General features: G+C 40.6%; 1 protein-coding gene across 1 annotated transcript; it reads right to left on the bottom strand.

Moving 5' to 3' along the window:
• Positions 1 to 41,176: 41,176 nt before the first annotated feature.
• On the bottom strand, positions 41,177 to 41,942 carry LOC147445369 (uncharacterized). The gene is made up of 2 exons (XM_086526015.1): positions 41,677 to 41,942; positions 41,177 to 41,589 (listed from the first exon to the last, which is right to left on the bottom strand). Exons 1-2 carry the CDS (start codon positions 41,888 to 41,890, stop codon positions 41,453 to 41,455), a joined length of 351 nt encoding a protein of 116 aa, XP_086382141.1. The 5' UTR covers positions 41,891 to 41,942; the 3' UTR covers positions 41,177 to 41,452.
• Between the last annotated feature and the right edge of the window lie 30,147 nt (positions 41,943 to 72,089).

Raw genomic sequence — 72,089 nt, 5'->3', positions numbered from 1 at the left:
ATCTTGTAAATAGATCTCCTAGCAAGGTTTTGCAGAAGGATTCAGTGCCAGAGATGGTATGGTCAGGCAAGGTGCCCTCATACAAGCATCTCAGAGTCTTTGGCTGTGAGGCATATACTCACGTTCCAAAGGAATTTAGGAACAAAATTGAGCCAAAGAGTAGAAAGTGCATCTTTCTAGGCTATGGTAATTCTGGTGAGATGGGGTACAGACTTTGGGACCCCGAATCTAGAAAGGTTGTCCGTAGCAATGATGTTCACTTTAATGAATCCAAATATCATTCTAAACCAGAGAGGGTTGAGGAGATTAGAAGAGTTGTCTTCCAAGAAGATGGACCTGCACGTGCAAGACATAATGTCAGGGCTCAAGAGGAGCAAGGACAGGATAGAGTGGAACCACAGGTTGTGGCTGAGCTTGAGCCACCTATTGTGCGTAGATCTGGACGTGTCACGCGACCTCCTGATAGGTTTGTTCCATCTATGAACTATGTCATGTTGATTGATTGCAATGAGCCTTCATGTTACAAGGAAGCAGTGCAAATGAAGGACTCCGGGAATTGGCAATTGGCCATGCAGTCAGAGATGACAGCTCTGCATAAAAACCAGACATGGAAGCTAGTTAAATTACCACGGGGCAAAAAGGCTCTACCTTGTAAATGGGTTTACAGGTATAAGATCACCGCTTATGATAGTCAGCCAAAGTACAAAGCAAGGCTTGTTGCCAAGGGCTTTAAGCAAGAACAAGGCATTGACTTTGATGAAGTCTTCTCTCCGGTGGTCAAGATGACTACATTGAGATGCTTTCTTGCATTGGTTGCCATATTAGATTTGGTGTTGCACCAAATGGATGTCAAGACAACGTTCTTGCATGGTGATTTAGATGTGGAAATTTACATGCAGCAGCCAGAAGGGTTTGTTGAGAAAGGCAAGGAAGATTGGGTATGCCAGTTGTTAAAGAGTCTTTATGGCTTAAAACAATCACCGAGGGCATGGTACCATAAATTCCACAAGTTTATGCTTTCTCAAGGCTACAAACGTAGTGAGTTCGATCACTGTCTATATACAAAGAAGGCTAAGGATGGTAGTTGGCTGATCCTTATTTTGTATGTGGATGACATGTTGATTGTTGGCAAGCACTTGGAAGAAATTTCAGCTTTGAAGTCAAAGATGGCAAAATCGTTTGACATGAAAGACATGGGTGAGGCAAGTCATATACTTGGTATGCGCATTGAGAGAGACAGATCAAAGAAGTTGATTTGGTTATCTCAAACAGAGTATATTGACAAGGTTTTGCAACGTTTCAATATGGAGAAGGGAAAGGCACTGAGTGTTCCATTGCCACCATATGTGAAACTTAGCAAACAAGATTGTCCTGTGTCTGAGGAAGAACAGGCTGAAATGGATAAGATTCTATATGCGTTTGCAGTGGGTAGTTTGATGTATGCAATGATTGCTACTCGCCCAGACATTGCATTTGCAGTGGGAGTAGTAAGTCGATACATGTCAAACCCAGGCAAGAAACATTGGGAGGCAGTGAAAGGAATATTGAGATACCTGAAAGCTACAAAGAGTATGCGTATATGCTATGGGAGTCAGGAGCTAAGTGTAAAGGGTTTTACAGACTCAGATTATGCAGGTGACTTAGACAACCGAAGGTCTACGTCAGGGTATGTCTTTACATTGGCTGGTGGAGCAGTATCATGGCGTTCTAGATTACAAGATTGTGTTACTCAGTCTACTACAAAGGCTGAATATGTTGCAGCATCAGAGGCATGCAAAGAATCAATTTGGCTTAATCGACTAGTAACAGATTTGGGAATCAAAGAAGAGATGCCTGTGTTATATTGTGATAGTCAAAGTGCTATACAATTGGCTCGCAATCCAGTTTATCACTCAAAGACAAAGCATGGTGTAGGGTAGTATATCACTTCTCTACATCTCTTGTATATTAGCTTGTATAGTAGCTTCTCTCACACTTAAAGTACCACATTGGACTTTAAGTGGGAGGTTGTTGGGGTATAAAGCCCAATGTGGTCGCCCAGGTAAGTGGGCGGGCCGCCAGGTATGTACACATATTCTTTTGTAAAAACCTAATAAGAACTCACTATGCTCTACACATTACAGTAGAGCGAGTTCACCATATCGTCGTGCTCTTCTTCTCGCACTCTCTCTCGCGTCGCACTTCCGCTCGTACTCCTTCAATTACTGTGGATAATCAATTAGAGTTTTTGCTCTCTAGTGATTTTTGAGTAGAGTTCTCTCTAGGTAAGAGAGAAATGGCCAAGACTCTAAGTCTGAATTTTTTTTTGAAGAGAGGGGAGGGGGGGGGGGGGGGGGGGGCTATTTATTGGATTTAGGGCTCCTGGGATGCTTCTGGCAGTTACTTGCAACTCAAGTCAGCACCCAACCTTCCCCTAGCGCCACTTGGTGCTAATTCCAGCATGGGCAAGTTCATCATTGTGCCCTACACAGTCCCCCAGATACACAAAATCAAATTTTTGCTATTCTTATGAAATTTTCATGATTAATTTTGAAAATATTTGCAGTTATCTATAATATCTAGGAACTTTAGGATAAAAGTCTTTTGCAATAATGATTACTAAAATCTTTGAATTTATTTAATTAAATTAATCCACAATGTAAACTTCCAAGGTCCATAACTATGCCAATTTTTATCGGAATTCAGTTTTGCAAATTTCTAACCAGAGTAAAGTCATGATTATGGTTTCGAAAATACCAATATTTTCCACGATTGGACAATTCTACATTGTTTTCTTAACAAACATATTAATTTGATTACGCTTTGCACAATTTTATAAGGTTTCAGAAGTTGAAAACGTTACAAAGCACCTCAAGCATCTCAAGCATCAGGCACCTCAAGCACCTTAATCATCAAGCACGACAAGCACCTCAAGCACCTTAAGCTTGGGCCGGGTTCCCATCTCAAGCTTAGCCCTAGCTTACTTAGGGTCAAAGGACTTTTACACTAATTATTGGAGGTCTTTAATGAAGCTAACCCTAAGGTCTTATGCTCCATTGGTTAGCCTTGCTCTTTGATAGACCATCTCTCATTTGGACCCCTTTACCATTGGCCCCATGTTGAGATAGATCTATAAGCACATGCCTATATCTTAACCATTGTTCTCGTTTGTTCTCCCACATTAAATGATCAATTTAATATGAGAAAATCATTTGGGTTGGTTAGATATTAGATTTTATGACAGTACTCAAGAAGGGTAGCTCTGTTGGTGAGACCTTTGTAATGTAACCCCAAGGTTGAGCGTTCGAGGCTCACGCGTTGCGTTCTCTTGGGTGTATTCTCCTCCCCTATTGGGGGGGTGGTTCCCACGGTTGCCTCTCAAAGGTGTAATGTACATCAATGTACAATTGTAAATACATGATATGTGTAAAAAGTTTCTCCCTACTACCTTCCCCGCGCTAATGGTGAAAAAAATAAAATAAAATTGACTTAATTCTTTCTTGGAATAACCTTTGAGGTTTCTCTTCAATTTCTTTTCTCCGTTTTTGTTTCCTAAGCTCATAACAATGAAATCTCCGTTTTTTGGGGTCTTTAGAGTTTTTTTTTTTACTAATTTTTGCCTGACACCGTTTTGTTTGTTCTTCTTGGCCTATTCCCTTGTCACTACTTTGACTTGAAGTATAGGTTCATTGTCAGAAGAGCTAATTGGCAAGACATTTACTATGTTTATTTCAGTTTTCCATTTGTTTGTTGGGTTCCTAGGCCAATCCTCAAAATAATGAACCCTTGTACTACCACATTGCATGCAATAAGCTTCAATTGGCTTAACTTTTGTATCAGGCTCGAGGAAATCATTTTTCTATATGGAAAATTTTCATTCTTGGTTTAGACATTGGTTTCATCATGGGTGGCATAGCCCCTTGATTGTCAATGAAGTACACAAGTGTCGCTTTTGGAGATGCTTGATAAACTCGTTCATCTATGGTAGTTTGTGGTTGATTATATGATTCTTCCTCTGCTACCACAATTGATGAGCTCGCTTCATTGTATGGTATAACCACTACTATGGCTTGCTCTTTTGTATGTCCTTCATGATTGATGCTTGATGGGTATTATTGCATTGTTTCTTGGTAGTGGTGGTTGTAGACCTAGCATGGATTGTGGTCTCTCCATAGCCATGGATAGCCTTTACATTTGGCCGATGCTAGGTGGATGCCTATACATAGGTTGTCCCTATGGTCTTATTGGCATGCATTGGGTATTTCCTTCATACTTTGGTTGGTAATAATATTTATTTTTCTCATGATTTGTCCATTTTTTTCTCAACAAGACACCACTTAGGTGGCTTCATTGGTCCTATGGGTTGCCCTTGTGGTGGATCTTGCCCTTGTCCTCTCACTGATATTATTTGCATGTTTCTCATCATGTCACATTTGTTTGAGCATCTCTTAGCCAATGTTTTTAAGTGTGTAATTAATCAAAGAGGTGTGTTTTGAAACCAAGTCAAAGCCTTATCTTCTAAAGTCGTTATAAGTTTCGCAAATTGCATATGGAAGTCAAAGGTTTTTTTTTGCTCCAAACACTTTCTTGAAGCTTGTTGTTTGGCACTTACTAAGTGGTTGTATGTCGATGATTTGATGATCACTGGACCAAATGAGAGACATATTGCTGAATTTAAGGCTAATTTGAATGCTACTTTCAAGATGAAAGATTTGGGGCTATTGCATCATTACTTGGGTATACAATGTAAGCAGTGCTATTTCCTTGTGTCAACCTACTGCTACTCCCATGGAAACAAGTTTGAAATTGAGTCTTCATGATGCTGATGATCCTGCAAATGACACTCTTTACCAAACCGTTCTTGGTGGATGCTTCATTTATGTATGCAACACGAGGCCGGATATTCAGTTTGCAGTCTCATAGGTTAGCAGATTTATGCATAGCCCAGAATCTAAGCATTGGCATGCTGTGAAGAGGATTTTTTGCTACTTGAATGGAACTTTACATCTTGGGCTTGTTTTATCCTAGGGGGGGATCATTGTTGCTAGACTTACATGCTTTTTTGGACTCAGATTGGGCTGGTTGTTTTGACACACAAGTGTCCACAAGTGGTTTTTGTTTCATGCTTGGCAGTTCATGTATATCATGGTTGAGCAAGAATCAACCTACTGTGGCCACTTCGAGTTGTGAGGCTGAGTACAAGGTAGTCTTCACAGCTGCGGTTGAGTGTGTATGGCTTAGACGCCTTATGGCTGATTTGGGTGTTGGACAGGACATTGCCAACACTATCTACACTGATAGTTAGAGCGCATTGATAGTTGAGACGAACCCACTTTTTCATGCTTGCACAAAGCACATTGAGGTGCATTAGCACTATGTCAGGAAGAGGCTCTCAGCAGGAGAGATCAACTTGGCTTATGGGCCAATGCAGGACAACCTTGCAGATATTTTCACAAAGGCATTGTCTCCTGAGAAGTTTGAAGCTTTTCGCAAAGCTTTGGGCTTACTCCCCTTTGTGGACTGATCATGTCCTCAGGACATGGCACTTCCCTTTACTCTATGTGCCAACTCTCATTCACCGCATCACTCTAGGGGGATTTGTTACAATATACATGTGGTAGTGATGTGTGTGAACACACTTAGGACCGCCGAGCATTTTCCCTCGCTAGAAATCCCCCCCCTCCCCATGCATCGTATATACGCCCATCATTCTAGGGCTATCTATCTTTCCATTGCACACTGAGTAAAACACTCTATGTTGTGTGCCTTGAGCTTCCTTCATCTTCTCCAAGCTGTGTGTGTTTTTCTGCAACTCTAATTCCAACAATACTAATATGATGCAAGGATAACCTTTTAAGACGCAAATTTATAGATTTTTTGTAAAATACAGAATTTAAAAAGAAAGAGAAGAGAAGTTTGCTACATTCCAATCCCCATACCAAATTGTTGAGTATGCTGCCTAGGGGCCTAATACCAAATTGTTGAGTATGGTGCGTAGGGTGCACACACACACACGCACGCGCAATACTGGTACTGGTACTGGTTCTAATACTGATACTAGTAGTATAGGTACTGGTACGATTATTGCTATACTAGTACTGGTTGTACTGGTATTGGTACTAGTACTTATTGGTACTAGAAGACTATACTGGTACTGACACTAACACTATACACTAATGGTACTGATACTCCTGTATTGCTATTGGTAATACTGGAGTTGTACTGGTACTGTATATTGATACTGATACTGATACCTATTTGTACTGCTAAACTATATTGGTACTGGTACTGGTACACACACACACACACACACACTTAAATGGTACTGGTTTTTAGTGTGTTGCTATTTTCCTGGTATATTTTTACTGGGACTGTTGGACTGGGGTACTTTTAGTGAATAACTCGCTTAAATTCACTATGTAATTTTTGTAGGGTGATATCTTAATGGTATCTAATCCTTAGATACTAAATGGGTTATGGGCGGGCTAACCGACTTTGTAAATGATGTTGTCTTCTGCTTAATAGCGAGGTGGATCCCTCTTGATGGATCTGCGATACTACACTCTTAAGTGCTGTGTGTGTGTGTGTGTGTGTGTGTGTGTGTCAGAGCGCGTAGCTCTACTAAAACTTTCCATCAAACGGCTAAAAACACTAGTTCCAGGTTGTTGGGCCCAGCTAGGTACGGTTTCATTTGTTTCCCCGGGGCTTTGTGTAAGATGCTCTTCCATAATATCGTAGTCAGAGGAAGAGTTGCTAGCCGCTATTTTTGGGTCTAGGGTTGCACTACCTTGGGTCCCCGCCGAGGGCCTAGACCCTAGCGTGGAAGGATGGTGAGTACCCACGTAAATCGAAGCACTAGCTAGTTGTTCGGACTCTAGCACACGACCAGAGCGTAGATACATGTGCTTTGGGCGACCTACAAGTGTCGGCAAGTACCCTCAAAGGTTACTTGCTTTGTTTTGTGGGTGTTTTGCACCACGTTTTCTACTTGATTTTTTTTGTTTTTGATGTTTTTTGAGGTTCGAAAAACGGATTGGGACGTGTGATAGCTCGAAATGAGCGTATCGCTTAGGAGATCTAGGCGCACTTTACAAAACACTGTTTGACAATCGAAAGCTCCCAAAGTCCCTAAAACAGTCAATTTCTCCTAGTTTTTACTCGGGCCCATGGCTTAAAATAGAAAGTTGAAGGGTGACTTGTGGAGGGAAAGGTGAAGGCTTTGCCCTACATGCTTTCTCCTTTCACTTGAGCACTAGCCTATATATAGTGAATAGCATTTACCTTATATCATAAGACCAAAACCAAAAGCCCAAGCTCAAGCTCATCAAATGATCCCGATCTATCTTTTTGGGACAAACTTACAACTAATTTTTGTGTGGAAATAAATATTCCCCTCACAAGAGAGCCTTGCACATGAAACCTCACCCAAAAATCTTCTTCTTTTTTTCAACAATTGCTTTTTTTTAAAAAATATTTTTTGAAGATAATGTTGACGAAAACGTGCTGATCTGTGGGCCGTGAAACTGCTGCACACTGAGCTGAACTAAGTGCGGATAACAGGATCATGCAAACCAGATCTGAGCCATTCCGACTGTGCAGAACACAAACTGAACTAGATGTACCGAAAACGGACTAAATTGACTGTGTTGAACTGAACTGTAAGCAGAAATCAAAATGTGCAAACTTGATGTAAGCGCAAACAGAACTGTGTGAGCTGTAACAGAATTGTAATAGAATGTGCAAAGAAACAGACCTTTCGTACACTAACCCACAACACAAAACTCTTGCAAATCTACACCAGATCTGCGCACACACCCACCAGGCTTCTCTTTCTTCCTTCCTACATAAGCTTAGTGACTCCACGGGGTAGCACAGAGTGCTTCCCGGAGCTTGGTGCAGGGCAACTCCCCAAAAACGGCGCCAAAAATGTGCGCGTCTGTCGCACGTGTCGGAGCTAGGGACTTGCCGAGCACCATGTGCGAGCCACGAAGGCTACAAGCATACAACTAGCAGGCCTAGCAAGCTCACAGAGAGCAAGGGTGTGTCACTCACCTCTCTGCACTTGTCCCCGTGAAGGATTCCTCGCCGCGAAGAAGACCACCTCGCCGCAGTACTGCGCTCAACCGCCTCGCCCTCGCCGCCGCAGGTGCCGTCGCAATGCTCGATCACACACACACTCTCTCCCTCTCTTCCTCAAGCACACACACACACACCTGTGAGCACACGAAGGAGATAGGGATGGAGATAGGGCAAGAGCACTTCTTCTATTGCACACTGAGAGAATAGGTCAATTTTAGGTTTAGGTGACTTTTATATGATCTCGCCCCATTCACATTTGGGCGCCCATGCTTAGCCAACTAACCCTTGCGTGTTCCAGTTAGAGTGCGCCTCTCATCGACGATCACTCTACCCTTTTCCTATTGGACCGACAATCCCAATGCCTGACTCTACTAAATAAATAATACGGCGTCCGTCGTAGGCAATAGAGTGTCTGTGAGCCACGAGGGTTAACATACACCGTTGGAAACTATAGTCTTAATAATGAAGCCTCTTGAGGCTTGGCTTTGGCTTTACCATTATTGAGCTATGAGAAAGCTCAATAGGAACCATAATCAACCAACACTCTCCACTAGTCTTTGCAATCAACAGTGTCTAAACCACGGGTGTGGCTGCTTGAGAACTGATTTTCAAAGGTAAAAAAGAGTAGCGACTAAGGTTTTTAAGGGTACCAAAACACAAAGTAATATATACATAAGTTTAATTAGCATGGACAATAACCAAGAGAGTAGAACATTGATAACTTTGATTTTTCACATGAAGGTGCTAATGATGATGCCCCCATATTTGTCAAATATCTTATTACTAGGTTGCAACAAGATATAGGCAACCCTGCTTTGCAAGCCAAAGTTACTCAACAACTTCGTGCTTATGGGATTTCCCTTCCTCTCCAAGAGGAGAGAGAGCTTAGGAGGCCTCTTGATGTGACCCCCAAAAGAAAACTCTCTCCCATACAAGAGGAGGAATACAAAGAGCGAGAAAGTAATGAATCCCTAAGTTCCTTTGAAGATGTGGCTCCATGAAGAATGACGGTCTAGACGGTCACCAACTCCTCCCAAGGAGAAACGGTCAATCCACATTCCTTATCCTTGTCACTCCGAAAGGAAAGAGAGGAAACAAAGGAAGAAAAGGGCAAAAAAGAGGTTACCCTCTTCTCCTTCTTCTTCACCTTCCTCCTCTTCCAACAAAAGCTATGGCTATTCTCCTAGAGAATAGAAGAGGGGAGGACATCACAAAATCTTACCCTGCATGGAGAAGGTCACAAAAGCTCAAGAAGTTTAAAGAGGGAGGAAAGAGTATCTCTTTTCTTACCTACGAGTATCCAGCAATTTGATGCGGCCTTTGAAGACAAGGGCTTTATGAAGTCCTCCAATTTATGCCATGTAGCTATGCACTTCTAGAAATCTGCTCATCAATGGTGGGCTAGCCTTCATGGCAACGACAAAGCCCCAAAGACATGGAAAACTCTACAAGTTTCCATCATGAAGAAATCCCTTGCAAGAAATGCAAAGGACAAAGTGCTTACCAAATGGTGGATTTTGAAGCTTCTCTCCCATGAGTCTATCCACAAATATGTAGACAAGTTTTGGGATTTAGATCTCAAGGCTACCATCTTTCAAAAGATAGACTTCTTCGAGCAAAAGCAACAATTTTGTGAGGGAATACCTGAAGAGATGGACGAGTACATCAACTCTCAACGGCTTGGTTCTGTCACCAAATTAATCCACCAGACCATCGTTTCTTCGTGCATCAATTTCCAACAAGGGGCTAGACAGGGACGGAATGTCAAGCCCATGGAAAAAAAAAAACAAAAGTGATGCACAGGGGAAAAACAATGCCCAAAATTCTTCCCAAGGCAGTTCCAACAACAACAACAACAACAATCGGTCCAAGGAGAAGGGACTTTACAAAGGTAAAAATAAACTCTCTCCTGAAGAGCTTCAAGTTTTTTGTAAGGATCACAAATGTTTTAGTGTGGGGAGCAAGGACACGGCTATCGTTCTTGCCCCAAGAGAAATGCCCGCAATGAGACTCCTAGAGCTTCCACTATTGAAGCTCCAAAAGAGGATGCTCATTGCAAAGGATCACCTCTCTCCTATGCTTGGGGAAAGGTAAGGGGGCATGATGCCTTCATCTTGTTTGACCCTGGCTTTACTGACAACTTCTTATCAACAAAGTTGGCCACCAAGGCATTCAAGGTTTTGAGATGGGATATATTGTTACTACCGATACAACTTTCAAGGGACATTAAGCCTCCGTTAATCCCTTGATTGGGAAGGTGAGGCTTCATGTCCAAAGCTATGTCAACAAATTAAAAAAATTCATATCTCCTCTCCAGCATGAGGATGCTATCCTAGGGGCACCATGGTTCAGCTGCATGGCTGGGTCTTTATGAATATCCAGTCATGCCTTTTGGCTTGACTAATGCACCAGCCACGTTCAATCATTTAATGGAGAAAATCTTTAGACTCTACTACAAATTCACTGGAGTGTTCTTTGATGATATCATCATCTACTCCAAGTCCTTGGAGAAGCACAAGCAACATCTCCAAGTGATTTTTCAAGCATTGAGGGAGAACAAGCTTTTTCTCAATAAAAAGAAAAGCAATTTTTTCCTTCAAGCGATTCAATACTTGGATCATATTATCTCTCAAGATGGTATTCTTATGGATTCATCAAAAGTTGGAGATAATAAAAGCATGGCCTAATCCAAGGAATCTACATGAGCTAAGAAGCTTTATTGGTACGTGTGCATACTATTAGACGCTTCATAGTAGAAAAATTCTCTCAAATAGCAAGACCATTACATGACTTAACAAAGAATAACGTTAAGTACTCATGGATGGCTAAGGAGCAAAATTCTTTTGACAAGCTCAAAGAGAAGCTTACCTCCCAACTATTCCTTATGCTTCCGGATCTCTCAAATCCATTTGAGGTCCAATGTGATGCTTGTGGTGATTGTCTTGGAGTAGTTTTGCTTCAAGAAGTGCATGCCATAGCATATGAGAGCCGAAGGCTCAATACGGATGAACGGGTCTTAGGCATTTATGAGAAAGAACTTTTAGCTACTCTTACATGCCCTAGACACATGGAAGCACTATCTATTGGGGACTCCATTTATTCTACGAGCTAACCACCAAAGTCTCAAGCACTTCATGACACAAACCAAGCTTTCTGAACAAATGAGGTGGGAAATTTTTCTTTTCCATATTGCTCACATTGCTGGTAAGCACAATCAAGTGGCTGATGCTCTTTTACAATGACCAAAAGTTAATGCGGTGTCTATAGCAACTCACAATGATCTATCCTCTATGATAGATGAGTATGCTATTGACCCTGACTTTAAAGACATAATGTCAGCCCTTGCTTTGGGAAAGAAAGAGGAACCATTCACCTTGCAGGATAGTTATCTTCTCCATGGCAATAAGCTATGTGTTACCCACTCCCTTCATGAGAAAATCATGTATATATGAATCCCATGCTCCTCCTATGTAGGGCATAGAGGCATTCAACCTACTCTCCAAGGAGTACAGACGTATTTATATCGGTCTACCATGAAAGTGGACATACAAGAGTATGTTTCAAAATGTGTGGTATGCCAAAAGACTAAGTATGATAGAGGGAAGCAACTTGGATTTCTCCAGCAATTTCCAATCCCTAACTCACCATGGGAGAGTATATCCATGGATTTTATCTTTGGATTACCCAAGACTATCCATGGGAATATGGGAATATGGACAATAGTCAACAGGTTTAGCAAGCAAGCACACTTTATTTTTGTCAAAAGAATTATTAAGGCACACCAAATGGCAAATTTCTTCATATCCCATATTTTCAAACACCATGGATTTCCAACATCCATCTTGTCAGATGGAGATCCTAGAATGACCAGCAATTTTTGGAAAGGTCTCTTTGAAAATCTAGGTACAAGATTGAATTTCTCTTAGGCCTACGGATGGCCAAAGTGAGATAGCCAATCTTACGATACTCTATCTACTAAAGACTTATGTTACAGAAGTAGATCAATGCTCACAATGGGAAAAGTATCTACCTCTTGTAGAGTATGCATACAATAACACTATCCATACTTCTACGTGAAAAGCACCATTTGAAATCATTGAGGGAAGACCTAAAAGTACCTTGCTACTTAAATTACATGGGAAGATCTTCGCTACCGATGAGTATAGCCGTGACCTACAAGAATCTTTTCAAAAGATTAAAGAGGCTATATCCATCTCTCAACAAAGGCAAAATACTGCTGACAAGAATAGAAGGACCTTAACATTCAAATATAAGTATTGGGTCTTACTTAAGTTTCCCAAGGCTCGATTGAGGCAAACGACGGGCAAAAACATCCTACGGGCCATCAAAAGTATCATGCTAAATTAGCAAAAAGATACTATGGTCCTTTTTAAATTTTGAAGCCAATCAATGAGATGGCTTATTAACTCAAGTTGCCCAACCATTGGCTCATACACAATGTTTTCCATGTGAGCCTACTTAAGCCCTACAAAGGAGAGCCACCAAGTGAACCAATTATTGACAACCCTCCCAAAATTGAAGACCAAGAAGAGGTGCTAGAACCCTAAGCTATCCTTCGACATGAAGAGAAGGTACTACAACATGGTAAAATTATCCGATGGTATCTTATCAAGTTCAAAAATTATCCTTTTGAAGATGCTAGATGGATGCAAGGAATACAGCTTAAAGATAGTATGAACCTTGTCAATGCTTACAATGCTACATTGGAGTAAGAAAATGTATAATTATTTTTTTTAAATGACCAATGTTTTTGCCTTATAAGACTAATTCTCTTTTTATTGTGCAAAAATTTAAGTAGCATGTATACTTAGAATCATGTTTGTGATGACGACGTCTCTCAAACACCAAGTAGAATTTGTCACTCTACTTGGAAGAATGAAATGGACTAAAGAGTAGACATGCTTTCGGCAGCTATGTCTCTCAAGCACCAAATGGATTAGTCATCCATCTTGGAATGATGTCATAGGGTAAAAAGGAATCCTCTACCCGCTAAGAAACATTGACTTAATGACTAAGGCTTTATCTCTTCTACCTCATAGTCGAGGACGACTATGATTTCAAGAGAGAGGTAATGTCATAAAATCTAATATCTAACCAATCCAAATTATTTTCTCATATTAAACTAATCATTTAATGTGGGGGAATAGAGGGGAACAAGGGTTAGACTATATACATGTGCTTAGAGGTCTATCTCAACACAAGGATAATGGTAAAGGGGTCCAAATGAGAGATGATCAGTCAAAGAGCAAGGCTAGCTAATGGAGCTTAAAGACCTTAGGGTTAGCTTCATTAAAGACCTCCAATGGTTAGTGTTAAAATACCTTTGACCTTAGATAAGCTAGGGTTGTGCTTGAGGTGGAACTCGGCCCAAGCTTGAGGTGCTTGTCGTGCTTGCTGACTAAGGTGCTTGAGGTGCTTAATGACTAAGGTGCTAAGGTGCTTGAGGGTAAGGTATTCCACGAAGTCAATATAATCCCTACTCATTATGGGGTGAGCCCTAATTGTAGGGTCTAGAGAGAGAACACACACACCCTCACACAAGGCAAGCTTAGTACAAAGAAAGCAAATAGGACACGTGTCAAGCTCCTCTTCATGTTTCCCTCATGGTGTGCCTAAAGCCTATTGGTTGGCCTCCTAAGGGGTCCAATGATAAATTAGTTAACTTAATTAATTGTTTTTGCATTTATCAAGTCCTCTCTCTCAAGGGAAAAGGGGGACACTTGTCCGAGGGCTACCCTTGTTGCTTGTTTTGCACTCGGCCTGTGATTGGCCAAGCTTGAGGAGGTCCAATCAAATGTCAGGGAGTGCTAGAAGAGGGGGCCAACCAAAGCAAGAAGGGGGCTAGCTTTGGGGGTATACTCCCCCCCCCCCCCCCCCCCCCACACACACACACACACTCATTGTGTGAAGTGCAAAATGCAAGAGCTCCATCTCCTTCTCCAAGCTAGTAGAGAAGTTGAGAGCCTACACCAACACTCTTGGCTATGGAATGCAAATCCAACCAAGAGCCATGATTCTCCTATGAATGTTTCTTCTTCCTCTTCCCTACCCTCATTCCCCGGTAGCTCTCTCCACCTTTGGAGGTGTTTGAGGCCTTGGGACTGAGGCTTGGGATAGTTAATGCTTTTTGCAAAGTCTATGTTATACTCATGATGCATGAAGCTTTCCATCTTCATTGCATCACCTAGGTCACAAGGAACACAAAGATTGTATTGTACCAAGTTTCTCTTGATGGGAGAATCTATAATACTAAAGCCTATTGGGGGACCGGCTCCACATAAATCCGGTCCTCAAATGTTGTCATGTTCTCAATTCTCTCTTGCAAAACTATTGTTCATGCCAATTAATTAAGTACTATGATTAAGTTGCTACCATCAATTAAGTTCACCCTCTATGTTCTCAAAGTAGTCTCACAAAAATGCTCTCTTTAATTCTCTTAATTCCGCTATTCTCAAAGTTCATAGGCCATTTCCATTACAATTTCTAAGTAATGAAGCTTTGATAGCATATTTCTAATTATGGTTTGATTAAAATTGTAGTTGTTTTTGTCTCTTTGTTTCCTTCGAGGTGATGGTTGAGGGAATTACCTAAACTATTGTAGGAAATGATTTTCCAGCTTAAGAATGTCTCTCTTTGTTGCAAGAGTTTGTGTATAGCCTAATAGCTCTTTAATGCCATCTCGCACAAACATCATTAATGAAGAGAAGTTTAAGATGATACATACCTCTCCTTGCAAGATTCGTGACTACAAATGGCAAGGTCGGATATGGGAAAGAAGATGATGGTGCACATATACAGTGCATGGTGAAAAAAAAACTCTAAAGAGAAAAAAAGTTAGAGGAAAGGAAAACAAAAAGAAGAAAAGTACTAATTTATCAATACAAATCACCTCTTTATATATAAAAGTACAAATTTATCAATACAAATCACCTCTTTAAGAAATGGTACTCCTAATGGCTTCAAAAAAATTAAAAGGTGCTCCTAATTCAAAGATTCCACTCAAAAACAAGAAAAATGGTACGTTAATCTATAACACGTAACGACAAGAAATGACGAAGCACATAGATTTGCAACAATATGACCTAAGAAAGATGAATACAACATTGAGAGAGAGAGAGAGAGAGAGAGAGAGAGAGAGAGAGAGAGAAACACTAAAGAGAACTTAGAAGAAAACGCTAAAGGAAAAATGAAAGAGCAGAGAAACACCTATTTATATGGACAAAAAAGGTCTTTTGACTTTCCATCTTCATTTGTCTTTTGACTTTCCACCTTCATTCGTCTTTGACTTTCCACCTTCATCTGCCTTTACATTTCCTAAACTCACCCTTCACTTATGTACTTAATAGAATTTTTATTTTTTTGAGACTGGGGAGACCTAGTGGGGTTGGATACAATGAAAAGGAAGGCTTGATTGAGCATGTGGAAAGTTTGAAATTTGGGGAAAAGGAGAAAATGATACTCTGATAGGATGTTTTGGGAAAGAGACTCATACCCAAGAGATTTGAAAGCAAAACTTCACATGGGGCTTCTAAAGTGACATTTTATGTAAATGATAAAATAGAGATTTTCTCAAAGATTGGTATTGAAAATTTTTGTGTACATTTTAATAAATAAAATACATTTTCTCTCTCTACCTTCTTTATAGGGTCAAAAAATAAGCTCAAAATTTTCCTGGTGTACTTAAGTGCTTCTTTACATTTCATATCACATAATTCTTGTGTGTGTGTATGTATGTGCATGTAGCTGTTTTTTCATAAATAATAAGACATAATTGAACTTTTACATTCAAAAGGCAACTAGCTCCAGAGAGAAGGAATGATAAGTAAAAAAACAACGCAGTCTTAGAATCATTTTTGTACAATGTTTATATGAATGAAGCCCCATTCCAGTATACAGATATTAGAAGTACTTCCCTTGCCATAGGTGCATGTGTAATCATGTAAGGACAATTGCTTAAAGCCAAAAAAACCTCCCAAGATAAGATAGAGTCCTTACCTGCATCCATCCAAACAAGACAATAGATACATTAGCCTTGGATGTGTTTTACAGGTATCAAATGGACTATACCAGTTGTTATCCATGTCCAACATTTTTTTTTTAAAGAAACTTTCAAGCCTAGTCCAAAGTATTTATATTTCAAAAAAAATTTAATCACCCAAAGTTTAAGGTTTTTATTATGTTTAGAAGGCCATGCCACCTTTGAATCTGTAAGGACATGGGTCCAACGAGCAAGGCCACTGGCACGGCCGGACAGTGTGTACGCTAGGGGGAGGCTATAAGATAGCACGGTTGGGTGGAGACTAGCACATGCATTACCATCGCCCTTTCACTGGTATCCGAGCTATTTTTTGGGAGGAGGAAAAAAGCGGGTTGCATGTGCGTGCGATGTGCTGCTTCTCTCCCATGTTCTGCACACAACAACACCTCCACTATGCATCAAAAGAAGATAGGCACGCTTTCTTTTGTGCAATGCGTGGACAGACAACGACAACCGACCGCAATCGCCCCATCTACACCCTCCACAACACACGACCAAGGCAAACTCGACCGGCACCGAGGCTCCGAAGGCTTCGTTGGGTGCACGCATAGGAAGGCCCGCTTAACCCTTGCATGAAGGAGGGTTGAACCCACCCCATGAGGGTAAGAGGCCAACACTTTACCATCAAGCTATTGACCCTTGATGTGTATAATGAGGAAAGATAGCCTACTTGTGTTGAAATGAAAACTAGAAGGAAAGGGAAAGCTTCAAACTTCAAGGAAGTAGCTTCACCCAGAAGACAAGTTTTCCTCCAAAAATTCTTTTTTCCTCAAGGAGGTAGCTTCAAAGTGAACAAAAACCTACACTCATGATCCAACATCCAAAAACTTTAAAAAAAGCCATCAGTCACGCACAAAGATATGATGATGACCAAGAGAGGAAAGGAAATGTTCCCTACTCTAAGAATACTTTTTCTAAGAGCAATGTGGCTAAGAGCCAATGGCGAGGTAGATCTCCCACAAGTTCCAAGAGGAATAAGAGACAATCTACCTTTGCACGCCCACAAGAGGCTTAGAAGCCTAAGTAATCACAAGATACTCCACGTGGGTCTCTCAGCACTGCTGATTTTGAGCGCGCAAAGAAACACAACTTGTGTTTTAGATGTCTTTCGGACCAACATAACAAGAAAGATTTTCCCAAAGAAACCCAATTTGTGTTTTAGATGTCTTTCGGACCAACATAACAAGAAAGATTGTCCTCTTGCCGGATGGGAAGACTGATTATCCAGTCTATTTTGCCACTCGAAGATTCAGTCAGGCCAAACAAGGATATACCACTACTGAAAGAGAAGCTTTGGGAATGGTTTTCAGTGCTACTAAGTTTCGACGCTATTTGCTGGGCAAACTATTTCATTTTTGTGTAGATCATCAGGCATTATTATTCTTGATTAACAAGGTCATTATTCAAGGAAGATTGATAAGATGGATGATGTTCCTGATGGAATTTGAGTTCCGTATTTTTCATAAGCCCGAAAGAACCCACTGTGGTGATTTCCTGTTCAGAAGTACGGACGGCTAATCTGAGACATCTTTGAGAGATGAGCCAGTGGATGCAGAACTATTTCAGATGAAAGATAAGGAAATAACTGATCCAAAATTATATGATGTGTATCAGTTCCTTTCTAAAGGAGTATTCCTAGATGACTGGCCTTTGAATCAGAAGAAGGCCCTGATCATTAAGAGTCTGAATTTCACCATCATTGGTGGATCACTCTATAGACTGGGAGTGGATGGTGTTCTTCACAGATGTGTACCCATGGAAGGCAAAATACAAGTTATTTCAAAAGCACATGATGGGGATTCTGGAGGACATTTCTCCGCTGATATTAATTACAAGAAGATTTTGCAGGCTCGTTTATGGTGGCAAACTTTAATAGCTGATGTCAAAAGTTTTTTCTAAAACGTGTGATGTATGCCAGAGGATGGGTAGACCCACAACAGCAAATATGACTCCTCTTTCTCCAATCTAGCCACTGGGAGTGTTTATGAAATGGGGTCTAGATTTCATGGATCCATTCAAGAAAATAACGCTAAGGAAGAATAGGTATATATTGATGGCCACTTGTTATGTCACCAAATGGGTGGAAGCTAAGGCTCTTCCCAACAACACAGCAAAGTCCACTACTATATTCTTATTTGAAAATATTATATGCCGTTATGGATGTCCTGTGGAGATTGTATCTGATCAGGGAATCCACTTCATAAATGATATTATGGACATTCTAATGAAAATGCTCTCAGTAAAGCATCAGAAATCAACCCCATATTATCCGAGATGCAATGGGAAAGCAGAGAGCAATAACAAAACTATGAAGACCATTCTCATCGAAAGGAGCCACACCAATGGGATCTGAAGCTACAGACTGCTCTCTGAGCATATAGGACAGCCTATAAGGTCACCACTGGACTAACACCATTTAGGATGGTGTATGGCACTGAAGCTGTCGTGCCTATGGAATTTTTTATTCCCAATCTCAGAATGACAGTAGAGTATGGATTGGATTTTAATCACAATCTTAAAGAGAGACTAAAGGAGGTAATGCAGCTGGATGAGTTGAGACAGAGGGCTATGTTGGAACAAAAAATTTTCAGCAAAGAAGGATACACTGGTATGATAGAAGAATCAAAATCAGGGAATTCCAGAAAGGAGATTTTCTTATGCTCTATCAATCTAAACTGGGTCCTAAGAAACCAAACTTAAAGATAGCTTGGGTAGGTCCATACGAGGTCAATTGGGTGTTTTCTAACGGCACAGTAAGGTTGAAAGACTTATCTGGATTACTGCTGCCAGGGGTATATAATGGGGCCAAAATCAAGTTCTATTATTCAGAAGATAGAGAGATTTCCAGGGATAAGGGTACTGGTAGTCTGGGAACTGAACACCAGGAAAATCCAGAATCATTTGCCTTTTTCATGTACAGCCAGTTTGAGAGCCAGTCAAAAGGTCAAAAAAGTCTCAGTACGACAAAACCATGTCAGTACCAGAATCAGTAAAGTGTCAGATCCAGTATTAGTTTTTATGGGAAAAAGGGTCAGTCAAACTATCTGGTAATCATTTCAAAGGACATGGAGAGTATTAGCCAATGCATGTATGCCATGTCATTAGTGGTGCACAGAACTCTAGGAACGGTAAGTAGTGGAGCTTTTATGGCGCGAACACATATAACAGTAAGGCGAGAAGGCATTTTTCCTCATAAGTCTCCTGCACGAGGTCTGCCTACTGTTATCCATTCGCCATCACCGAGCTCTGAAGTTTTGTCACTACAACCACAAACTTCTTCGTCTGAGGAAACTGTTGATTGTTGTCTATCTTTACCAGCCACACCAGGATACGAGTTTGAAGATTCAAGTAAGTCCTCTTCTTCTCCTTCTATTGATTCGTCGTCTTCACGGTGTATGGGTAGGAAGAAAATATCTGAAAAGATGAAAGAAACTATAGAGGAAACCCAAGCACTTATTCGTGTTGCAAAAGCTTCTCTTGCACGTATCCCTCATAGTAAGATACAGAGGTATGTGTTTACTGAGAAATCCAAGGCATTACTCCGATTGTGGGATTTGCATGTGGTTGTGAAATCCATAAGAATTGAGTTTGACACAGCTATCATTAGATAGGTTCTTGATTACTTCAATGTTGATGAAGGTAGTGCTATGATATATGGTAGGAAAGTGTCGGTAACTCCGAAAAACATTGCTTTTGCCTTCAAGATGCCAAATGAGCCAAAGCCATCTGTGCCAATAGCAGAACATATTAGTGCATCTCTAAAAGAAGATGGCGTTGCCAAGAAGAGACGCAAAGCCAGTGTGTAAGGGATTCCAGTAGTCTGGATGTCCCCACTGCTTATCGCTTTGTGGCTGAGGCTGTGAATCTGAAAAACAACCCGACCTATGTTTCAAAAAAATTGTTTACTATGCTACTGGTAAAGAGATTAAATTCCACAGTTTCAATTAATCTATGTCCAATTCTGTTACATAATGTGTTTCAGCAGACTGCTAAGTTGAAGTCCGAGACTGTTTTCAAAGCCTGGTATGTTTGGCAGTTTTTTTACTGGGCAACTTCTCTGGCAGCTCATGACCAAGTACAGATGGCTTGGAGCCAGAAGCCCTTCCCAACAACTAACAATGTGGATTTATCATCAGATGAAGAAACCTCAGATAACAAGTTAGCTCTCACTAGACATAGGAGGAAGGCCACGCAGGAGGAATTTGGTAGTTCCAAGAGGCAGAAAACAAGACCAGTGCTTTCATGAAGCAGCTCCAAATTCAAGTCAAAATTGTGTCTGCTGCAAAATCTCCAGTAGACCAGACTTCAGCTAGCCAGACAAACCAGCCTCCAGTTGAGACCACTAGTGGAACCAGCCAGCAAGCAGGGCAAAGTTCAACGGCCACCAGTGCAGAAAAAGACCAGCCAAACAGGACCAGTGCTGAGCAGCTGGTGGTTCAAACTGAGAAGGAAAAAGGACCAGGACCTTCTAGTCCAATTGTTAAAGTTTCTATCCCTTACAATGAATTGGCTTTGACTTTAACCAAGAAGGATCGGTTACAACAGCTGCAGACTCATCCGCTCACAGGACGATTAGTCCCGCATAAACCTGATTATACCACATTACCATATACGGCTCCTGTCACAGTTTATGAGAAAGTTTCCTGTGACCCAGCAATAGTGAATGATTGTTCAGTACTTATCCAGTCGTCCTGGAATACAAATGTTAATGCTATAGGACAAATTTTGGATGCCTCAGTGCCTAATGATGAAGTGACCAAGTTAAAGGCTGAACTCAGGGATAATGAGTAGCAAGTTGAGAAGTTGAAGCAGGATATAGGAGCACAATCCATGTAGCACAGTATCCTTGAAAATCAATTAGCTAGGACCATTCAGACATTAGAAAATAAGCTGTCAAAGCTGGAGTATGAGATAAGGCTGCTAAAAGAAGAAAAGGTAGAGGCTGAGAGATCTACTGACAGATTCAAAAGCATGCTGCAAATGAAGAGAGTTGATTTCAACTCATTGCTGACCAACCACACTGTATTGAAAGCCACTTTAACTGAAAGATATATCTATAATAATTTGGCTGATATATTGACTCCAGAGGGAAATGTTGTTTTCAATATAGATAATCTAAGGGTACTCATGGAAACAATGCAGAGTGATTTATAGGATAAACTTTCTGAATATAACACTGCTTTGGCAAATCAAGCCATCCTGGACTATATTGAACAACAGAATAACCTCGATGAGGATGATGATAAAGCAGTAGAGGAGGAAGAGAAGGAGGACAAACCAGCAGAAATGCATGATGATGACAACTCTCATCCATCTCCGCCTTCAATATATGGTGCTGGTGGATAAGGTGCTACAGGGGGCAATCAGCCCAATACAAACTAGCCATACTAGTATAGGGGTCAGTAGCCGGGAGATCAGCAGGCTGGAGATCAACAACCAAGCAACACTAGAGATTCACCAGTACACCAGTCATAGCACAGTTTGGATGTGAAGGGGAAAGGTAAAGCTATGACTGAGATTCTAAAAGGTGATGAGCAATATTCAGGCTAAGACATCTGCAAGCTCTTATAACTAGGATGTATCTGGAGGATGATGCTCTTCTTTCTGATCTTGAACGATTTCAACGACTATATGTCGGCGAAAATGATCCAGCATTGGAAATCAGCCGCTTTTCATGATTAGGAGTTGTGCCAACTACTTGAGCATCCTAGAAGAATTCAGTTGTTAGAGATAGTACATGAATGGGCACTAACTTTTGCTGATGGTAAACTGGTTAATCCACACTGGCAGTGGCGGCAGTCTACTACAGACTGTCATTCCCTAGCCATTGAATTAGAGCTCCTGCTGGGGAATAGGCAAAAATATAAATGTATGAAAGAGGTCAGAAGTCAATTGAAAGAAGTCTTACTGCAAATGCAAATTTCCATGGGAGTTTTGGATCAAAGGGTACAAGCTATTATTGAAGATCAGACTTCCAACAGTAAGGGGCCTCAAACTCAAATGACAGTAGGATAACAGTCAACTGCTCTCCAAAGACTGTTTTAGCTGGTTAGAGTCACCAGAAAGATGATGCAGCAAGAGAACTAGGATGTCTTTAACTTTCTGGAGTTTGTACATGATTCCTGAGTCCTCCTGTATGCCTTACCGGCTATAGAGACTGAGCTGCCTAGGTTTTTCCAGCATTGTATCGTCAACATCCAGAACCAGTAGATCGGCTCACATACTATAATGTCACTGGTGATCTTTAGGATTGGTATGAGTGATCCACTGTAGAATGGAAAACCTAGCAGAGACTGATAGATGATGCTCTGCAACTGGATGATCTATTGGAACTTCAAGAAGAAATGTAGAGAATCAAATTATGTATGGGCCAATGGAAGATCCAGCTCAAAGGTCTCACCAAGATCACAAATCAACTGCTTCAACTTACTGTGGAGTCCTCTAAGATTCCTGAAAAGGATATTACGGCTAAACCAGGTTTAGGCCCATAGTATAGGAAAATGGTTGGGATACTCTTTGAAGCTAGGATTAAAACTAATCAGCCTCTCCATGAAGGATGGCTCCATACAGATTCGCATTGTCATAAGTTGGCCATATGCCGTCTGACAAAGGGTAGACATACGCTGTATGATCCCGACACCAAAACATATAATCCTCTCACGCCTTATGAATTGGAGATGTCTACGACAAGGCGGGGTCAGCTTGAGCAAGAGGCCATTTATCGACTTATCCAGAAGGACAATGCTGACACTGGAATTTATGAAGCACCAGCACCGAAGAAGGGCAAGCGGAAGTGGGTTCAGTGGAAGGATACTAGGTAGTTCCATCTTAGAATTAGACGGTGGATTTTCCCAGTAAGGCACTGGAATTTCTTTGGCAGGACACTCTTGGAATTACAATTATAGGGGTGTCAAGCACTCAACAAGCATGAAATATGGCATAAAGCTATCAATACTAGGAGAGCTAGCAACTCCAGAGGAGTACTATCATGAGGAACATCGGCCAACTCAAGAGGAACATCGGCTAACTCAGCATACAGACATATGGGTTTAGGGTTTAGGGTTTGGACCTCAACCACAAATCTAGATGGGTTCCTCAACACTAATTCAGAATGAGCCGTCGATGGATTTTTTAGAAATTTTGGAGTCATACCAAAATTCAAGAAAGCAGGGAAGGATGTAGAAGGTGAAGACAGTCTTAGCAAGCGGGAACTGTCTCCTGGAAGCCGAACAGTGGAGCAGTCAGTAATTACCACGGTAGTTACCACAATAACTTCTAGAAGGCTATAAATAGGACCCATTACATTGTAATCGGGCTTCTTGCTTCTTACTTCGGAGTTCTTTTTGGCTTAGCCTTTGAGCAATTTCCTAGCAACAATCTATTTGCCTGTAATCTTGTAATCATTACTACTGTAATCTATTTGCTTGTAATCATTACTACTGTAAACATTTGAGCTTCAAACCATTCCATCTTGTACTGATTATCCTGAATATGAATCTGAAATTGCAATCACTTTTCTAGTTGTCTAGTTTGTCTATCATTTCAGTTGGCTATTTCAGTTCAGATAACCATTTCAGTCTAGTTATGGTCTCTATTCCAAATTCACTGACTGAACTGACGAAGTACCATTAGCTTTAAATTCTAACACTGGAATTAGCTATCTGAAGAGATCAACTCCAATTCCACCCCACAGGAATTGGATGGGCGATGATGGTGATGGCAAGCGATGATGTGGTGAGATTTGAAGCAAAAGTCCTAATTGCTCGTCAACGCAACTATTCATAGGTGAAAAGGGAATTATGGAGAGTAGTTACAACTCTGAAATGTGATAAAGAGTATTTGTTAGGTACAAATGTAATAGTGGAGACTGATTGTCTACCCCTTCTTGGAATGATCACAAGCTTCTCAACTCCTGACATTGCTATGTTGAGATGGATTGCCTACATAAAGTCCTTGAACCTTGAATTTAAGCATATTGCAGGGAAAGATAATCCAGTTGCGGATATTCTTTCAAGAGCAATGTAAGGTCTCTGACCCCGATCAAAAAAGACCACCCTTGTACCATGAAATGAACATAATGGAAAAAGTTACTATTTTTAGCAGTTTTCCAAATTCTGTCAGTGCCATGATGTTTAGAATGTTTTAAAGCTTCGAAATGTGAATTAAAATAATTTTTGTAAAAAAATCCAAAAATAGTAAGTTTTTGGTCACCCGACCCGTCCAGTTTTGATCGTCTCGAAAAACTGCACCTGTATCCCAAATTTGAAAAAAATGCATTTTCGGACCCCGGGAGCTGCTAAATATGGCAGGTACTCGGGCCAGTACGTCTTAGTTAGAGCTTCCTATAGCAATTTTTGGCATCAAAATCCGACTCGTATGACCCGTTTTAGCCTAGAATCAAATTTTCTCAAAATTGTCCGGGGAGGTACCGGGGGGCCGAGGCTGTGTGGGAATAGGTTCCAGCCCACTCCAGATCAGCTTTAGCAGCTAGGGGGCGGCCTCTTGCCTTGTGGGAGTCCTAGGAAAGCTGCCAAGCCAGTAACTAGGTCTCAGAGTCAGTTAACCAAGCCAACCTGACACTTGGTGGGTAGGGGAACTGAACTTGCCAATGCAGAGACTGAGTGCTCCTGCAGATGCATTTAGCAAGGTTGGTCGATTTTCAGCTTGTAGGAGCCTATTTAAATACCTGCACACACACACACACACACACACACACACACACACACACACACACACACACACACACACACACACACACACACACACACACACACACACACACACACTTATGCTCATACACACACACACACACACAGTGCATACACACACACCTACACACACTGGGAAGGTGTTGCCGGTTCACACACCCTTTCAAGGAGAAGCAAGGAGGAAGGTGTTGCCGAATTCTCGTCTCAAAAGGCTCAATTAGAGCAGAAAATCGAGAAGATTATCAGCCCTTAATCACGGTAAACACGGTTTAATTAATGCCATCTGTAAATTCCTTTCTCTACCATCTAAATTCCTCGTCTATTATTCTTATTCCTAGTCGTAATTTTCTATAATTACTCTCTAAATTCTCTTTAACCATATTCTATTATGTAATCATCATTCCATAGCTGAATTATCAACCATTCATCATTCTCGATTAATGATTAGTGTATAATTATTAGAATTTTCTCTCTCTAGGTAGCATAGTAATTAATCGGTAAGCTAGTAATTGTGTAGATTGAAGAGAATCACTCTTTCTATCACTCATTAATATTGTAACTAAATTAAATTCATTTCCTTTATGCATTAAGATGTAATTAAGGAAAAAATTAATCTATCATTAAGTCTCTAAGAGTTGACTTTCCTCACACATATGCATAAGGTAAATCTGCATCATCTAATTGCTAGGAGAGAGATTAATCATACTTATTTCATCTCTCTGGTAATTCCATTAGTGAAATCCTAATTATTCTTAATCATGTAAGCCGAATAATTATCTTAGAGCCAGTTCCCAAAGGATTATGTGTCATCCATAATGATTACTATATGGAAAACCCTAAACCTCGCCTATAGGAGGGATTAATTTATGTTGCTAATCTACCTATTGAATTGTTATGACACTCCCGAACCTTAGCTCTTTCTCCAATCTAATTAATTAAAGTAGTGAGACAAATGGCTCCGGTTAAGAGAACACGCTTCGGTGGTGCCCATGACCGCGAGGCGGGAACCAGCAATGTCAACGGGAAGGGGAAAGCTCCCATGGAGGAACAAATACCGGCCATCTCACAGGCCATCGACGAAGAAATGGAAGAGGTAGGTCATAATTTCATTCAAGCTGTTTTGCACACGTTTAGTTAGGAATGAACATATCCCCAAACATGTTGGAGAAATCCGACGGAAACCTCGGCATTGAATTCATTGTACATTAAGTTCTAAAGTAGGAAGGAAATGATTGATGGGTATGCTGGTTGCAATAGGAAAGAATGTCTGCTAGGGAAAATTTAGCTCGACATGTTCATTTTATTTCCAATGTTGAATCAGTCCTGACCCCCCTGCTGATCACAGGGGGCAGAGTTCCTCGTTAAGGGCTCTTGAATCCACGACTTGCTTTTTATGCGGTGGATACCCACGACTTGCTTTCTATGTGGTGGGAACCCACGTCTTGCTTTCTATGCGGTGGGAGTGTCCATGACGTGCTTTCTATGCGGTGGACATACCTAGTTGTATGGGCAGCTAGGCGACAACGGGAGGAGTGAACTCTCGCTGGAGGGGGGATGTTGTACCTCCAGAACATTGGAATTTTAATGAATAAGTTTGAGTAGAATTTTTACTAGAATATTGTCTTGGTGTTGTTTGCAATACTGGTTGAAGGGCTGTCTTAACGAACAATGTGCTTCGGAATTAAAACAAGGAATGTTTATGTTGAACAACCTTTGTGGTAGTAATTAGGTCACACAAGGAAGTGTGAGTATGGGGGTGGAAAGTGGGGGCTTGGCCAATGCCTACGAGATGGGTGGTCCTGATTGGTCGGGAACTCTCTGTCCCCATAGTGCTTACTCGTTATTAGTAATTACTCATTGCCCCTAGAGCGGTGAAATCTCGAGGGTACGTGCCTCTGAAACATGGGGAAAAAGGCACTCGGGGTTTCTCTCCTCTTGGAAAGTGGGTCTTAGGATCGCTAGATAGTTTAAGTACGCTTCCCCTACGAGGTGGAGCTAGATCTCCCTGCTAGTAGGCTCGAACTCGACTCACTTTGTGATGAGAGATCGTCCGCTAGTCGAACCCTGAACCATTTTGTTTGCTTCCGCAATAGATCTAGTGGCCACCAGGTTCAGCATCCAATACGCTGGTTGATACGGCGGGGTGGGGACCTCACACCTGGTATCAGAGCGTGGGTTAGGCTGGGAAATAAAGGTGTATTTTTGAACATTTAAAAGGAACTGAAATTATATAGGTAGCTGATCCAAATTCCTTGCATTGGTGTTGCAGGAAGACTCCGTCCTCAAATATCGGAAGTTCCAAGTGTTTGAGCTTATTTATGAGCAAGCTCGAAGATCCCCAGTTTACCAGTTTAGGCGAGATGTCATGGAGATACTGATGAAGGCTTATACGCCACACTCCACTCGCGTTGATAGAGGATGGAAACTTGATTGGACATTTCCAGGAGGGGTTTACTACATCAACGCTCGGAAGCTAGGATACCTGGCTACCAACTTGAAGAAGATACGTTGGGGAGAAGAGTTGAGAGTAATAGAGATATTCTACTTGGTGCCTACACGATTGGACCAGACTGTTTCAGACAACTCCAATCAAACCATCAACGACTGGCTCTTGGAGAAGGTCACCAATGTGATCCCAGCGAACCGAGTCAAAACCTTTGGATTACTGAAATCGAAACTCCGGCTTGATATCTTAGTTTTATTATCCACTCAAGAATGAGTATAGAAACTATTACACGAATGAAGTAATGCATCATGTCAATACCATCTCCTAGGCGTATGTTATACGCAGTCCATAAAGCCATGTAATAAGCTGATCATCAGTTATCCTAAACCTTGAGGGGTTTCAATTGTAATAAATTTCCATCAATAAAGTGCTTTCTGTCTCTGAATCTCTGTCTCTTGATAAAGTAGAATCTTGAATTTTATTTAAAGTCTAGTGTCTATTTTGAAATCCAAGTAATGTATCAAGAATTCGATTAATCCATGTGGGTACCGCCTGTTGCTCTGTACTCGGCAGCGCAAGAGAAAAAGCTCCTCCTTAAGCAAGCCCAACCTTTGATCTTTAAGGGCGAGGGGGAAAATGTGGAGAGAGATGCGGAAGTATGGATGGAAGCCATGGACGATTACTTTGAAGCTGCGAGGACCCAACCCATAAATCAGACCATGCTTGCGATGTTCCGCTTGACTCGCGATGCCAAGATATGGTGGAAGCAACATTGCAGGGACATGAATATTAAGGGATCTTCCCAGTCCTGGGAAGACATCAAAGCTACAATAATGGGGCGATATTTACCGCATGCCTATAGAACCTTGAGGATGAATGAATTCTTTTCACTTTGGTAGCTGAATTCATCTGTCGAAGAATATTATGCAAAGTTTGTCACTCTTCGGAGATATGCTCCTAAGATGACCTTGGAACAATAGGTGGCGAGGTTCTACCAAGGGCTAATCGACCCTCTCAATACTCGATTGGAAGCTCTCACGCCGACAACACTACAGGATGCCTTGTTGAGGGCCAAACCTCTAGCTCTCGAAGTACAAAAGGCTAATCAGAACAGGAGGAATCATTGGGCAAAGAGGGCAAGGACCACTGCTTGGGAAAACAGACCAGCCAACCAAGCATATAACCAGCGCCCTACTGTGGCTACCACCATAACCATGGAGTTCCCTGATGTCCGATGCTATGGCTGCGGCGATCATGGACATTACAGATCCAATTGCCCCAAGAACATTTAGGCAAACGCTGACAATGCCATACCCTTAAATAACCATGGGCATGGCCAAGCTAATGGAAGAGGAGGACGAGGAAGGATGAGAAGAGGGCGAGGGCGTGGAGCTACCACCAGAGTGAATGCCGCAGTGGTACAACCAACTGTGGATGACGAAGCAGTGGAGAGAGCAGCCCTACATGCTTCAATTGACAATCCCAATGGTTGCGAGCAATACGCAGTCATTCATACGCCAGGATCTCTCAGAGGTGAACAAGTTAACTTCCTTATAGATTGTGGTAGTACTCTTTCATTTCTTTCACCCAGATGCATGAGGAAGCTAAAGCTAGATAAGTATCCAACAAGCAAGCTAGCTGTAGAGTTAGCAAACGGCAAGGAGGTAGTATCTTAACATTCTGCAAGAAAAATCAATTTTGATTTAGGGGGACACACAAGTTCTGCCCAATTTCGAACCTTACCCTTAGGATTCTTTGATGGGATACTAGGGATGGACTGGCTAAAGCAAAATAGGGCCCACATACATTGTACACAAGGGAATTTTACCTTTACTGATAACTTGGGTAATGAAGCCTTAATCCAGGGGGAAAATGGGAGACCTAAGGCTACTCTAGTTAAGGCCAGCAGACTTTTGAAGGGACTAAGGAAGGGTTAGCAAATTTATGCGGTTAAACTCAACAAGGTGGACCAATCAGATACCTCACTTCGACCAAACTGGTTGAGGGAGTATGATGATGTATTCCCCGAATACCTTACGAATCTTCCACCACACAGAGAGGTAGATCATGAGATTGAGACTATCCCTGGGTGTGAACCTATCTCAAAAAGACCTTATAAAATTTCACTTCCGGAGGCCATCGAACTCAAGGAACAACTTAGGCAACTCATTGAGCAAGGATTCATTCGACCCAATACTTCTCCTTGGGGTGCTCCAGTTCTTTTTCAAAAGAAGAAGGATGGGACCTTAAGGCTATGCATAGACTACCGGGGACTGAACTAGGTAACTGTCAAGAACAAGTATCCAATTCCAAGGATTGACGAAGTTTTGGACAGACTCCACGGCGCCAAAATATTTACAAAGATAGATCTAAGGTTAGGATATTACCAAATCAGGATCAAGGAATCGGATATTCCAAAGACAGCTTTCAATACTAGGTATGGGCACGACGAATTCACAGTAATGTCTTTTGGTCTAACAAATGCTCCTGCAAGCTTCAATCGACTTATGCAGGATATTTTCAGACCTTACCTGGATGGTTTTGTCTTGGTTTTCTTTGATGACATTCTTATCTATTCTAAGAACGAGGCAGACCACGAAGAACATGTTCGCAAAGTACTTGATCTTCTTCGGGAACACCAACTTTACGCTAAAGAGAGCAAGTGCACTTTTTGCTCACCAAAGGTCAACTATCTTGGATTTTTCATATCGGCTGAAGGGATTTCAGTGGACCCAGACAAAGTCAAGGATATCGTTGATTGGCCTCAACCATCCACTGTCAGCGAAGTAAGAGGATTTCTTGGAATAATGGGATGGTACAGGATTTTTGTCAAGGATTATGCACATATTGCTGCACCTTTGACGGAACTCCTGAAGAAAGGGATGAGGATCGTATGGAAGACCGAGCACGAGTCTAGCTTTGCTAAACTAAAATAATTCTTGGTCTCAGCTCCTATTTTAAAGCTTCCAGATTTCAGTAAGGAATTTGAAGTAGCAACCGATGCTAGCAAATTTGCTCTAGGCGGAGTTCTTACTCAAGAAGGAAGACCAATGGCATATACTTCACAAAAGCTGAGAGATCATGAGAAGAATTATCCTACTCATGATTTGGAACTTTTAGCAGTTATTCATGCGCTGAAGCTATGGAGACATTATCTTCTTGGGGGCAAGTTTCTGCTGGTTACAGACCACAAGAGCTTAAAATGGATTTTTACTCAACCTATTCTCAATATGCGACAACGACGATGGATAGAGCTATTACAGGAATATGACCTTGACATAAAGTATAGACCAGGGAAGGAAAATGCAGTTGCAGATGGTCTTAGCCAAAAATCCTTTCTCGGAGCTATCTCTATTCCAAATAACCCTATCTGGGATAGAATCAAAGAAGCATCCTTGGTAGATCCAGAGTACCAACGTATAGTATCAATAGTCCAACAGAATAAGATGCCTGAAGCTAAAGATTACTCTCTTATGGGAGGATGTCTTTACTACAGACATAGACTCTGTGTACCCAGAGATCCAGCCTTACAGAAGGCTATTCTGTATGAAGCACATGATAGCCCTACATCCGGACATCCAGGCTATGCTAAGACTCTTCATGCCGTCAGGAGGAGTTATTTTTGGTCTGGAATGAAAGGGGACATACTTCGCTATGTGAGGCAATGTCTTTCTTGTCAGCGGATAAAGGTCGAAAGAATCAAGTTACCAGGGCAACTTCAACCTCTTGACATACCCCAGATGAAGTGGGAATGCAGCAGTATGGATTTTGTTACAGGATTACCTTCTACAGGAGGTTATGATTCTTTTTTCGTGGTTGTTGATATTCTCACAAAAGTGGCTCATCTAATACCCGTAAATACAACCTTTACTGCTTCAGATGTTAGTCGGGTATTCATCAAGGATATTTTTAGGTTACATGGTCTGCCCAAGCGTATCGTCAGCGATAGAGATGCCAAGTTTACATCAAAATTTTGGACTTCTCTTTTCCAATCTATTGGGTCACAATTAGCTTTCAGTACAGCGTATCATCCGCAGACAGATGGGAAACTGAAAGAGTTAATCAAGTCATCGAGGACATTCTCAGAGCCTATTGTTCACAAGAGCCAAAGAAGTGGTTACAATATCTACCTTTGGTGGAGTATGCTTACAAATCTTCCGAACACAGAAGCATTGGAATGTCGCCTTTCAAAGCTCTGTATGGACAGGACTGTTTAGCACCACTAAACTTCTCAGATCCAACCATCAGGGTAGAAGCATCTAGGAAGATTTTAGAAGATATGGAAGCACAAACTAGAGCTATTCGCCAGGACATTCAGGCCACTCAGGATAGACAAAAGCACTATGCAGATAAGAACCGTTCAGAAAGAACTTTCAAGGAAGGGGATAAAGTTTTTCTGTGAGTCCGACCAAAGAAAAGCAACTTATCACTAGGCAGATATAAGAATCTCAGCCTAAGGTACTGTGGACCATTCGAGATCGTTAAGGTTGTGAGTGACCAAGCCTATAAGCCAAAGTTACCTGCAAACTTGAAGGTTCATGATGTGTTCCACGTCAGCTTACTAAAACCCTATATTCCTAACCCTGATCAATTCTTAGACTCATACCAGATAGTCATGCCAGCAGAAGGAGTTCTCGAGCTCCAGCCTGACTACGTACTGGAAACAAGGGAAAGAAAGTTACGCAACAGAACTATCACGGAGCATCTAGTAAAGTGGAAGGATTACCCTGAAGAAGATGCAACTTGGGAGGACGAACCAACGCTCATAAACGACTACCCAAACACATTCTTGAGATGAGGACATCTCAAAATTTTCACGTTGGGGAGGTTGTAAGGTCTCTGACCCCGATCAAAAAAGAGCACCCTTGTACCATGAAATGAACATAATGAAAAAAGTTACTATTTTTAGCAGTTTTCCAAATTCTGTCAGTGCCATGATAATTAGAATGTTTTAAAGCTTCGAAATGTGAATTAAAATAATTTTTCTAAAAAAATTCCAAAAATAGTAAGTATTTGGTCACCCGACCCGTCCAGTTTTGATCGTCTCGAAAAACTGCACCCGTACCCCAAATTTGAAAAGAATGCATTTTCGGACCCCGGGGGGCTGCTAAATATGGCAGGTACTTGCGCCAATACGTCTTAGTTAGAGCTTCGTATAGCAATTTTCGGCATCAAAATCCGACTCGTATGACCCGTTTTAGCCTAGAATCAAATTTTCTCAAAATTGTCCGGGGAGGTACGGGGGGCCCGAGGCTGTGTGGGAACAGGTTCCATCCCACTCCAGATCAGCTTTAGCAGCTAGGGGGCACCCTCTTGCCTTGTGGGAGTCCTGGGAAAGCTGCCAAGCCAGTAACTAGGTCTCAGAGTCAGTTAACCAACCCAACCTAACACTTGGTGGGTAGGGGAAATGAACTTGCCAATGCAAAGACTGAGTGCACCTGCAGATGCATTTAGCAAGGCTGGTCGATTTTCAGCCTCTAAGAGCCTATTTAAAGACCTGCACACACACACACACTTATGCTCATACACACACACACACACAGTGCATACACACACACCTACACACACTGGGAAGGTGCTGCCGGTTCACACACCCTTTCAAGGAGAAGCAAGGAGGAAGGTGCTGCCGAATTCTCGTCTCAAGAAGCTCGATTAGATCAGAAAATCGAGAAGATTATCAGCCCTTAATCACGATAACCACGGTTTAATTAATGCCATCTGTAAATTCCTTTCTTTACCATCTAAATTCCTCGTCTATTATGCTTATTCCTAGTCGTAATTCTCTATAATTACTCTCTAAATTCTCTTTAACCATATTCTATTATGTAATCATCATTCCATAGCTGAATTATCAACCATTCATCATTCTCGATTAATGATTAGTGTATAATTATTAGAATTTTCTCTCTCTAGGTAGCATAGTAATTAATCGGTAAGCTAGTAATTGTGTAGATTGAAGAGAATCACTCATTAATATTGTAACTAAATTAAATTCATTTCCTTTATGCATTAAGATTTAATTAAGGAAAAAATTAATATGTCATTAAGTCTCTAAGAGTTGACTTTCCTCACACATATGCATAAGGTAAATCTGCATCATCTAATTGCTAGAAGAGAGATTAATCATACTTATTTCATCTCTCTGGTAATTCCATTAGTGAAATCCTAATTATTCTTAATCATGTAAGCCGAATAATTATCTTAGAGCCGGTTCCCATAGGATTATGTGTCATCCATAATGATTACTATATGAAAAACCCTAAACCTCGCATATAGGAGGGATTAATTTATGTTGCTAATCTACCTATTAAATTGTTATGACACTCGCGAACCTTAGCTCTTTCTCCAAGCTAATTAATTAAAGTAGTGAGACAAATGGCTCCGGTTAAGAGAACACGCTTCGGTGGTGCCCATGACCGCGAGGCGGGAACCAGCAATGTCAACGGGAAGGGGAAAGCTCCCATGGAGGAACAAATACCGGCCATCTCGGGCCATCGACGAAGAAATGGAAGAGGTAGGTCATAATTTCATTCAAGCTGTTTTGCACACGTACGTTTAGTTAGGAATGAACATATCCCCAAACATGTTGGAGAAATCCGACAGAAACCGCGGCATTGAATTCATTGTACAATAAGTTCTGAAGTAGGAAGGAAATGATTGATGGGTATGTTGGTTGCAATAGGAAAGAATGTCTGCTAAGGAAAATTTAGTTCGACATGTTCATTTTATTTCCAATGTTGAATCAATCCTGACCCCCCTGCTGATCACAGGGGGCAGAGTTACTCGTTAAGGTCTCTTGAATCCACGACTTGCTTTTTATGCGGTGGATACCCACGACTTGCTTTCTATGCGGTGGGAACCCACGTCTTGCTTTCTATGCGGTGGGAGTGTCCATGACGTGCTTTCTATGCGGTGGACATACCTAGTTGTATGGGCAGCTAGGCGACAACGGGAGGAGTGAACTCTCGCTGGAGGGGGGATGTTGTACCTCCAGAACATTGGAATTTTAATGAATAAGTTTGAGTAGAATGTTTACTAGAATATTGTCTTGGTGTTGTTTGCAATACAAGTTGAAGGGCTGTCTTAACGAACAATGTGCTTCGGAATTAAAACAAGGAATGTTTATGTTGAACAACCTTTGTGGTAGTAATTAGGTCACACAAGGAAGTGTGAGTATGGGGGTGGAAAGTGGGGGCTTGGCCAATTCCTACGAGATGGGTGGTCCTGATTGGTCGGGAACTCTCTGTCCCCATAGAGCTTACTCGATATTAATAATTACTCATTGCCCCTAGAGCGGTGAAATCTCGAGGGTACGTGCCTCTGAAACATGGGGAAAAAGGCACTCGGGGTTTCTCTCCTCTTGGAAAGTGGGTCTTAGGATCGCTAGATAGTTTAAGTACGCTTCCCCTGCGAGGTGGAGCTAGATCTCCCTGCTAGTAGGCTCGAACTCGACTCACTTTGTGATGAGAGATCGTTCGCTAGTCGAACCCTGAACCATTTTGTTTGTTTCCGCAATAGATCTAGTGGCCACCAGGTTCACCATCCAATCCGCTGGTTGATACGGCGGGGTAGGGACCTCACAAGCAAGGTATGAAAATGAAGAAGACATGGTTGTCGAGTGTGATGATGTAGGCACAAGGTTCTATAGTATCTCTCATGCCAAGGGTGATCACGTTTGCCTATCAAATGCACTTGAGTTTTTTATAGAGGACCTAAATCAAGGTGATTGGTTGCTCATTGGACGTTATCTAAGAATTTTGACAAGGCAAGAAGGGTGGACTGATCAAGAGTTCAAAAGAATACGTAGAAAAGCCTACGGATACTATCTGAAAGATGGGTACTTATGATAGCATCCAAAACAAAGAAATGGAATTCCATTGAGAGTTGTGAATGATAAGGATGCTCAAAATGAGCTTATGAAAAAGTTTCATGAGAGTCTTTACGCTGGACAGAAAGGTGTATGGGCCACCTTTACTAAAATGAAAGAGAGGTATTGGCAGAAAGGTATGTACAAAGATGTATCTCACTTTGTGGATTCTTGTGAAACTTGTCAAATGTTTTCAAATGTAAGTCATCGTGATGGGTTGCACCCTACTTACCACTGGCCATGCATTATAAGTGGGTAGTAGATTTGGTTACAATGCCGTTGGGTTTATGGAAAATGACATACATAGTACTTGCACAAGAAGACTTAACTAATCAGGTTAAAGGCCGTACTCTAAGAACAAAAATCACAAAAGGAATATGTAAGTTCCTCTTCGATGATGTAATTAGCCGTTATGGTGGCTGAGCTGATAGGGGTGAGTTGGATGCTGAAAAAGCAAGGGATTTTTCTCTAGATTGGGCATTAAACTCGCTCTCACTACAACATAGAATCCTAAAGGGAATGGTAAATCAGAATGTGGGCATCCTCCTATCATTAACACTAGAATGGTAACAGGACACTTTTATGTCCTTAGACACTTTTGTGTCCTGTTAAGTGACCATTTTGCTTGAATTATTTGAAGAATATGAAAATGAATTTATAGGTGCTATATATCCACAAAGTTGCCTTATGAGCTGAAAAAAACTTAGCATTTTTTTTTGAGTATCGATCTCACCATTAACCTTACTCTTACACAACATTTTTGAACCTAAACTGTGTGGAAAAACGGGTCGTGTTTTTGGCTTTTTTTTAATTTTTGGCAACTATACCACTCTAAACTTCATGTTTGTGAGGTTTAGATGGCTAGAGGTTAGGCCTTCATAGTTCTCAACATGTTTTGATGCTTGTAGGGAGAGCTAAGTGTTAAATTGAAAGTTATGACCAATTTACAAGAATTGCATAATCCTGTTTTTTTGGCCAAAATTAGCACTTTTATGATTTTTTTGGTGGCTTTCTTGATATCCAAATTCAATTTTGATTGTGTAAGTGTGATGTATAACATAAAGCTGATATTCCTTGAGTTTTGGGGGACCTAATATGCTACATAGCATAGTATATGATGATGGTTGAGTTTTTTGATTGCTGAAGAATACGATTCATTTTAGAGTAGCAAGTATAACTTTTTCGATATTGCTAGTTTCTTAGGCCAATTGTGTGTATTTTGTAGGCAGTAACCATATCTAATCATAGACTGCAAACTTGGCTAGATATTGAGTAGTTTCTATGGGTTTCTAGAGGTCATAATGCTAAACCCAGTTTTTTCATGTTTGCTGTATTTAGCACTTTATCATTGCCCCCAAGGTTCCAATTGTAAGAGATCCATTATCCTTTTGACATGCTCCATGGCTCCTTTTGAATCCAAAGGCCCAAAGGGAACTAAGAAAACATGTATATAGTATCTGTATTGAGCGTGACTATAGAAACTTTGATGATAGGTCCGCAGAATGGCAAAAATGTAACTTTTTTGTACCTATTTTTTTTGCCCAAAAAAAAATTAGTGAGGTAAAAGCAACCATATGTTTTGGTCATCAATCCATTGAAGTTAATGGGGCATTTTATCTCACGTCCCACAAAAATCTCCACTGTTATTTATATGCAATCAACCGTAAGAAATTGCTGTTTTGGGCAAAATGCACTGGTCCATCAACTTTGGAGGCTTGTAGTGACCAAGGGATGAGAAAAATTACAAGTTTCTCATTTTTTCCATATGTAGTAGTTATTGAACTATAAGCTCATGAAAGGATTTTTCAAAATGAGTGGATCTACTATGGTTTTGGAATTTTTTCCCAAAACCCTGAAAGGACACTTTTATGTCCTATTAGGTTACCATTCTAGTGTTAAAGCTTCGGCTAAGGAATGCAAAGGTAAAATGGGATAGTGGCCTAGGTTATTGTCTTATGCTTTATGGGATGATCGTACAACTCATAGCTCAGTTACTGGTTATATGCCTTTTGAGTTGATGTATGGTCAGAAACCTGTAATGCCAATTGAGGATGTAATTCCCACATGGAATATATTGCCTTGGGAAGATGGAATGAGTAGGCAAGACCTTCTTACTTTGCGCATACAACAATTAGAAATAAGGCCTCGAGATATTGAGATTGCAGTAGCACAATTAAGAGATACAAGGTTGAAGAATAAGGACAGATTTGATAAAAGGCACAGGCTCAGACCTAGAGCTATTGAGGAAGGTGATTGGGTGTTGGTGTATGACAGTAGTCTTGATAACGAACATTCAAAGATAAGAAAGCTTTCAAAAAGATGGTTTGGTCCTTATGTGGCTGCATGTACACGGGAATGCAACTTATACCTTGCATGAGTTGGATGGTACATAAATGAAGATTCCCATTGCAAGGAAAATAATTAAATTTTTCAAAAGAAGAGGGGATACAGATCCCTTTGTTTCACAAGAAAGACAAAATGAAGGCACTGATGAACATGTTATGGATGAAGATGAAGAAAGAGATGATGATGCACTGGACTTCGCTACAAGTGATGATGAAATTAATATGTATGTTGACGTAAATGAGGAATGAACCTGCAAAAGCTATGTGTGGCACATGCCAGAGGATGTGTAGGTTTAGAGGGGGTGGATGTCGTACCGTGGCACATGCATAATCTGAAACTAAAATATCTACCTTACTCTCAATGTTTTTGTTGTGTGGGACCAAATGCTATGATGTATATAGTGTGATATATGCAAAAATAGATGCCACGGTTGCAGTTGTATGCATACCTTGCCGGGTAGGCGAGACCCTAGACATGGCTCTGTGGCATGCCTTTTCACATTAATATATACCCCTTTTGCTTTAGCAATGTATAAATTTCAAGTGTATCGAAGTGGCACGCTCGTTTTGCCTAGAAAGTTCAATGCGGGCAATCTCGGCCAAAAATAGCAGGTTTCATCGCGACGTAAGAGATGCATCCAGAGTGCTTGCCAAGTGGAAAAATGAAGTTCAAGATGAAATTTAATACCAATGGGATTTTTTCACAATTTTAGGGATTTTCCCAGCTCGTTTGGACTTTTTACGGGCAAAAAAGGGGACTTTTTTTTTGCTAAAAATGACCAAAAATGGTCATGAAATGGTGAAAAATGACACAAAATTGGTCAAAAATGGCTCAAAATTCCACATCACTCACGGTGCCATGACTATGAGGAGTGAGGGAACATTTTAGAACAACACGATCAGCACTATGAGCTCCTCTGTGAAGGGATACAAAGTTTGCACCTAAGGTATGCTAGAGCAGTCTTGTGCTGTTCGAACCTTGTATTCAAGGCTGTGAGGCCACCAATTAGTGTTTCCCCTCTTCAAATACCTACTTGGGAATGAATAATGAAGTTTTGAAGCTTCCATGAAATGCCTATGACGGAGAATTGAAGCGTTTGTATAGGGTTTTTATCAAGGCAAAAGAGCACTGCAACTGTGTAATTGGCAGTGAGGCTACACCAAATCATCACACACACACAAGAGTTTTGAGTTAATCTTGGTTCTTTTTCAAAGAGAATCTTTCATGGTTGGAGTTTTGTTCTTTTCTAATGTGCATTTATCCTCAATTCTTCCATGACTAGCTTGATTTTGCTGCGAACTCTCACAGTCAGAGACCCGGTGCTTTCCTAGCCGCACTTCGCATTTCTTGACAACGAGGAACAACACCCCTCAGTAATGCTTCTTACTATCAAACCGAGCTAACCATACAGTGCCCAATTATCCACATTTTATATTGCACTGCTAAGTATAGCCAACCCGACCATTAAGTATAGCACTACTAAGTATAGGCTTTTAATGTGACAGTGCTTACCATTTAAATTAAAAAAATGACAGAAACGAGACCATTAATGCTAAGCTTAGTGTCCAACTTGAGTTGGTTGTGTTGTAAGCTCCATGTTTGGTGCAACAGAGGTAAAAACACGCAGTCCTCACACTTAATGCAAGTATAACACACACAAAGCTACGTAAGGGACAAAATGTGTCCTCACCTGCCCCTGGGGACTCGCGGATGGGTAGCCGCCTGTGATGCAGTCCGGCATAGTATAGCTACCATAGCGCCTCACGGCATAGTAAATGAGGGCAGTAAGTAGTATTTTAGCCACACCTTGTAACTATCATAACATTTTAAGGGTTATATCCCATAAATGGATATTCATCTAGTAAAAAGGTGAGGGACATTTTTAAGGCTAGAGTGTCGACAATCTATGGCATATTATAGCCTAATTTGATGCTGAAAAAACTACAAGCAAGTAGTGAAGTGCATATACGCATGCATGCGTGCGTGCATGTGTGTGTGTGTGTGTGTGTGTGTGTGTGAGAGAGAGAGAGAGAGAGAGAGAGAGAGAGAGATATTTCATTATTGTCCTTGAAGGTGAAATATGACCTTTGGGACCTAAAAACAAAAATAATTTTAGTGGGGTGCATGGAGCTAATGATTGACTCTCGATACTCAAGAATTGTGGACATGAGTATCACAATTGAGAGTTAACATTGTGGTTGAGAGATGAATATATGTAGAGAGAGCTCATGGTTGAAAGTCTAGGGGAAATAAGCTATAATGTGATCGAAAGTTGAGCACTTAAGTAGGGTGTGAGACTTGTGAACTTATTGGAGGCACTCGTGAACTTTTTTTTTTTTTGGGGGGGGGGGGGGGGGGAGAGAGAGAGAGAGAGAGAGAGAGAGCACTTGAGGAAAACCACCATGGCCTTCATATTAAATTGTATATGGTAAAAAAAAATAGCTCCTTTCAGAGAGGGGGGGGGGGGGGGGGCGGCGAGGGGTAATCATACTAAAGGGATTTAACATGATCTCATAAGTGCATGTACAACTCGCCATTAGTGTTATAAAGTCCCACTGCCTAATTGGCAACTTGTAGTGCCCCAACGATTTGTTCATATTATCAAGACTTATCATGATCTCATAAGTCCATGGATAACCCGCCATTGGTGTTATAAAATCTCAGTACTATAACCTAAATATTGTCAGCTTGTAGACTGTAGTGCCCCAACCATTTGCTTGATATTGATATATATATATATATATATATATATATATATATATATATATATATATATATATATAGAGAGAGAGAGAGAGAGAGAGAGAGAGAGAGAGAGACACACACACACACACACACACAATAATCTCAACTCAAAGTAATTGGAACATCCTTTGCATATTTAATGTAACTTTCATAGTGGCATGAAGTGTCTCGATCTTGCATAGACTCATTAGCCTGGTTTAATTTAGTATGCCCTGACTTGAAAGAATTTGAGCCTTTAAAGCATGGCACCCTTAATATACAAATATCAACATCAGCATTGGCGCTTTCTTGTAGCCAGCTTGCTCAATCACCTTATGAAAAAATCAATTTCCATTCCTTTAACATCATAGTACACTCGAAAGCCTTAGAAAAGTGAAGTTTGCCAACTTATCTTCCAAAGAACTTTGATATCCCTCGTAAACCTAGTGCCAGTCTAACCAAAATGCATCTATTTCTCACAAGCTATTGCACCACATGGGGTTGGTGGCTTTCTTTAGTCAAGCAACTATGTCAATGCATACTTTGAAGGAGTGGCACTCACTCACCACTACATTGAAGGACTTGAGCAAAATATTGATATGCTAAACCCGATCAGAGAGTTTAACACTTTAGAGCCAATTTGGGAATCATCAATTTCTTGAAGATTTGGTCATATGAACAAATATTTCTCAAATTATTTTTTAAGATTAAAGCTTTCCATAAGGTAGTACTTGAAAAGACCTTCCAAGCCATGTTGTCAAAGCTTTGGCTAAGATTTGACCATACGGTCAAATCTTAAGCTCTTATAGAAAGTGAAAATTGAGAAATTCTCAAATTCACTAATATAGTGTTAATTGTGTTTGCATCTTGATTCAATTGCATGTAAGATGCATCGATCAATCGATCCATCGATCAAGCTGTACCTTGTATGCAAGGAATAGAATACTTGATACCATTTACTCAATTAATGATCGACAAAAAACGCCTTTGATATTGACATCATATTATTGCATTCCAATATAGACAGACATCATGCCAAAACTAAAGGAATCAAACGTGCACCTAATCTCAATATTGAGAAGTCTTAGAGTTAATATATGCATCTCTCATGACTGATCAGGGGTGATACATTATGTAAAATAACAAATATATTTGGAGGTTAGAGGGCCAAACTTGCGTGGATCAGGCCAATAAGAAGTTAATAAATATCGTTGAGAGAGCTTCTTGTACAATGGGCAGGCTTATTAGCTTGCGAAAGTGACTCTCCGAGGACGATCAGAAGATGCTGCAGAGGGGCTAGTGATCGCGGGGGCCGCCATCGTGGACGACGTGCAGGCGTCCAAATCGGGAGGGGCGAGGTCCAGGCAGTCGTTCACGCTCTCTGCAAACACAAATTAGAAATGTATGTGTGTGTGTGTGTGTGGGTGTGGGTGTGGGTGTGGGGAGAGAGAGAGAGAGAGAGAGAGACCTAGAAGGGCGGCGATTCTGGCCTGGCTTGCAGCGATGCGGGTGGCGATGGCAAGTTTGGTGGAGTTGAGGACGTTGAGCGTGGAGGGGGTGGTGGCAGGGCAGGAAGATTCGAATCGCTGCAGCAACTCCCTCTCCAGCTCCTGCAGCTCCGCCAGCAAAGCCGCCTGCATGCGCCGTTGCATGGCTTCCGCGGCTCCTCGCCGTGCCTCCATCGGCGTCTAGTATAGGCCTAGGATCTCTTGGGATTGTGCCTCGTTAAAAACTTCCCTCTCTCTACCTCCTCTCTCTCTTTTGCTCTTCCTTACCGTCCTTTGCTTTTGTGTTCGCTTACTTCTCACCCTAAGGTTCTTTGTCACTTCCTTGTCACACTTCCAACAAGACCGTCACTAACGTGCGAACGGCAGCAGTACTGCCTAAAACCGAGACGAGAGAGAGAGAGAGAGAGAGAGAGAGAGAGAGAGAGTTAGAGTTGTAGCAGCATACCTTGCACTCCTTCTTGCTCTCATCTCTGTTGGAGTCTCTCTGCGCTGCTGTTCTCCGCAAATTAGCTTTTTTCATGCAAGCGCTATTTTTAATACAAGCGTGGCTCCAAAAGAACACTGAAAAGCAACATCTTAAAATAGCTTCAAAAAACCTTAAAAAATTGTACAACATTTCATAGGCACCACATCTATATCACTCCTTGCAAGCAAGTAGTGCCAACAAACCTTGTGATGTTTCACGGATGCACCCTCAGGTTTTGTAACATGTGTGGCCCTATTTCATTTGCATCGGGATACGGCTTGCTCCTCAACTTCGCTGTTCTACTTGTTTAATGACCTAGCTCGCCTCAATCGACAATCCAACCCAGAGTGTTGCATACATAACAACCATCCATGCATTGTGGGAAAGGCTGGTAGGGAGCTCTCTACAAGCAACATGTAAGATTGCTTAAAGTCCAATGATGACCAAAGAAGCACATACATCGGTGGGAGACCCTAAACGAAGCCTTTGGCATTTATTTTCTTTGTGATAGGGGACGTTGGCATTCTTATTTTTGCCTAAAACAAGTAATTTGGCTAACCACTTGACAGCTTTTGACATGGTTGCAAAAAAGTATATACAAGTATAGTGGTGTAGCAGTATAAGTTTGTAGGGCAATCACGCAATCACGCAAACAAGGTTAACCAATCACTTACTCATAGGTTTGCTATTTGATCGGTTGTTGAGCGATGCACGGACGTATTCTCGGCAAACTTATGGTTTACGTACAATGGTCATGGAGAAGGGATGGGTTTGAGTTCATGTGGAGTTTGGAAGTTCGAAAGATTTTGCTCGAGCTTATGTGTGTGGGGCATCGTTTTAGAGTTAGAATAAAGTCTAGATTCTTTCTTTTTTTCTTTTTCTTTGGGGGGGACTCATTTGAACGTAATACATGGCTCAAAGCTAGGGAGCAAAGAGGGACGACCACACGGAAAGAACATCTTTAAGGGTAGATTTGACCTAAAGTGTGGGCCATGAGGCCCATTACATCAAATGAGAAAAGTAAGCTCTTACGTTATGAATATATCGTGGACAAAGCATGATGATGAGCAAGGTATATTTCCATTTCGAAAGTATAGATGCTTGGGCTATTTCCTTTCTAGACCCACCATTAAGTGGTATATTAACACCTATTAAGGCCAATTTCTACAAAGATATTCTCTTCATGGCATAAAATTGCAGCACCAGGTAGTAGGACAAACCAGAGTTTCTCCCAAATATCCCTACAAGTGGAATCTTCAAGGATATTATCCTCACTATAGGTATCTAATTCAACTATATCTTAAAATCGCGAGACAACAATTGAACTCAAGCGCAACAAATCATGCATGCAGAGAGCATTTTGAGCTAAGCCAATATAGCACGACCAATATATTGTGCACTAGGCAAAATCTTTGTATCTCGAAAGATTCTCGTTAATCAACCACCAAAAAATGATGGTACCCAGTAAGCTTACTCACTTCTGATTTTATGATGTAGAAAATTTAAAGATTCCACCTACTCAACCATTTGCCTTTGAAGTCGACTTCCAAAATTTGAAGGGTCCAGCTAGACTCAAACCGGGATCTACTTAAGCAGTACCCTTAATTGCTAAGAGATGTTTCACATGCTGTAGGGTTGGGGTTGAGGTGACACAAGCAGATTTGTTTTCTCGCTGCTAAAACACAAGAACATGGTGGGGATTTCTATAATTCCACTTCTTTTGGCAGAGTTACAGTGAGAGGATAGAGGTAGAGAAATCCAAACACTGCTAGAGGTAACGTGGGTAGCGGTGGTTAACCGATGCCTTGTGCAAAATGCCTCTAAGCTACACATGTTGGCTAAAGGCCCACTTTTTTTAGAAGTACACATTCTCTTATTATAAAAAAAAGAACAGCCACGCCATGCCCCTACACACATGCAATATTGGCATGCATTGTTGCCATCATCGACATGTTGGAGAGGGGGAACAGGGAACACACCGAAACACACACAATTGCCCCTATATAGCTCGAGGTATTCATAGCATGCCTATCCTCTCGAACCACCTTCAAAAAATTTAAACCACACTAGCAAGCATGCACACTTTCCAATGCACACACAACCTGCAAGATCTCTACACAACACACATGCACCATTGCGGTTCTTTTTGACGCTTCTGACTCACACAACACCTCTTGCTCACTCTCTGCACACAGGCATTGCCGGTTCGGCGGGGGGGGGGGACACACATTCACTTCCGACATCGCAGAAAAAAAACAAGACCAGGAGAAAGAGAGGGGAGAAGGGGGAAAAGGATGCCGCTCATGGCAAAACTTGTTACCATATACATGTGGTAGCGATGTGTGTGAACACACTTAGAATTGCTCGGGTATCTTTTCCCTCACTAGGAGGTTTTTTCCCTCGTGCATTGTATATACGCCCATCACTCTAGGGCTATTTATCTTTCCATTGCATACTAAGTAGTACACTCTTTGTTGTGTGCCTTGAGCTTCCTGCAGCTTCTCCAAGCTATGTATGTTTTCCTCCAACCCTAAATCCAACAATTGGTCTTAGAGCAGGTTGCGTCCTCCCAGACTTAGTTTCCAGCAGCTCCAACACATGCCTGCTCAATTTCTTCAATTTTTGTGAGCTTCGGCGAGCATTAGCAGCTCAAAAAATACTTCGGGATAGCTCGTAGAGCTTGGTCTACTCAAAATTTTCATTTGGGCTCATTTGGCCTCCATTTCCACTACAGACGGTACTGCACATGCTATTTCTTCATTTTGTTGAAAATTTCTTTTAGTGCCATTTTTTGCATAACAGGTCTGGTACATTCTTCTAAGGTTTGTGCTATATAGCACATGTTGTTCCCACTTTGTTTCTTCTCTTTTCAAGCAGTTTTCACACCAGGTGTAGCATTTGCCATGGCTGACAACAACACAGATGTGTTCAAGATGTTTTATGTTGAAGGATATATTGGATGGTACCCTATGTGGGCTTATATGATGCAGCATGTCCTTGTGTCAAAGGGCTTTACTGCTACTTAAAGAAAAGGTGGTAACAACAATGTAGCCACTTATCATGGTTCTTCTGTGAGTAGTAAATCACATGTTCCTAATGCTTCTGTTGGCACCAGTTCTTCATCTGGGAATTTTGGTGAAAAGCGCAAAAAGAAGATGAGTTGCCATTATTGTAAAGCTAATGATCACTTGATCAAGCAGTGTCCAAAATTGAAGGCAAAAGAGGTTAAGAAGAAAGAGGTTGGTTCCACTACAAGTGCAACTATTGTTCAGTCTTCTGTGAGAGGAGATTGTGATGCTGATGTTGATGCAGAATGAGCCTTTAGTGCAAAGTGCACTTATGATCCTTTTGTCCATGATGCGTGTATTTCAGTTTTGTTGTAGATGCTCATGTGTGGTACTTCGACAGTGGTGCTACAAAGCACATTACCTCTCATCGTGACTTGTTTCCCTCTCTTGAGGATGTTCCTTATGGGAATGCAGTCACTTGTGCCAACAATGCCTCTTATCCGGTCAAGGGAATCGGAAAGATTGTGCTTACTGCTACAAATGGTAGTTCTTTCACACTTGTTGATGCATTGTATGTACCTGGAATCAAGAAGAATCTTTTATCTACAATTGCTAGACTTGGTCTTGTAGTCAAATTTGTGGATGACAGATGTATTGTACATGATCTCAGCTTTGGTGATAAAATTGTTGCATCTTGCATTTCATGTCGTGGGTTATATGGGCTCACTTTGTATGACAATTGTGGGAAGAATTTTGCAAATGCTGTTGTGGATTCAAAGGCTGTTTTAGGTGCAAAACTTTGGCATGCATATTTTGGGCATCTAAATTTTTCTAGTTTATCGTGTTCGCTTGCATTTGCAGAAATCTGATATGGTTGCTTCTTTGCTTCCCCTTGAAGCACCTATCAAACATGTTTGTGAAGGTTGTATTTTGGGTAAGATGCAATGTTTGAAGTTTCCAAAGGATGGTTTAGTTAGGGCCACATGCAGATTGCAACTTGTGCATAGTGATGTTTCTGTGCCCATGCAAACTCTGTCCTTGGACAATTACCTTTATTTCGTGACTTTCATTGATGATTACTTCAGGCATGCATGGGTGTATCCGCTTAAAGTGAAGTCCATAGTGTTTATCTGCTTTAAACAATTTTTGGCTATGGCTGAAAATGTCTCAAAATGTACTATGGGCACCTCCATTCAAATCGAGGGGGGGAGTATATGTCTCATGAATTTAATGCATTTTTGGCTAGTCGTGGGATAAAACACCAATGTACAGTGTCGTATACGCCTCATCAAAATGGTGCTGCTGAGAGGAAATGCTACTATGTATGGTCGAAAGTCAAGCTTTACCGCATTCATTTTGGCTTGAGGCCATCATGTGTGCCACTTATGTACTTAACAGGTATCCTACGAGAGCTTTGCAATCTATGACTCCTTATGAAGCATGGCATGATAGAAGGGCTTCTATTGAGTACATGCGAGTTTTTGGTTGTTTGGCTTATGCTTTGGTGCTACAAACGCAGCGCATTATTTTTTGTTATAGCACTGAAAGCAAAGGTTACAGGTTGTATCATTTGTAAATAAAGTGTATCTTGGTCTCATGGGATGTTGTGTTTGTGGAAGATTTTGTTCAGCCCTTGATATCATGTACAAGAGACAGTAATGTAAGCTCATAGGACATTTATGACACTTTGTTGCCTCTTTGCAGTGGTGGAAGTTTGAATGTGAATTCCAATGAGGAAAATGTACAACCTATGGAGGTTTTTAAAAATGTTACAGATCAGCCTATTATGTATGCAAATGTACATGATGCACTTGATGAGGAAAGGGCTATATAAGAATGAGCAGGCTAGAGGTATGCCAAAATGACTGGTGCATACTTTGCATGGCAGTAAATTGGATGCACCTTTGTATAGTCATACTTGTTGAGGTTCTCGTGATGCATCTTATGCATCCAATTGTTATGTTTTGGATGTGTCTAGCTTATGTGATGTTGAGGAACCTCTATCTATTGATGAAGCATAGTAGATACTCTACTCTCAATCTCTTGGTTATATCCTTGATTGGCAACAAAACGGCATGACCTTAGGTACATAAAGACTTGAACCCTTCGATAAAAATGGATACCTAGATTCCCGTTCCAATACCAGCTCGTTTCAGATGTAGCCAATTCAATATGGTAATTTTTTAAAGCTATTTCCGATCTCCCCATGGAATCAAAAGTATATAATTTAGTTAAATGATCACATAGATACGCAAGAACTCTTGATGCAAAAAAAAATTCAACCCTCAATCTGCAACCTTCAATCATAGAAATCTCAACGTCAAGTAGCAAATAGTGTCCAAATGACTTCAAAATTGCTAGGCTAGTTGCTTAAGGTGTTAACCAACTATCTCGACCAAAAAATTGTCAATTTTGAGCTTTCTAGCTAGTAGGAGATAATAGGCGCACTTATTATCTACTATGCCAAAAAGTGATGATTCTGCACCTTTTCTTGTCCTCACTGGTCAAGTATGTTCCCCACAAGCTATGAATGAGCTTATTTCAATTTTTTTGAAAACTTGGTCTCAATCCCCAATAGTTTCTGTATCTGGCAGTTTCATATGCAATTCTTGTGGTTATGCAAGTCGAATAATGTCCAAATCACTATTTTAGCAAGAGCTAGCTCGCTTCTTCTGTTCTGGTGCTCAATTTGTCAATTTTGTGAAGAAAGTATGTAGTCTTAATTTGGATTTTGCCACCTATAACCCATGTTTCATTAAGGAAGGGTGCTAAGAAGGCCTTGTTTAAGCAAAACCCAAAGTTGGTGGTCAACTCAAAAGGATTCAACTTTAATTTTCCTAGCAAGAAAAAAGGGGAAAATTTTTGGAATTCTTTAGTGGTTTCTAAGGTATCCATTTCTTTGCAAAAAATACCATCAAATTGAGGAACAATAGGGGTTGCCAGTGCAGTGAAAAAATCCAAATTAAGACCACTAGGTTGAGGGAAGACCACCAGGTTGAGGGACAAGTTTAGCTCTTACTTGGGGAATTTCTAGAAGGGAAAGATATCATACCTTCTTTGGTAGAGGCCAAGGGTGAAGGGAATTCAGTAGAACAGAGTCCAACTATTACACTTGTGGCAAGTATGGACATTTTCTTAGCACAATGTCCAAAAAATTTAAAGGTTTTCTAAACCACTATCAGATCTTACGAATTCAACTAGTCATTAAATTCCTATCAAGAACTCTGGAGTCTATCTTTGGAAAGGAACATCAATATTAATAGGGACATTAAAGCCAACTTTTTAAAAAAAAGAAGCCAAAGGAAGAGGTCAAGCAGCATAGACGGCACCAAGGTTACTAAAAATTGTTGCAAAAAAGCTTGTGCTTTTGATAGAAAATAAAGAGAAGCAATCAATGTGTGCTACTTACCCAATGATGATCCAAAGAGAAAAATTAGATGTAATCATTCCATGCTTTATTAATCTCTTTGCAATCCTTGTTTGGTTGGTACAAGTAAATACTACTACATCTTATGGTTTTGTTCATTCCAAAGCTATATTTTCATTAAGTTCCAACACTTTAAGCATTGTGAATTACCATATTGTAAATCTCTTACCATCTCCCCATACCACACTTGACTGAGCATCTCGTGGAATTTCCCACGAGAATTTTTGAACCGCACATTGATCCTCCCTATAGGCACACAAGGTTGCAAAGTAAAAATGGCTTGTGACTTTTGTTGTCGTTTCCAACTATTTTCTACATCACATAAAATCCATTCAGTATATGCTATCAAAATTACACCTTGTACATGGTAGCTAACATAAATAGCATATTATGTTAGCATTTTTTCACACAAGAGAATCACAATTGACTTCAAACAAGAGCCATGACTCTTTGTGTTGCCATAGCTGAGAACTACTGGCTCAAAATACTACAAGACTGGCAATTTCTTGATAGAGGAAGGCTCATTAAGGCACCTTTCAACCTTAATTTTTACAATCACTCCAAATGCACCTACAATGTTGATTTATTTATCCACTCAAAAGAGAGTAATGGAGTTTACAAAGAGCATTCCCAATTATTACACTAAGTTACTTTGGAATGTATACATACCTTACTTAAAGTGTGCCTGCAAATTTCTTGACCCAAAGGCTTCATGTGAATCAAGCATCATGTGGTTTGACCATTCTATCTAGTACATTCTTAACTAGTTAGAAGTCCTCATTTCTAAAAATCTAACTAATTTTTGTATGTCTCTCTTTTTCTCTTGGCTTGGTGAATAAGTCTACTCCCTAGTGATTTCCCAAATTGAATTTAACATATTTAGAAGCTTAATGCTTGACATTTTCAGAAAAATAAATCAAATGAACAAGGCACCCATATAACCACCTATATGCAAACTACAAAGGTGTTAAGCTTCCTACAAGTTTTCTTAAACCTGGTCCATGTATTGAAGAAGATAACACACCCTCTTTGAAGAGGCAGAATTCTTTTGTCACACCAGATAGTTCTTTTACTTCTTTCCTAACCCCCAAATCCACTTCTAGAACTACAAGAGGGAGAGAGAGAGAAGCTTCATTATAGAGGAAGAGGAATGAATGCCCCTATTCACCACCTTCCTAAAATTTAATTTTGATATGAATGCACGTTTTTATTCAAATTTTGTCCTTGGTGAAGGAAAACAATACTTAAGAAAGTGCATGGCAAAGGATTAATTTATATACATTGTATATACCTCAATGAACTTTTGAATTGGTTTCCCCCTAAATCCATCTTTTGGGAAATTTGTTGTGCTCTTTTTGGTCTCCATGATCTATTGCAAAATTTCATGATTGGTTGTTCTTTCACCATCGTATCAAAAATTTGATATATAACACCGATTTCCTACAAAAAGAGCTAATTTTTTGATACAATTGTATAAAGTATTATAAGTTTTGTAGACCTTTTGAAGGACTTGGTGAGCATGTTTGCACTTATGATTTAGAAGTTATAGAAAATTTTAAAGTTAGAAAGATTATTTCTTAGTTGCTTTACTGAGCTAGTCAATTCACTCCAACTGGAGTTGATACTTCAACTAGATTTAACTAATAGTAAAGATATGCTTCCTATAGAAAATTTCTCTATTTCCACCACAATGAATGTATTACAATAAAATCTTGGATTACTTGAGAAATACGTTGTCTTTTCAAACTCTCTCATAAAAAATGGTTGATTCTTGGATTGGATAAATCATTGAATAACTCTACTATTTTGTAAAAGACTTGCTACAACCCACAACAGGCTCACAAGGATAGAGTTTATCCTTCATTCTTTGATCCCCACCTTCATTTTTGCTACTATCATTGGCCATTACAATAATATTTTGTACTCTAGTGATACTAATAAATTACATGTCATGTTTCCTACCTATAAAATTTACAAAAATAAGTTTAGATGGATCTCTAATGCTTCTGATGGCATTACATTGACAATAAAAAGGACATCACATCATGTCTTAGTCTCATCGTCTCACAATTTGAGCTCATATGTGCCAAGAAACAAAAAATATGCAAAGATTTTTGAAATATTAATTACAAACCCTTTTGGCTCGTTAAGAATTTCACAAAAGTAACTCTTAATCTTCCAAAATAAATGTATCATCTTTTTTTTATAATGTTAATCTTTCAAAAACATTCCTCTCAATGGGGATGTTGACCTTATTAGCATCCTACTTGAGATTATTGAAATGGATTTCAAAAAAGTTGGACTATAAGGATTGCCAAAAATCTCACTTTCTTTGAATTAGGATGCATTTATACGCGGCATATCAAAAATAACATGCGTATAAAATACTATTATATGTTGTTATTGCGAATAATGTCTGAATATCCTAATGATTTTCTTTTGATTAAAAGATCTTTTGATCAAAAGATCTTTTGATTGAAACGGGTAGTTATAAACGCTGCTTTTGATCGAAAACGCGATTGCCGCTGCATTGTCAGTTTCAGAGAGACCACCACCAGGAGAGACCAGTCAGCTTCAGTATGACCACCAGTAGCCAAAGCAATATTCACATATAATTTTTTGCTTAGATTTCATGAGTACTAACTTGTTTTTGTGTGTTGTGTCAGAATCGTGTGGTGTAGCAATTCCTCTCTCATCACAGAGTTGGCTTGCAGACTATAGGCCACTTCATGGTGTGTAGCCATACGGCTCACTCTAGAAGTGAGTAGAATTTAGTCTCACTTTTCGTCGTGTGCAACCATATGGCCCACTCGGGGGGGGGGGTAGGACAAACTTAGATTCTCACACTGGTGTAGTGCAGTAGTTTATCTCTCACCACAAAGCTGAGTTAGAATTTAGTGGTACACTCATGGAGTGCAGTAGGCATGATGCTACACCTCTCACTTCACAGTGACCTATAGGGTTCATAGTTTTAGATCAAGACACATTATCATTTGTACTACATAGAAACACGAGGGTGATGCTTGTGAAATAGGGAGTGGAGAGATGCATACTTCATGCCTTCTTCATCTTTGTGTGACGCACCAGTTATCCTTGTGCTCTGTACTCCATAAACACACCATTTCTCATCACTAGATGACTTGGTGTTGTCTTGTATGTAGATACATACAATGGTTGGCCTACTTCTGACATTGTTAAGCTATCCATTGGTGGTTTTGTTTTGAGTTACACACACTTTGTCAGGGGCTAGATTAGGTCACATTATTGCTAGTACTACACAGAAATACTAGAGTCAACACTCGTCAACCTAAGAGTAGATAGATGCATACATATGCCCTCTTCATCTTAGTATATCACGCCCATTAAGTCTTGTACTTTATAATCCATAAATATGTCATTGTTCATCACTAGATGACTTGGTTCACACACTTCATATGGGATTAGCATTAATAATCAACATTACAATAGCATGCAGGACTTGTGTTGAGAGTACCTCACACAAGCTAGGTTGTGAAGTCACGGAGTCGAGCTTATATCAACTCACACACACACACACACACACACAGATACACAGACAAAGAGCTTACACAGTACACAGAGAATCGTTGAAGGGTTATCTCCCAAATCTTATTATTCACACAAGTATAAGTGAGTATATATAAAGCGTTAGTGATAAGCAAGTTAGGCGGGCGGGCGGCCATATCCGTATAAGAGTCCACTTGGGCTTTAATCCCAACAACCTCCCACTTAAATTCCAGTGTGGCACTTTAAGTAATTGTAAATCTATGAACATAAATGTACAAAGATTTACATGGTTGCCATCTATCCAATGCCGAATAACTCACGACAATGCACAAAGCCCTCCCCTAGAAGTCCCTTTGTGAGTAGATCAGCAGGATTGTCCTTGGTGTGGATCTTCATCAGTTGTATCTGCTTGTCTTCAAGTACTTCCCTAATGAAGTGATATTTCACATCAATATACTATCTTCGAATGGAACATTGGATTGTTTGCCAATTGTATAGCACTTTGACTATCACAATATAACTCTGGCATATCTATTTTGATTCCCGAGTCTACTACCAATCTACCAAGCCAAATAGGTTCTTTGCATGCCTCATTTGTTGCAACATACTCAGCTTCTGTCATAATAATCAATATCTAATTCTCCTAAATGATTTTCTCATGTTAAACTGATCATTTAATATGGGGAAGTGCCTGGGGAGAAAAACCTAGAATATTGGTTAAGCTAGCAGACCGGCCACAGTAGGGATCCAAAGGAGGGAAAATAGGGATCCAAAGGGGGGGGCATCTACAAAAGATCCATGTGAAACAATGGGCTAAAAAGACCCTAAGGTTCAGCCCATTAAGACTTCCAAAATGCTAAGGTTCCAAAATTCAAAGGTTATGTCCAAAGGTCAACCTTAAGGAATTGGATACTTTGTGTGTGACCAAAAAAGTCTTGCATATCCCTACATAGGAGGGGACCAGCCTAGCAAGTAGGGGATGAGAGAGAAATCCACACACACACACACACACACACAAGCCCCCTTTACACAAAGGGAATGAGGGACACATGTCAGCTCCCTATCCCAGATGCCCACAAGGTGTACCCAATTCCTATTGGATGGCCTTGGAGGTGGACCAATGAGAATTAGTCTAGAGTAAATCTAGTTTAATTAATTTAAAAAACACTTAATAAAAGAACCAATGAGAATTAAGTCTCCTAGATGACTATTGGACAGTCTCCCAAGGGGTTCAATGAGCATTCAGCAGCCCAATGGCTTGCCTGATTCCTATTGGCCAGGAGGTAAAGGGGTCCAATGAGAGTTTAGTTGAATTATTAAATTACCTAAAGCTCTCAAAAAAGGGGAAAGGGGGACACATGTCAGAAGGCTATCACTTATGCTGCTTAATAGTCATTGGCTTGACTTGGGGAGGTCCAATGAGGGTAGAGCAAGAGCAAAATGGCATGAGGGCTCGCCCAAGAGAGAGAGGGGGCTGATTTTTGCAAGGAATTATCACACACACACTCACACAATCTCATGTGTGAAGTAAAGAAGACTATCTCTTCCCAAGCTTTAATGGAGAGCTCATCACCTACTCCAAGCTTATGAGATAGAAGCCTGTGGATGCAAATCCAACCAAGAGCCAAGCTTCAATGCATGCTCATCTCCTCTACCATGCTAATTACTAAGCTAAGCTATGCTAATATGAGTGATTATGTGAGTAGATGTACATCTTTCTCGTAAGATACTCCTTCTTCCTCTCAATCTACTCTCATACCCTACTAGCTCTCACCATCTTCGAAGGTGTGTGAGGTCTTGGGTCTGAGAACGGGGATAATTGATGTTGTGTTTGCTAAGTGTTTTGCTTAGTGCATGAAGCTTTCATCTTCATTGCACTAGCTAGTCTTGAAGGAACACAAAGAATTGTATTGTACAATGTCTCTCTTGATGGGAGAAACCATAATACAAAGCCTTTTGGAGTGGGGACCGGCTCCATGCAAATCCGGTCCTCAACTGTTGTCAATAGCTTAATTTCTCTCTCTCTTGAAAGTATTGTTGATGCTATCTAACTAGGTGTTATGATTTTTGTTGCTCTCTCCACCCAAGCACTCTTGTAATTCTCATTAGGAATCTATTCTAATGAAATGCCCACTATGTTCATGCTAATTTCCGCTACACACAAGTTATTAGGCCATTAAATGTTACAGCTTCTGTAGTAGACTATGTAATACAATCTTGTAATCAAGATCGCCATGATATGGCACCTTCAGCCAATGTAAAGACGTAGCCTGATGTAGATCTCCTCTTATCCAAGTCTCCTGCATAATCTGAGTCAGTGTATCCTCTGACACTCAAATCCTGACTACCATAGCATATGCGCATACTCTTTGTATGGTTTAAGTATCTCATGATACCTTTCACTGCCTCCCAATTTTTCTTGCCGGGATTTGACATATATCTGCTAACCACTCCCACTGCAAATGCAATATCCGGATGTGTAGCAATCATTGCATACATCAAACTCCCACATGCAGACACTTATGGCACCTTATCCATTTCAACCTTTTCCACCTCAGACTGTGGGCAATCTTGGTTGCTTAGTTTCACATATGACAGCAATGGTGTCATCGATGCCTTTCCCCTGTCCATATGGAAACGTTGCAACACCTTGTCAATATACTCTTCCTGAGATAAATAAAGCATCTTCTTTGACCTATCTTGCTGGATACGCATACCCAGTATATGAATTTCCTCACCCATGTCTTTCATGTCAAAAACCTTTGGCATTTTTGACTTAAGAGCTAAAATTTCTGCCATTTTTCTACCAGCAAGTAATATGTCATCCACATACAAGATGAGGATTATCAAGCTACCATCCTTAGCTTGTCGAGTATACAGGCAATGATCTGTCTCACTTCTCTTATACCCTTGAGAAAGCATAAATTGGTGAAACTTCTTGTACCATTCTTTTGGTGCCTGTTTCAAGCCATAGAGACTCTTTCTCAAACGACATACCAATTTCTCTTTGCCTTTCTCATCATACCCTTTTGGCTGCTGCATATAAACCTCCTGATGCAAATCTTCATGAAGAAATGCCATTTTCACATCCATATAATGTAAATGCAGATCATGTTTGGAAACCAAAGCAAGTACACTTCTCAATTTTGTCATCTTGACACAACTGGTGAAAAGACTTCATCAAAATCTATTCCATGTTCTTGCTTAAAATCCTTAGCAACCAATCGTGCTTTGTATTTTGGTTATCCATCATGAGGAGTAAGCTTATACTTGTAAACCCACTTACAAGGTAGAGCTTTCTTGCCCTCTGGCAATTGAACCAAATCCCACATTTGATTCTTATGCAGAGCTATCATCTCTGATTGCATGTCCAACTGCCATTTTTTTGAGTCAACCACTTGTAATGCCTCCTTGTAACAAGATGGTTCTCCGCAATCCATGAGCATGACATAATTTAGAGGTAGCACATAACAATCAGGTGTTTTGGAGACACGCTCAAAACGTCTCACCACAACTGATTCTGCCTCTCTAGCCACTATAGGTTGTTCCTGAGCCTGACCATGCTGTCTTGATGTTCTAGCAGTAGGTCCATCTTCTCTGAAGACAACTCTTCTGATCTCCTCTGTCTTCTCTGGCTTAGCGTGAAACTTGGCTTCATTGAAATGCACATCATTGCTACGAATAACTTTTCTAGACTCAGGATCCCAAAGCCGGTAACCCATCTCGCCCGATTCTCCGTAGCTAAGAAATATACACTTCCTGCTCTTTGGTTCTAACTTATTCCTCAAATCCTTAGAAATATTTCTATAAGCTTCACAACCAAAGACTCTGAGATGCTTATACGAAGGTGCCTTGCCTATCCATAGCATCTCGGCCACTTCACTCTTATCCAGAAACTAGGAGACCTGTTGATCAAATGGACTACTGTAGCCACTGCTTCTGCCAAAAATCCATCAAGCAACAGCATTTGACAACATGCTTCTGACCTTCTCCTGTATGGTTCTATTCATACGTTCTGCAACCCCATTCTATGAAGGATTATATGGTGCAGTAAGTTCCCGCTTAATCCCTTTTGCTTCACAAAAGTCTTGAAAGGCTTTGGAAATGTACTCTCCACCATTGTCAGTTCTCAAGCACTTCAGCTTCTGAACACTCTGATTCTCCACAAGCTGCAAGAATATCTTAAAGACCTTGAGCACCTCATCCTTGTGCTTGAAAAAATAAACCCATACTTTGCGAGAATAGTCATCTATGAATGTACAAAAGTACGATGCTCCCCCTAGTGACAAACTAGGCATTGGTCCGCATAGATCACTATGCACAAGAGCTAACCGTTCGTCCCTACGATTCCTCTTTGATCTGTGTGGTTCCTGTGTTCTCTTACCATAAACACAATGCTCACAAAACTTGAAATCTTGAAATGAAAAGCCAGGCAAATAACCATAATGAGAAAGTATTTCCATTCCTCTTTTTGACATATGTCCCAGCCTACGATGCCACAGTGACACACTTGGCTGTTCAATCACATTATTACATGGTTTTTAACCTTTGAAACATGTAAAGTGTACAGAGTTCCTGACTTGCTGCCATGTGCTACAGTCATCGAACCTTTGGAGATCTTCCAAGCGTTGTTCCCAAAAACTGTCACATAACCCGCATCATCCAACTTTCCTGTACTGATCAAGCTCTTTCGGATTGCTAGAACATGTCTGACATTCTTGAGCCATAAAAAAGAGCCATTCTGAAACTTCAACTGCACATCTCCCACTCCAAGTATGTCACAAACCTGCTCATTGCCAAGTCTGACATAATCTTTAGTAGCCACATATGATGTAAACCCCTCTTTGTGCAGAGAAACATGTAAAGATGCCCTTGAGTCGATAATCCGATCACTCATAGGATGTCCATCCTCTGCAGTCAAGAAAATAGAACCAAGATTGCTTGTGAGGAAGATGTCACCAGTTGCCCAGAATCACTGTCTGAACCAGATCCTGTGACATTCACCTCTTCAATCTTCATTGAACTCTTCTTTTCATCTTGCTCAGAACTCTTTGTTTTGCCTTTTTCTTGTTTCCACTTCGTACAATGTCTCTTCATGTGACCCTTCTTGCCACAATGGTAGAATTCTATGTCATCCTTGGACTTCGAGTCATGAGACTTACTTCAGTTTTGTGCCTTCTTACCCTTCTTCTCTTTAGACTGTTGTCTCCCTCGAACAAGCAAAGCACTATTGTCTTTGCCTTTGTCAATGTTCTTCCTGTTCACTTCCTCTGTAAGCAAGTTGCCTTCTACATTGGCACTTGTAAGACCTTCTGGCGCGAAAGAATTACTTAATGCCATCCGAAAAGTATCCCAACTGTCTGGCAAAGTGATTAAGAGAAGCAAAGCCTTCACTAAATCTGGAAAGACTATCTCCTGTGCTGTTAACTGGCTGAAAATTGTGTGAAATACATTGAGATGATTTGACATGGCTGTCCCTTCCTTCATCTTCAAATCCACCAATTTCTTGAGCCAATAAATTTGAGAAGCAACACTTTGTTTCTCGTACATACCTCATAGTTTTGCCATACGCCATACGCTGTAGTCTCTTCTGCTACGTTGAAGTAAACATTTTCTGCCAGTGTCAACATGATTGTGGAACAAGCTAACTCATCAAGCTCTTTCCACTCATCTTCAGCCATACCTTCTGGTCTCTCCCCTTTGAGCTTCAGCGGCTTCACTTGTTTTTTCTGCACCAAAACCTGCCAAATCTGCTTCTTCCAGAATGGAAAGTTTGTGCCATCTAGCTTCTTTATGTTGTAAAGAGTCTCACTTTGAGAAGATGCCATATCTGCCAAACTGTTTACTTCTGGGAAAAATCCGGCAAAGTTTCCCCTATAAACTCGCCTCTGTACACAATAAACAAGCTGTAAACAACAAGTTGAACACCTCTCCTCAAGAACTATCAGTATTTTGAAAAATTTTGACAAAGTCTCCCCTGTAAACTGAGCTCTAGAAACCAAAAGATAGCTCAAAAACAACCATAAATAGTTGACCAGTCACAAATCTAAAAATCTCTGTAATATGCTATCCTGTAAGCATACATTGTCTCCTTTCTGGGCGATCACAGAACCTGTATCTGTCTCAAGACTGAACCATAAACAATGCCTCAATGGCCTGACGCATAAGATGCAATCCAGTGTCTACACAAAGTCATACATCCTATGGGATAAAAGTCGTCAAAGAGGATGCGTGTAGAGGGGAACTCCAACAACCTAATCCACCTCACACTGGGTAACCCAGCCCCCAGTGCTTGGCTTCAAAAAACCTCACACACGACCCTCTCAAATGGCTCAGCAAACTGCCCAGAACTAGCATACATCCTACAATAGACCAATCACTATCCTATGACCGCTCCGGCGATCTGTCTGCTAGCGTGAGTCACAACTAGCAGACCCACAATCACAGTACATCAATCTGCAATACATGCCAGTGTTGTCAAGCCGTTGTATGGCCACACCTCCCCTGGAACCTGGCAAGCACAAGAAGTAGCAATGCAGACTGCAATATATATATATCTGATGATATATATGTGTACCTGGTCTATAGATGATGCTTTGAATACTAATAAGTGATGTATGTCGATGTCGATATTGATGCCAAACACCTCCTGCCAATCTACACAAGATGGGTTTCTTTGCGGCAGCTGAAACCTATCTTTTGATGTAGCGCTCATAACGCAATTCTAAGGGCATAAACAGCTTCGAAAGGGGGGTAAAATCACAGGTCACCTCCTGGAAATACTCCCAGAACGTCGAGCGTGAATTTCCAGGCTCCGGATCCAAAATCTTCCTGAAAAGTGCGCGCGCGATTACGCGAAAATGCATTGAACCTTGCTCTGATACCAATTGAAGTCGCGGAGTGGATCTGAGATCAACTCACACACACACACACACACACACACACACACACACACACACACACACACACACACACACACACACACACACACACACACACACACACACACACACACGCACACACGCACAGATACAAAGACAGAGAGCTTACACAGTACGCAGAGAATCGTTGAAGGGTTATCTCCCAAATCTTATTATTCACACAAGTATAAGTGAGTATATACAAAGAGTTAGTGATAATCGAGTTAGGCGGGTAGGCGGCCATATCCGTATAAGAGGCCACTTGGGTTTTAATCCCAACAGGTTGTTCACATGTATGCTCCTTGCACCCTTTAGGTGTGTTCTCTATCATTCTACATTCCCCCCTGCACACATAACAGGGTCCAATTCTTGTGATGAGCATACCTCATACTCCTGGCTTGTTCACATCTCTCTCTCTCTCTCTCTCTCTCTCTCTCTCTCTTTGTGTGTGTGTGTGTGTGTGTGTGTGTGTGTGTGTGATTTGTCTATGTTTAAACTTTTAATCATTAATCGTATAGTGTCTATGGTTTTCAATCATAACATAGTGTTTATGGTTCACAATCATGACATGATTGTGAATTCATATCATAATGTTTATGGTTTGCAATTATATCTTACAGATATGGCAGACACTAAGAGTTGCAAAACATCAATGAAGTTCATCTCCAAGGTTATAATGTGCCACTTTCACCACATGTCAGAGACCAAGCTTTGTCACTGTCTAAAACCTATAGCTCCAGAGCATTATTACTAGTTTACAGAGACTTTAACCAAGTCTGTAATTGAGCAGCTCTAGATTGTATTTGCACCCACTGCTTTTGACATATCACTCATGACATCATGTTCATTATTGAACATGGTCAAGCACTCTATTGGGCAGATTGCAAAGACTTTTCAGGAGCTTAAAAACTCTTGGTATTACTACTTTTCTGAGCATAGCTAATTGCATACATCGTATGCAACAATTGTATATTGAGTTCAAGAGCAAGGAGAAGCTTGAAAAATCGGCAAAGTGTGCAAGAGTGAAAGCCAGCTCTTCTAATATTGTTGAAGAGAACTAATGACTAAAGTGATGATTTGATTTTTGTCTTGTTTTTAAGTGGCAAATGTAAATTTTATAATTGATTAAGTTACTCTATCTCTTTCTTGCAACATGATGGTAGGTGTAATTGAATAAGTGGTATTGATTGGTTTTAACATGATGACTTATTAACTTTGCTCGCAAGCTTTCTAATCGTGACATGCTCACTTGATTTGTGGATATGGAAGAATAACTCAACCACGTTGACGCTCAGTTGATATCTAAAGAAGAGAGAGAGCAATATGAGAAAGAGAAGAACCTCACAGCTATTGCCAGCATCGAAGAGGATGAATCTTGGTTGCAAGGTAAGCCACTCAGCCTCAAGGAGTGTAGGAAGCTATGCCCAAATCACAATGCTGTCATATTTTTAGCACAAAGGGATAGCACGAGTATTGCTACAAAGATTCATATGACGAGAGAGGTTATGCCAAACAACAACCAAATGGAAATCTACTTCAAACGGCAATGTTATGTCTATGACATCATAGGGAGGTGGGTGGATTGGTTAGACCGCCCAAGAAATGTTGGCATTGGCCATGGTTGACTTGCAAAAAAAGTGGCAGCACCATACAATGCCAATGACCCGGTGCCTTCATGCAAACACTCTATAGTTCTACTTTCCAAAGAGTTAGAGACACACATTGAATTAGGGAACCAAGGACAAGACCTTGCAAGCCAAGGAGAGACACCTAACATGCTACGCAGTCAAATCCTTGAGCTTGAGATAGAGCTAGATGCATCCCAATCAAAGCTTGCATCATATGCCTCCTTGTATAGACCTCTGCTAGACAAGGGTGGTCCTTCACAACAAGGATTTGCGGAACAATCTTCTGACCTCAGAAGTTCTGAGTTCCAAATAGATGACCTAGTGGACAAACTAGCATAGTCATTGGTTTAAGTTACCACCTCACTTCCATATGTTTATTTTCTCAAGAAGCCAATGTTTTGTATCAAATTTTTTGTAATCTCAAAACTAATTTTTTCCCTCTCATCTTTTCCTATTTGTATTCTTGAAAAGATCTTGTGTTATATCAAGCTGTAATTGCCAATCTTATTGCAAAATTGTTTGTAAACTTTGAGAGAGAGAGAGAGAAAGAGAGGTGAACATCAAGTAGCATAGCATTGTATTCCATCGTGCACTGTTATCAGAATGAGAGAGGTGTGAACATCAACAAGTAGCATAGCATTGTATTCCATCGTGCACTATTATCAAAATGAGCAAAAGTTACAAGGCTTCAGTCACAAACCATCGTCGGCATCAAACACACCAACCACATCATCTACTTCATCCATATCTGAGCATTTTGAGGCTATCTCCCATTTCATATCATTGTCATTGTGAATTTCTACAATGATAGCTTCATGGTTGGAAGACAACATAGTGCTTTTGTGATGCTCTTGTTGCAATGTTTTGAGGCTTATGGATAAGTCTCATATTGTAGAAAACATACACGAGATCAACAGTCCCTTTAGGATGAATCCAGTTTGTTTTTTGGTATGCATAAAGTTGAATGCAGATCAATTTCTCTTGCAACAAAATGTAATGTAATGATCGTAAAAAAAACATTTCAATCATATTGTGTTCACATCCTGCTACATTGAGTTATCTACAGTGCAAGATTTTGTCTTTCAAACATTATGATAATCAATAATTTTAATCACTTATAAAAAACAAAACATGTAAATCACATCATTTCACATTTCACTATATCTATTTATCTAAAGTGCAAGCTTATGGATTTCCCACATTATGATAATTGATAATATTGATCAAGTCTTGGAAATGATTATCATTACAAAATGCACAAGCTACATGAGCTACAAGTGGCATTGCTAAATGATAGTCAATCACAGACCTTGAAAATTACCAAATATATCTAAAGTGTTGTCATAATAATGAATATCTAATTCTCCTAAATGATTTTCTCATGTTAAACTGATCATTTAATATGGGGAAGTGCCAGGGGAGAAAAAGCTAGAATATTGGTTAAGCTAGCAGACCGGCCACAGTAGGGATCCAAAGGAGGGAAAATAGGGATCCATAGGGGGGGCCATCTGCAAAAGAGCCATGTGCAACAATGGGCTAAAAAGACCCTAAGGTTCAGCCCATTAAGACTTCCAAAATGCTAAGGTTCCAAAATTCAAAGGTTGTGTCCAAAGGTCAACCTAAGGAATTGGATGCTTTGTGTGTGACCAAAAAAGTCTTTGCATATCCCTACATAGGAGGGGGCCAGCCTAGCATGTAGGGGATGAGAGAGAAAGCCACACACACACACACACACACACACACACAAAAGCTCCCTTTACACAAAGGGAATGAGGGACACATGTCAGCTCCCTAGGCCAGATGCCCACAAGGTGTACCCAATTCCTATTGGATGGCCTTGGAGGTGGACCAATGAGAATTAGTCTAGAGTAAATCTAGTTTAATTAATTTAAAAAACACTTAATAAAAGAACCAATGAGAATTAAGTCTCCTAGATGACTATTGGACAGTCTCCCAAGGGGTCCAATGAGCATTCAACAGCCCAATGGCTTGCCTGATTCCTATTGGCCAGGAGGCAAAGGGGTCCAATGAGAGTTTAGTTGAATTATTAAATTACCTAAAGCTCTCAAAAAAGGGGAAAGGGGGACACATGTCAGAAGGCTATCACTTATGCTGCTTAATAGTCATTGGCTTGACTTGGGGAGGTCCAATGAGGGTAGAGCAAGAGCAAAATGGCATGAGGGCTCGCCCAAGAGAGAGAGAGGGGGCTGATTTTTGCAAGGCATTATCACACACACGCTCACACAATCTCATGTGTGAAGTAAAGAAGACTATCTCTTCCCAAGCTTTAATGGAGAGCTCATCACCTACTCCAAGCTTGTGAGATAGAAGCCTACATCGACACACTCTTGGCATGTGGATGCAAATCCAACCAAGAGCCAAGCTTCAATGCATGCTCATCTCCTCTACCATGCTAATTACTAAGCTAAGCTATGCTAATATGAGTGATTATGTGAGGAGATGTACATCTTTCTCGTAAGATGCTCCTTCTTCCTCTCAATCTACTCTCATACCCTGCTAGGTCTCACCATCTTCGAAGGTGTGTGAGGTCTTGGGTCTGAGACCATGGATAATTGATGTTGTGATTGCTAAGTATTTTGCTTAGTGCAAGAAGCTTTCATCTTCATTGCACTAGCTAGTCTTGAAGGAACACAAAGAATTGTATTGTACAATGTCTCTCTTGATGGGAGAAACCATAATACAAAGCCTTTTGGAGGGGGGACCGGCTCCATGAAAATCCGGTCCTCAACTGTTGTCAATAGCTTAATTGCTCTCTCTTTTGAAAGTATTGCTCATGCTATCTAACTAGGTGTTATGCTTTTTGTTGCTCTCTCCACCGAAGCACTCTTGTAATTCTCATTAGGAATCTATTCTAATGAAATGCCCACTATGTTCATGCTAATTTCCGCTATACACAAGTTTTTAGGCCATTAAATGTTACATTGTTATCAGAGCACAAGGTTTCTCTTTTCTTGCTCAAGAAGGGAGGTCCTCAAGCTAGCTATAAATGGTTGGTATTATTAATTGCCTGTGAGTATGTAGAATAGGGATTTTTCAGCCTTGCAGTGCGCCTGCCTTCGTGCAGTTAACGCGGCATCACCGTCGAGAGCTATGGTCTTAATAGTGGAGTCCTACGGGGCTTGCCTACAGCTTAACCACTATTGAGCTATTAGAAGCTTGACAGGAGCCGGTGTTGTTTTGGTCTTGAACGACCCTCTCTTCTATTCCTTGCAATTAATGGTATTCAAGCCACGGGTACAGTAGCTTGAGTGCTTTTTCTAAAAGGGTAAAGAGGAGTAGCAACTAGGGCTTGAAGTGCCAAAGTACACCTAAAAGTTGTTAGAATGGCTGACAATAAAAAAGAGAGTGAAATTAATGTTGATAACTTTGATTTTGCTCATGAGCAAGCTACTAATGATGCGTCGATGCTTGTTAACTATCTTGTTTCTAGGCTTCAACAAGCCATGGGCAATCCATCTCTCCAAAGTGAAGTGCAACGACAGCTTCGTGCTCACGGGATTCTCCAAGCTCATCACCATGACGAGAGAACACCTAGGAAGCCTCCTTGTGAGACTCCCAAAAGAGGTCTCTCTCTGATTCGAGAAGAAGAAGAGAATCCATACGAAGGGCTCAAGAATTTACTTCTTGATGATGCATCTCCTTCCCAAAGGAGAACTCAAGAGCCTCCACCGAAGGAACGAGAAAGTGAGTCTCCCGCCACCTCAGCGGAGATGGCTCCACGAAGATGGCGGGCTAAACGCTCTCCATCACCTCCAAAGCGGAGAAGACCATCACACTCTTCTCCACACCATAATTCAAAGAGGGATGATAAAAAGCAAGAGAAGAAAAAGGCGAGAAAGAGGACACCCTCTTCTCCATCTTCTTCATCCTCTTCCTCTTATGAAAGTGATGGTGAAGACGACGAAGATCAAGAAAAGAAAAAGGCGAGAAAGAGGTCACCCTCTTCTCCACCTTCTTCAAATTCTTCACCTTCTGAAAAAAGTGATGGTGAAACCTTTGAACCATAAAAAAGAAGAGGCCATAGGAAATCCTATGCCGCATGGAAGAGGTCATCCAAGCTGAAGAAGTTCAAAGAGGGAGGGAAGAGCATCTCTTTCCTTACCTATGATGGTACCTTTGGTGCTATGGACAAAGTCTTGGCCTTTATTCAACAGTTCGATGCGGCGTTTGGAGATGAGGGCTTCACGGAGTCCTCTAAGCTACACCATGTAGCTATGCACTTTCAAAAGTCCGCCAGAAAATGGTGGTCTAGCCTACGAGCCAACGGTGAAGCTCCACAAACATGGAAATCTTTAAGAGCTTCCATTATGAAGCAGTTTTTGGCCACCGATGCCAAAGACAAAGTACTCACCGAATGGCGAAGCCTAAAGCTCTCCCTATGAATCCATCCACAAATATGTAGACAAGTTTTGGGACCTACAACTCAAAGCCACTGTCTTCAAAAAGTTGGATTTTGGAGAGCAAAAGCAACAATTTTGTGTGGGCTTAACCGAAGAAATGGAGGAGTATGTCAACTCCCAAAGGCCACGTACCATATCGGCGGTAATACACCATACTATGGTGGCCTCTCAAATCAATTTCCAAATAGGGGCTAAAAGAAATAATAAGCCCATTGAAAACAAGGGTTCCAACGAGCCTAAGGGGAAGGACAATGTCCAAAAGTCTCCTAAGGGCAACTCCAACAAAGCTAAAGAGAAGGGAGTTTACAAAGGTAAAAACAAACTCTCTCCTGAAGAGCTTGAGCGTTATCGCAAGGATAACCGGTGTTTCAAGTGCGGCGAACAAGAGCTTGCGTACCGCGCTTGTCCCCAAAAGAACAACCGCCAAGATCTTCCTAGAGCTTCCTTGGTTGAAATCCAAGAGGAGGAGACTCACCAAACTCACCACAAAGGATCTCCTCTATGCCATGCTTGGGGAAAGGTAAGAGAACATGATGCTTTTATTCTCTTTGACCATGGTTCTACTCACAATTTTATATCTATAGAGTTGGCCACCAAGCTAGGCATACAATCTTACGAGATGGGAGATGTCCTACCGGCAGACAGTGCCTTCAAGGGGCAAGAAGCTTCAGTCACTCCCTTAATTGGGAAATTGAGGCTTCATGTCCAAGGCTATACGGACAAAGAGGACTTCTTTATCTCTCCTCTCAAGCATGAGGATGTAATCCTAGGGGCACCATGGTTTGACCGCGTGGCTGCCAATGTTAAAGTTCCTGAAAGGAGAATCTCCTTTAAGTTCAGGGAAAAAGACATGTATATAGATGCTAAGGAAATGGGTAAATCTATTCCCATTGTACATACACCAGCTTTCAACAAGTCAATAAAGAGCTCTATTTCCGTGTACATGATTTTTGTTAAAGATTCTCAAAATGAACCTAATGCTTTAGCAAAGGAAAATATAAGCAACCAAAAGGAATTAGAGCTATCCAATTTTCTCAAGGGGTTTCAAGATGTTTTTATTGACGCCATCCCTTGTGAGCTACCTCCTAAACGAGGTAATGATGACCACACAATTGAACTTCTTCCAGGAAGTTCACCACCTAATAAACCTCCTTATAGAGTTTCTCAAGCTCAACAAGAGGAGATTATGCGGCAAGTGCATGAGTTAGTTGAGAAGGGCATGGTTAGGCCTAGCTCATGTCCATTTTGCTCACCTGTGCTATTAGTGCAAAATAAAGACGGCACATATTGTATGTGTGTCGACTATAGAGCACTAAATAGGATCACTATCAAGAATAGGTTTCCCGTTCCATGGGTAGAAGACCTATTTGATAAGCTACAAGGATCGACTTACTTCAGTAGGATTGACCTAAAAAGTGGCTATCATCTTGATCAAGACATTGAAAAGACCGCATTTCGCACCACATTTGGTCTTTACGAATACATTGTCATGCCTTTTGGCTTGACCAATGCACCAGCCACATTCAATCGCTTGATGGAGAAGCTGTTCAGGCCTCATCGAACCTTCACTGGAGTGTTCTTTGATGATATTATCATCTACTCTAATTCATTAGACGAACACAAGCAACATCTCTAGGTAATATTTCAAGTTTTAAGAGAGAATAAATTTTATGTTAATCAAAAGAAAAGTGAATTTTTCTTGCAAGAGATCCAGTATTTAGGTCACATTATCTCTCAAGATGGCATCCAAATGGATCCATCCAAGTTAGAGGTAATAAAAGGATGGCCTAAACCAGGGAATCTTCATGAACTAAGAAGCTTTATAGGTATGTGTGCATACTATAGACGCTTCATAGAAAAGTTCTCACAAATTGCGGGACCATTACATGACCTAACAAAGAAAAGTGTTAGGTATACATGGTCTGCTAAGGAGAACAATGCTTTCGAAAAGCTTAAAGAAAAGCTTATCTCTCAACCTGTGCTTACACTATCGGATCTCTCAAAACCATTTGAGGTCCAATGTGATGCTTGTGGTGATTGCCTTGGAGCTGTTTTGCTCCAAGAAGCGCACGCCATAGGCTATGAGAGTCGAAGGCTCGACCCTGTTGAGCAAGCTCTAGGCATATATGAAAAGGAACTCCTTGCAGTTCTACATGCCTTAGACTCATGGAAGCACTATTTATTGGGGACTCCTTTCATTCTGCGAACGGATCACCAAAGTCTTAAGTACTTCATGACGCAGACCAAGATCTGCGACAAACAAATGAGGTGGACAAATTTCCTTTCACAATTTCCTTTTCATATTGCTCACATTGTTGGCAAGCATAATCAAGTAGCTGATGCACTCTCAAGACGGCCGAGAGTGAATGCGGTTTCCATAGCAACCCACAATGGTCTATCTTCAACGATAGATGAGTACGCTATTGATCCCGATTTTAGCGATGTGATTTCAGCCCTTGCATTAGGAAAGAAAGACGAACCATTTACTTTACAAGATGGTTATCTTCTCTATGGCAATAGACTATGTGTTACTAACTCACTATGTGAGAAAGTAATGTATGAATCTCATGCTCCACCTTATGCGGGGCATAGAGGGATTTAGTCTACCTTGAATGGAATTGAAACATATTTCTATTGGCCTACCATGAAAGTGAACATACAAGAGTATGTTTCTAAATGTGTGGTATGCCAAAAGACAAAATTTGATAGAGGGAAGAAACTTGGATTGCTTCAACCCTTGCCAATCCCTAATTCACCATGGGAGAGCATATCCATGGATTTTATCCTTGGATTGTCTAAGTCTATCCATGGGAATACGATAATATGGACGATAGTAGACAGGTTCAGTAAACAAGCTCATTTTATACCTGTCACAGACTATCAAAGCCCATCAAATGGCAACCCTCTTCATTTCACAAATTTTTAAGTACCATGGCTTGCCAATGTCCATAGTGTCGGATAGAGATCCTAGAATGACCAGTAATTTTTGGAAGGGTCTCTTTGAGAATTTAGGGACAAGGCTAAACTTCTCTTCAGCCTATCATCCACAAACGGATGGCCAAAGTGAAATAGCTAACCTAACCATTCTCAATCTACTAAAAGCCTATGTAACGGAGGTAGGTCAAAGATCCCAATGGGAGAAGTACTTACCCTTAGTGGAGTATGCTTACAATAACACTGTACACACTTCCACGGGAAAAACACATTTCGAGGTAATTGAGGGGAGATCAAAAAGTCCCTTGCTACTTAAGGTACATGGGAAGATCTTCGCTGCAAATGAGTATAGCCGAGACCTACAAGAATCTTTTCAAAAGATTAAGGATGCTATCTCTATCTCACAGCAAAGGCAAAAGGCTATTGCTGACAAGCACAGAAGAGCCCAAGCCTTTAAAGAAAATGATTGGGTCTTATTAAAGTTTTCCAAGGCTTGATTAAGGCACACGATGGGCAAGAATCCTACGGGACACCAAAAGTACTATGCTAAACTAGCAAAAAGGTACTATGGTCCCTTCCAGATTCATAGGCCAATCAATGAGATGGCCTATCAACTCAAGTTGCCCAATCATTGGCTCATACACAATGCTTTCCATGTGATCCTATTAAAGCCTTACAAAGGAGAGCCACCTCAAGAACCAACTATTGAGGACCCATCAGAGATCGAGGACCAAGAGGAGGTGTTGCAGCCCGAGTCCATTCTCCGACATGAAGACAAGGTATTAACAGGTGGTAAGACTATTCGACGATATCTTATTAAGTTTAAGAATTATCCTTTTGAAGATGCTAGATGGATGCAAGGCATACAATTAAAGGATAACCTAAACCTTGTCAATGCTTACAATGCTTCCCAAGAGTAAGCAAATGTACAAAATGTTAAAAATGAACAAATTTTTTGTCTTATAAGACTCTCTTTTTCTTTATTGTGCACAAAAATTAAGTAGTATGCATGCTTAGATCAAGTTTGTGGAGATGACGTCTCCCAAACACCAAGTAGAGCTTGTCACTCTACTATGGAAGACTGAAAGGACTAATGTGCAGACATGCTTGTAGCAGCCTCAGGCTCTCAAGCACCAAATGGACTAGTCATCCATTGTGGAATGATGTCGTAGGGTAACATAGGGATCCTCTACCCGCTAAGAAAAGGACTCATGAATATGATTTTTCTTCTCTAAACCATAGTCGAGGACAACTATGATTTCAAGAGAGAGGTAATTTCATAATAATCAATATCTAATTCTCCTAAATGATTTTCTCATGTTAAACTGATCATTTAATATGGGGAAGTGCCAGGAAAGAAAAAGCTAGAATATTGGTTAAGCTAGCAGACCGGCCACAGTAGGGATCCAAAGGGGGGGCCATCTGCAAAAGAGCCATGTGCAACAATGGGCTAAAAAGACCCTAAGGTTCATCCCATTAAGACTTCCAAAATGCTAAGGTTCCAAAATTCAAAGGTTGTGTCCAAAGGTCAACCTTAAGGAATTGGATGCTTTGTGTGTGACCAAAAAAGTCTTTGCATATCCCTACATAGGAGGGGGCCAGCCTAGCATGTAGGGGATGAGCGAGAAAGCCACACACACACACACACAAGCTCCCTTTACACAAAGGGAATGAGGGACACATGTAAGCTCCCTAGGCCAGATGCCCACAAGGTGTACCCAATTCCTATTGGATGGCCTTGGAGGTGGACCAATGAGAATTAGGCTAGAGTAAATCTAGTTTGATTAATTTAAAAAACACTTAATAAAAGAACCACTGAGAATTAAGTCTCCTAGATGACTATTGGACAGTCTCCCAAGGGGTCCAATGAGCATTCAGCAGCCCAATGGCTTGCCTGATTCCTATTGGCCAGGAGGCAAAGGGGTCCAATGAGAGTTTAGTTGAATTATTAAATTACCTAAAGCTCTCACAAAAGGGGAAAGGGGGACACATGTCAGAAGGCTATCACTTATGCTGCTTAATAGTCATTGGCTTGACTTGGGGAGGTCCAATGAGGGTAGAGCAAGAGCAAAATGGCATGAGGGCTCACCCAAGAGAGAGAGGGGGCTGATTTTTGCAAGGAATTATCACACACACACTCACACAATCTCATGTGTGAAGAAAGAGAAGACTATCTCTTCCCAAGCTTTAATGGAGAGCTCATCACCTACTCCAAGCTTGTGAGATAGAAGCCTACATCGACACACTCCTGGGATGTGGATGCAAATCCAACCAAGAGCCAAGCTTCAACGCATGCTCATCTCCTCTACCATGCTAATTACTAAGCTAAGCTATGCTAATATGAGTGATTATGTGAGGAGATGTACATCTTTCTCGTAAGATGCTCCTTCTTCCTCTCAATCTACTCTCATACCCTGCTAGCTCTCACCATCTTCGAAGGTGTGTGAGGTCTTGGGTCTGAGACCGGGGATAATTGATGTTGTGCTTGCTAAGTATTTTTCTTAGTGCATGAAGCTTTCATCTTCATTGCACTAGCTAGTCTTGAAGGAACACAAAGAATTGTATTGTACAATGTCTCTCTGGATGGGAGAAACCATAATACAAAGCCTTTTGGAGGGGGGACTGTCTCCATGCAAATCCGGTCCTCAACTGTTGTCAATAGCTTTTGCTCTCTCTTTTGAAAGTATTGCTCATGCTATCTAACTAGGTGTTATGCTTTTTGTTGCTCTCTCCACCCAAGCACTCTTGTAATTCTCATTAGGAATCTATTCTAATGAAATGCCCACTATGTTCATGCTAATTTCCGCTACACACAAGTTTTTAGGCCATTAAATGTTACAAGTGTGAACATAAAGTTCTCACACTCCACCATAGATCTTTAATTGCTTATCTATCTACAGGTCAAGCTTATGTATGATCACACAGTACGATAGATCTTGTAACCCAAATAAAGATAATTAAATATCAATATATTTGGACATGATATACTTAAATTTAATTCCAATGAGAGCATAATGTGATGGCTCTACACATGACTAAAAGATGTCTACCTATGTTTATTTGAAGTCTTAAAATCTTTCCACATCAAAATCAAACACCGAACTAAATAAAACGAATCTCTATTATGTTATATTTCTCAAAATCAAACACCGAGCTAAATAAAACTAATCTCTATTATGTAATTACCTCATGTGAGAGTATACTTTGCACACAATGAAAATACCCTAAATTATATCACTAATTCACTTCCAAGTGTTAGTTAGTTGAGCATATAGCAAGTGACTCCTATAAAACAAACACCTTGCAAAGTGTGAGAGACCGAGCTCTTCACACTATACAAGGCTTATACTATTTGATCCTAAAAATAAAATTATCTGTCAAATTTTGATTAAAAACAATTTTAATTATTTTAAAACTATTTAATCAACATCCAATCTATTTATAATGTCAAGGACTTTCTTTGTAAAATTTGCTTTGCACATTGATTACCTTTTCAAGTGTCAAATGTGACCAAGAGGTAGCTCTATCTGCATATATACAAAAAAAATTTATCGAAATCCTTTTCCATTGAAAATAAAAATTGATTGAAAAGTTGTTTGATAAAAAAACTAAGAAGTTATACAGGAGTTCGTTTTTGCTGATGTGGCATCGTATAAAACGGGAGTATAATATGGGTCAACAAATAATACACCTATTTGCGTATTATTTGTCTCTCAAATAACGAATAATGCCACTCTGGCTTTGAAAGATTGATTACAAACCCTTTTGGCTCATCAAGAATTTCACAAAAGTAACTAAATCTTTCAAAATAGATTTATCACCTTTTTTTTTGTAGATGTTACTCGATTTTTTGAAAACATTCCTCTTAATGGGGATGTTGACCTTATTAGCATCGTATTTGAGATTATCGAAATGGCTTTTAGAAAAGTTGGAAGATGTTACTCGATCTTTTGAAAACATTCCTCTTAATGGGGATGTTGACCTTATTAGCATCCTACTTGAGATTATCAAAATGGCTTCCAAGAAAGTTGGAAGATGTTACTC

The sequence above is a fragment of the Adiantum capillus-veneris genome, chromosome 12 (assembly GCF_014529385.1).
Source record: "Adiantum capillus-veneris isolate H3 chromosome 12, ASM1452938v2, whole genome shotgun sequence".
NCBI classification, from domain to species: Eukaryota; Viridiplantae; Streptophyta; class Polypodiopsida; order Polypodiales; family Pteridaceae; genus Adiantum; species Adiantum capillus-veneris.
This window is presented reverse-complemented; position numbering and strand designations above follow the sequence as displayed.

Bases quoted from the DNA above. Each gene is read 5' to 3' on its own strand.
- LOC147445369 (XM_086526015.1), bottom strand. From the start codon at position 41,890: ATGGAGGCACGGCGAGGAGCCGCGGAAGCCATGCAACGGCGCATGCAG. The intron at 41,590-41,676 runs GTCTCTCTCTCT...TTGTGTTTGCAG, and splicing joins CAGAATCGCCGCCCTTCTAG to AGAGCGTGAACGACTGCCTG.